General features: G+C 38.1%; 1 long non-coding RNA gene across 1 annotated transcript; it reads right to left on the bottom strand.

The window, feature by feature from the left end:
• Positions 1 to 31,997: 31,997 nt before the first annotated feature.
• Positions 31,998 to 52,991, bottom strand: LOC137848278 (uncharacterized). The gene is made up of 5 exons (XR_011091248.1): positions 52,660 to 52,991; positions 50,279 to 50,411; positions 48,160 to 48,236; positions 44,429 to 44,638; positions 31,998 to 43,808 (listed from the first exon to the last, which is right to left on the bottom strand). It is a non-coding gene; the product is annotated as an uncharacterized lncRNA (long non-coding RNA).
• Positions 52,992 to 72,089: the final 19,098 nt, after the last annotated feature.

The raw sequence follows: 72,089 nt of genomic DNA, 5'->3' as shown, positions 1-72,089 counted from the left end.
AATGGCATCAGGTGTACTAAGTGCACTTACTGAGACCGAAGGTCCTGAACATATATACTGAAGATCTTCAGTATCTGCCTTCATAATTTCTACACTGACTATATTTACTTCCCTTTAACAACTTAAAGTGCATTTTGAGAATCTTGGTACGCAACAAAAAATTAAGTCAAAACAAGATGATGCTCTATGTTGCAATTTTAAACTGTCTGTCAGACTGGTGGGAACAGGCAGAGATATCTGCATAGCAAAGCAGGGATACGAAGAAAGATGCAGACCAACAGAACAGAGAAACAGAGCCTAGAGCAGCTTTCCTAGAGCAGCTTGGGCTGCTCTAGGGTCCTACAAGACCAGAGAATCTGAGGTATTCAATTGCAGCAGTTTTCCAAGTGTGAAGAAGGACAGCCACTCCTCTGGTTTCTTGCCAAATTTCAGTGTGAAACACACAACATGTTTCTAAAGAGGCATACAGTAGATTTCTTATAGTTCTTTACAAAGGCCTGTGTTCAAAAATTTCCTATTCTAATATGCATGCCTATTCTAAGAAGTAGCTCCATGAAGGGTCCACTTAAGTCATTTTTCAGTCATTTTCCATATGGTCACTTTGCAAATAAAGCTACGTAGGCTTTGTAAATCCCTTTGATTTCCAAGTTAACAACCCAACAAATCATCAGGATTGTAATGAAAATGGGCAGAAATGTTACTGAGACCCAATAAGCATGTATTAAATGATGATGACAGCACCCACCAAATTTTGGCTACAACGAGGGACTGTTTTGCTATGATCTGCCTTTCTTTGTCTTGTTACACTGACTTTTACAAGTTGCTGCAACAGTGCCATTTCTTTGGATTTCTGTAGCAATTTCTGTCTAGTCAGTCACCAGGAAGCTCTGTCAGGAAACTTTTATTTTAGGAGATGAGTGAGAGTGGATGTTGGAGTTCGAGACTGGTGTTACTAGCATTTCTTCCTCTTTTCAAAGACACTGATTATATGGGGCATCTATGCCAGGTGCTGCTGAGCACTACAGGGTAGCAAATCTGCTCATGAGGATGCATGTTAGCTGTCCTTATCAGCTCTTGCAGTCGTATGTTGGAGCAACACTTTCATTTCCACTACTTTAGGGAAAAATGATGAATTTAACCTGGTTGCTATAAAGAAAATGATTCCAATTCTTGAAGTCAAGACTCTTTTCAGTGACGTCCAGCACTGGACAAGAGGCAAAAGGCACAAACAGAAACACAAGAGGTTCCATTTTAAAATGAAAAATCTTTACTGTGTGAGTGACGGAGCTCTGGAATAGGTTTCTCAGAGAGGCTGTGGAGTCTCCTTCCCTGGAGTTATTGAAAACCTTATTGAAAACCTTCCTGTGTATGATTGTGTACAGTGTGCTCAAGGGGATCCTGCTCATTATGGTATTGGACCAGATAATTTCCAGAGGTCCCTTCCAACCTCAACCATCCTGTGATTCTCTAAGGGAGCTCTTGGGGACAAAACTTTTTTGAGCTGGTGTACTTGTGAAGGTCAGTGGCATCTTAGCATGGCAAAAAGCACTGATTTTTGTGAATCATGTGTTCTCCTGATACTTTTTATGGAGGATAATTTGGGGAGGCAGAGAGGTTATGGTGTCTTATCAAACCTTTAGAGGGGTAGATTTTAGTCTTAACTCTGAAGCTAGCAATACAAAAAAAAGCAGTGATAAAACCAGTGTCTGCTAGAACACTTACTATTACTTCCAGTAAATCTAGATAGTAAGTGCAGATATAAGCTATGAATGGATTTCGGTGGTTCAATGTGTGGCATTACAATTATTAACTTGGAATAAAACTGTTTCACAAACATGTATTTTGATGCTCACTCATTCAGTTTGGCCACTGAGTAATACAATGGTCAGAAGAGAATGAGAAGAAAGATCAACACTTCTATCTCAGATCTTATCCAAATCAGCCCATCTAGTATTGGTCTGACAAAAATTTTAAAATCCACTAGGACAAAGAACATGATAATTTTTTGTAATATTATTATATTTTATGTATTCATGATGTCATTTTTCCTTAAATTTTCTTTCTTGTTTACAAGAGCTAGTAACAAGCATGGTAAGGAAACACGCATTGAAGGGGAAACAGATGTTGCTGATTAATGTTGTTAGATAACAACAATGACAATGTTAAAAACAAAATAACTCCTTCAAAAATCATAAGGTGACAGGAAATTCTGATGAGGACAATTCAGCTGTAAAGATCCATCTGACTTCTTTGGACTAACAGACTATCCAGCTCAGCACAAGTTTCTACACTGTTGAATACGAGGCCAATAAATTGAAGAAGAAAGATTGGTATGTGGGATTTTCACAGGGTCTGCCAAAACTTGGAACTGACTGACCTGAGAAAGTACTGAGTTATGGTGGGTAACCCATTTGAATGAGAGTTCCCAGAGTGATGCTGTAGTCAAGCCAGCAAATATGGTCTTTACTGCTTCTCCAATAGGCATAAGGAGGTGGAATTAGGGCAATAAAACAAGAGTAGTGTCGGAGTACTGTGTTTAAAGCTGCAATCCACATCCCATAATGGATTTTGGAAAATTTAAGTGGGTGTATAAAAGAGTTTCAGTAATGATTTGAGGCTGGGCAAGATTTGTCTTACAGTGAGAAATTTTAAGAAGCTAAATCTACTTACTTCATTCAGAAATGTTAAGAGTTGACGTAATTATAACATGCAAGTACCTACTTGGGGGAAAGATTTCCGATACCAAACGGTCTTAAACCAGTAAAAGGCAGAATGCAAGCCAACACTTGGAAGCTGAAGCTAGCCAGATTTAGACAAGTAATAAGGGTTTTTATTACTATTATTATTTATTTTTTTTTTTAACAGAGAGGATAATTAACTATTAGAATAACTTACCTTAGGGGTGTGGGGAATTCTCCAATCTTTAAATCAAGATTAGTATCTTTTAAAATAAGATACAGTATAGCTCACACAGAAGTTCTAGCCTCATGCAGAAATGGTTGGGTGAGGCTCTTGGCAAGGGAAGATGATCATGAAGATCTCTTCTGACCTTGCTAAAAATATTAATGGATGAATGCAACGAGCATATATCCTGCTGTATGGTACTGATTTGTAAGATGATGTTTGTTCTTTCTTTGTAGAGAACTAATACAAACCTCAGAGTGTTTTAAATGCAACAATCCTTGGATCATCTTTTTAATAAATGTTGTGCTTAGTTTTGAACATCTTAAGTCATTGTAGTTTGAAAAGAATTTCTAAAAGCAAATTAACCTTATCAACCTTATTTTAGTTAACGTAGGAGGGGGTTCAATATTCCCTTCTCTGAGTTACTTGTGAACATCACACAGGAGGCAAAAGGATACACATGTATCTCTGGTTCTTATTGCTGCCCTATATATAGGGCAGAGTTAAGGAGAAGTGGCTAAGGTGTACTTGTGCAAGAAGTAGCTGTGATAATACCCATTTGGTGTGTTTTGAAGTTTTTCTTCCCAAATCTTGTGTCCCTTACAGGATAATTCTGCAGAGAACAATACTCTCACTGATTAATATGTGAGAGGTGTCTTGAGGCCTGGAGCTGAAAAAAGTGCACAAACTCTATGTTTACGAGAAACTGTATAAATGGGAAGGGGATCCTGTCAGATCAGGAAAAACAAACAAGCAAACAAACAACAGCAACAACAAAAAAACCAGTTCCTTATTCAGAACAGTTTTACCTGTAATGCTGACAGTTCTTTGTATTAGCAGGAAAGATACTCAGAATTCACAGGACACTAACACAGGAATTGTCCTGTCCTGGCTCATTTGGCCTCCTAGACAGATGCTACAGCAGTAGAAGGGATGTATGAGGGCTTTCTCCAGTTTCCTTTAATGGAGGCCATGTGTTCCCATTGCCTTCTTTGATCTTTATATTTGATAGTTACTCTGTCAGCATTTGCTGCCAAGCTTACAAAGAGCACTGAGGTTTGGTAACCCAGCAAGGGACAGAGCTTTATTCCTGATTCTTCATGGTTCACTTTACACTTTCAGTTAGGAAAACAAATATTGTGTTTATTTGAAAACTGGGCTCTAAGCAACAGTGTTAACCAGTACTGACCGAAACAATTGTTTTTGTTTCTTGTGGATTTGTGTACATGTGTGTTTTATATAACTATAGGCCTCAAAAGATGCTTCAGTGGTGTCCATGTTATCATGTGGCTCCCAGCCATGTTGGTCTGCCAGCCCTGGGAGATGCTCAAGAGCAGCAGGCTCATCATGAAACACTCATCTCTGCCTCAGAAAATAAAATATAAATAAATAAATAAATTAATTAATTAATTAATTAATTAAAAAACCCAAACAAACTAACTAACAAAAAAAAAACAGGACAGAAACCTGATTCAGGCTATGATGATGCTGGCACTGATGGGTGGCATTTCCTCTCAGGATGAGAAAAACTGGATTATGAAGTCATGTCAAAACCAGAGAAGTAGCTTCATTCTTGGTTATTAAATTAAGCTAAGTATGATGGGTTTTCTCTGAGGCTTGCCATCACAACCTGTAAGGATCTTGGGAAGCAGAGGCGCAGAAAGACAGACACACAGCTAACTCTCCTGTGGGTGCCAGACTGTGCATTTGTTTTGCAGTGCAGGGCTGCAGAGATGTTTTATTTCTCCTATTCTGCAGAGTGAAGCAATAGGATAGGAGCAGGTCAATGTATAACTGTATTCCCCCACTGAGCTTTTACTGCTCACCCTGCTGAGCTCGATGAAAAGCACGCTGTCTCATGCTGTTTCACAGCAGCTAGTGCCTCTGCAGTAATTAGATTCATGCAACTTGCTAAATAAGTATCAGACCCTGGTGACTCATGAATGTTGGGATATTCCTTGACCTCCCCTCCCCCTTGCTTTATCTTCCCTTCCCCCAGACTGCAAAATTTTAAAAAGCAGCCAGCTAAGCAGAGAATGAAACGGGGCTGAGCAGAGTGTTCTTCTGAGTGAACAGAGCTACATCCTCAGCTGCAGTCCTGGAGTTCTATTACTTCCGAGCAGGAAATCTTATCTCTGTGCCGTAACAGAGGGACACATCAGCCACCAAGATCTGCTTTGCTGTTTTCCACTAGCACAGCACCACAGTGCTGCTTCAAGTGCCAGTGGAAAGATAAGTAACCTTCATGCTAGCAGCAAGACTAGCATGAGGATGTGCTGCTCTGCAGGGGAAAAAGAGGCATGATCTGTTCTCTGGTGACTTTATTTTTAATGCTGCTGGTAAGCCGCTGTGTTCCTGCTCCGCTGCAGTGAACATCAAGCAGTATATGCACTACAAGCAAAATTTGATCTAGTGTTTAAACATGCTCTGGCATAGAAAAAGCACGATGATTCACCAGCCCTGACGCTAAACCTGCCACCCATTTCTGCCCAGGTCTACTTTTCTCCCAGTACTTGCTGGTTTTCTGATATACACTGTCCTGTTTCTTCGGATGTTGTGGTGTCAATGCCTAGCACCTCTCATTAAGAGTATGTCCCTGTCTTAGCAGGTGTGGTTCCCATCTGGGAAACTCTAAGGCAGCGTGCAATGATGAATGCAAGCCAAAGTTACCACAGCAATGATGTGAGGTGTCTCACAGTGTGACACAGAAGAACTACAGCTCTTCTTTGGAGCCAGGGTTCAACCTGTGGGCACTGTGGGTTTGCATTCCTCTTTTCCTGTTTCAGGCAGGGAAAGCTGATGGTTAGTAAACTGCTTTCCCACTTTCCCTGATAGTAGGGGACAGGCTCAATTTAGCTGTCATTTCTCCTTTGGGATGCTCCACCTTCTGGTGGAAATCCAAGTTCAAGCTACCTCCTCAGGTTACCCCTTCAGAAAAGATTTTCATTTTCAGCTCAGGTTCTCCTGCCTGGTAATTGCAGCACCCCACCAAGAGGTGGTGAGGAAGTTGTGTTACCCTGGTCATAGAACCTTAGGATCATTAAGGCTGGAATACACCTTCTAGACCATGTGGTCCAAACTTACTACCAATGTCACCCACTAAACCATGTCCCTAAGCACCACATCCAACCTTTCCTGAAACTCCCCCAGAGATGGTGACTTCACCCTGTGCAACCTATTCTAATGCTGGACTATTCTTTCTGAGAAGAAAAGTCTCCTCATTTCTAACCTAAACCTTACCTGGCACAACTTGAGGCCATTCCCTCCAGGCCTATTACTAGTTTCCTGTGAGAAGAGGCTGACCCCCAGCTCCCCACAACTTCCTTTAAGGTAGCTGTAGAGAGCAGTGAGGCCCCCCGTGAGCCTCCTCTTCTCCAGACTAAACAACCCCAGTTCCCTCAGCCGCTCCTCACAGGACTTGTGCTCCAGACCCCTCACCAGCTTTGTAGCCCTTCTCTGGACATGCTCCAGGGCCTTGATGTCCTTCTTGTACTGCGGGGCACGGAACTGAGCACAGTACTCAAGGTGCAGCCTCACCAGAGCAGAGCACAGGGGGACGATCACCTCCCTGCTCCTGCTGGCTGCATGATTCCTGATACAAGCCAGGATGCCGTTGGCCTTCTTGGCCACCTGGGCACACTGCCAGCTCACGGTCAGGTGAGCATCAATCAACACCCCCAGACCCTTTTCCTCTGCACAGCTTTTCAGCCACTCTACCCAAGCCTGTAGCACTGCATGGGGTTGTTGTGATCAAAGTGTAGGACCTGACATTTACCCATGTTGAACCTCATCCTGTTGGCCTTTGCCCAATGACCCAAACTGTCCAGGTCCCTCTGCAGGGCCTTCCTACATTCCGGCAGATTGACACTTCCCTCCAACTTGGTGTCATCTGCAAAATTATTGAGCGTGCACTAAGTTCCCTCATCCATAACTGCCACACTGAGAGAGCTCTGCAGTAGGCTGGTAGGGACTCAGATGCCTTGGAGTGCTTCCCTTTAGTGCTTGGAGATGCAGGAAAAAAATAAAAGGCTTCTTATCCCCGGGAGAAGACAGAAAGATCTGCAGAACAGGGTTTGTGGTTGGAGAGTACATGAAGACTAGCCATCCAGGGCAAATTGCTCAGCAGCTTTCTGTTTCAGGGGAACAGGCCCCACATTTGTGTTGTGGGTTGGTGAGCTGCTCTGTGCTCATTGTCTATCTGCGAAGACTTTTCTCCTCCACAAGCTAGTTCAGTGGGCTTGGAACAATATTCATCTATCCTGCAGGAGCCAGTTTTACTTTGCCTACCATATTAGATGCAAGAGCACTTTAGGAATACTGGGGGCTCAACAATGACAATCAACAAACCCATAGGTTAAGTGTTCAGGATGGTGAAGAGTCAGCTCTGCAGCATTCTGGAGGTGGGGCACAATTACTTAGGCTCAGAGCAGCATCCAGACTTTCCCAGGGAATTGGAAAGCATTTATTGCTGTTTGAATCAGTTTCAAATGAATGCCATGAAGGGAGTCAGGCCACTACTACTTAGTATTCTGAGGTCTCTTTTTGGTCTTTCCTTTATCCAAAGTGTGTGGGAAGTCCTCATTCTGCATGATGCCCTTCACCACTAACAGCTCTTGCTCAGGGCTGTGCCCTATGTCTTTAACTGTTTTCCAAAAAAGCTGCCTAAATTAGTAGGACTGAAGGTGAAAACATTTAAACTAAAAAAAAAAAAGATACGATATGTTTATCCTCAGAATCCAGAAACGTCAAGATCCGAAGTTTCACTTTTGTCCTAAAATCTTGCTAATGCTTTTATGACACTAATGTTACAGATTTAGGATTTATGATCCTGCAGGGTTTACAATCCTGAGAAGGCCAGGCCCTTGCCAAACTATGAAGCCCATATGCATTCTTGAGCAACGCTATAAGGATGGCCCAGCCAATTCTAATCAGTGAAACCTTGTGTATGGTTACTGTGGGTTGGTTTTCATTTCTGGATCATTACTTAGCACTTTCACATCTCCCATTTGGCAGTTTGGAGCAGCCCTTTAAAGTGCCGTGACTAAAAATGTAAGAGTTGAAAAAGTGTAGTGACACTTTTCAAAGTGCTCCTGGCTTTGATTGGAAGTAAATGCAATCTTGGTGGGGCCACAAGTGATCCAGTTCAATATGCCTGTGTACTTGGGGAAAATATAAGTCTCCTAATCACACTCAAGATCACTACCACTTTGAGGCCTTTTTCACTGAAAAACAAAACCAAACACAACAACAACAACAACAAAACATAACATCATCCTAAAAATGAAAGTGTATGTTTGTTACATAATTCTCACAGGCTCTAGATTATTTCTCATAATCAAAAGTAGCTTATTTAGTTCTTCAAGAAATAGCAAAACAGCAGATACATTGGAGACTGAGTAAGGTTGAGCTGTTCAGTTCTATAGTTCAATCCCATGATCTTATTCTGCAGTTTAGCAGAGATCATGGTAGAATCATGTTTGTCATCATGACATTGTTACAGGAAATAAAGTATAGAAACACTGGGTAGCTGGTGACGTCTTTGGATTTGTAAATTTCCAAATATTAAAAAAAAATAAAAAAAATAAAAATAAAAAATCTGTTTCTAATTCTTTCAGAACTTTCAACTGCATACAGTCTCTATTTGAACTAATATAAGTGCCAACTTGGCAAAATGCAGCATGATATAAGTCTATAGAGACAACCTAAGCAATATAATTTAAATGAAAACATACTTTTTTTTTATTTCTTTTCTTTTTTTTTTCCTGATTGGATATTTGCTGTCCACTTAGATATACAACATTTAATTCAGAATGATTTTGTCAGAATTGACAAAAAGAGCAACAGATCTTTCCACCTTCAGATGTCAAAGAGCTTGATCTAGTGCTTAATGATGTCATTTGGAGTCTTTAAGCTGACTTCAAGAGACTTTGGAGAAACATCTTAATGTTCATTTTCTATGAAGTAGCATTCACAGGCTATGCAGAATATAGCTGGAAAAGTTCAAAAGATACTGTAGAGTTGTGAAAATATTTCTGTAATTAATTGCCTTTTCCCTCCTTTCTTCTCATACCTTCTCTCCTATTCTCCAAAACTTCAATTCCCTAGTAATAATGGCTATGATATTGAACGAAACTAATAGAAAAGTGTTTGGAGGGCTGATGTGGTAATAAAGTTAAACAGGAAGATCAAAATTTTTTCTCTGATACTTCCATGACTCTTTCCAAATCTCCTTAGGCTTAGGGGAAGGTATTGTTGGTGTTGTTGTTTCCATTTTGGTGCTTTCATTTTGCTCTGCTTTGCTTTGAAGAGAGTGATGCTATATTTGTGAAATAAAATTTTTTATTTCCTGGACTTTAACAATTTTTTATTATGTAAATAATGTTTTTGGCAGATCTTCATTTCAAGGAAAGATTTTTATTATTTTATTTTATTTTATTTTATTTTATTTTATTTTATTTTATTTTATTTTATTTTATTTTATTTTATTCATAATTTGATCAAATTGACCTTTGTTTTCATGTTCTTTTTTCCTTTGGACACTGAAGTGGAAAATAGCAAGTTTTCACAAAACAATGTTTTAAAATATTATTTGACCTAAAGAAAACATGAATACTCTTTAAAAATAAATAAATAAATAAATAAATAAATAAATAAATAAATAAATAAATAAATAAATAAATAATTATCTCATTTCTTAACGAACCTTTCAAGTTCTTTTTCAAGATTTTTTACAAGTTAAAGATCTCAAGATATTTTAGGCTAGGAACAAATTATTTTGACAGACATCTAAATTAGATCTTGGAAGTTTATGAGAGTGCCTACTGGGATTTATAGCTGGATTAGTCTATCCTTCTAGTTCCTCTTCTTGGCTGGACTGTATCCCATCATGCACTATATATCCTGTCACGCACCATGACCTTTCCTCTTAGAAAGGAAAGCTATGTTCCCTCAAAGGAGATGAAATCTGTCTTCAGATTATAGCTCATGGCAAATGACATGGATGTGTAGCCAGATTCATGAGACTACAGCATTATGATGGAGTTTTTCAGCAAATGAACCAAACAAAAAATAGTTTAGAAAGGACTCGTCTTTCTATTGAAACCAGTTTTGACGGAAACCTTCAGTTGTTTTCTGAGTGTCTGTTTGTGTTCCTTGCTGCTTCCATTGGAATGCTCATGCAATCTGTTTCTCACTTTGTATGGGCACCTTTTCTTCTAGGAATGTTTTTGATCTTCCCACTCTTTTTTATGAATGTCTTGCTTCCATTGTCAGGTACGGAAACAGACATACCACATGACCAGTTAACATCAGGAATGACTGAAGAAGAAAGCAGCAGTGAAAGCAGTACCTGGCAGATAGGCAACCAAATGAATCTCATTTTGAAACAGTTCATAATGTTTATTTACTAAAATTGAAGTTAGCTTGAATGTCCATTTTCACAGAAGGAAACAAAAGACTTAATTACATGGTCAATTACTGTCTGCAAATAATTTACTTCCCTTCAACAGTGACTTCATTGTGTTCTGATGAGATGTTAGGAGGTTAGTTCAGAAACTAGAATCAGAATCCTATTTTCAGGTGTAACCAAGTCACAAATGTTTAGGAAACTTAACCCTGACTGTATGTTGCATGAGATTTTGTAAGTATGGGTTTTGCAGATATGGTTTAAGGATACACAGCTTGTCATTTCTGAGAGAGGACTTGTATATCACACTGTCCAAACAGAAGATAAACATTTTGTTACTCAAAAGAAAAAAAAAAAGTATTTGAGGTATTATGATTTTTGTTAACATCTATTTTTTTTCCAGCAGAAAGTTGAGGGCAACAAGAGAAAATTATCTACAACCTGCAGTTTGGAAGTTTCAGAGTAACACTTCATTTACTTATTTATTTTTAATTGCAGAAGAAATTTATAACAAAGTGTTTTTGTTTTTGTTTTTGTTTGTTTGTTTGTTATCTGAAAAGTCTGTTTTGAAAATGCAGTTAGTCATAAGTCAAATTCTTTGATCTTTAAGTTTGCAAATAGCATTCTTATCCTCAGAATAGCTTTAAAGATTTGCTTGTTTGTTTGTTTAATTTTAAAACCGTTTTCTAGGTGATTTAAAATACTGATATCTCTATGTAGCTGTCATCTTGAGTTCAACATTGGAGGGAACAAAATTTTCTAAACAGTGTAATTTCATAATAAAGAAGAAAGCAGACTCCTCTTTTCTTATGAGAAAAATGTTAAAGAAAAATCAATTCTGCAATACTGAAAAATATTTTTATGGCTTCCTAAGAGTCCAAAAGCTGAAAAATCAGTTACTGAGGCATGTGTATTGTGTATTTTACAGGCAGAGGAGAGGTTTAATACCAGTTCCCTGTGAAGACATAAACCCGTAACACTGAAAAACTGTGTTTTGCTATATCCCATGAAGGTCTGTCTCTCTTCCCTTGCACAGTGATTTTCCCACCAGAGTAATCTTTGTCCAAAATATTTATCATCTTTTAGGTAGAAACAGAAAGTAACATACTTTTTTGTTTCCAACTTGTGGAGTCTGAGACAGGAGGACGATGAAACATCCTGTTGATATATCTAAGTTTTGAGAGTTTACTTGAGCTCCAGGAATGATATGAAGCCTGGAGCCTGTGTTTCACACCATGATTAAAATTAGGTGGGAGAGGATCATCTCTTCAGCATAAATAATAGAGATGAAAGTAAAGTAGGCATGTTTTATTTTTTTTTTCTTCCAAAGTATTTTTGTTAACCAAATCACTCCCTATCTCCATTTTTTAAAAATGTAAATATATGGAAATCTTTTCTAGGAAAAAAAAAAAGGCGGGGGGGGGGGGGACAACGAAAAAAAACACACCTGTCTTCCATCAGGGAAAACATCCAGATGTTTGATTAGATCTGTTTATAATGCAGTTGATTCCTGTTAGACATATTTCAAATCAACATAGTCAGAAGGTAAGAGGGTCTCAGATAAGTCCTAAGCAACATTTTGTCATCCATCAAAAACATTTAGAAAATTCACTGTTTCATTTTTAAATGAGGTAGTATATGAGATAGTTCCTGTGAGCCTGAAACAAATGCAGGTACTGAATTCTGTTAATAATTTCTATTTCCAATAATCTTCTATGATGCATATTTCTTCTTGTAATTAACCTTTATATAGAAGAATAAAACGCACATCTTATGCATTTACCTTTTATTACATATTGATGTTATATTTCAAGCATTATATATATATATATATATACATGTTTATATGTGCATACATATATGTGTGTTTGCGTTTGTTAACACGTGTGTTTTAAGTAAAATATTTGTCTGATCATAATCATAGCCTGAATGTGAGATCCCAGAATAGCAAACCAGGTGTCTCTGCATATTTCTGGCAATAATTGTGTGTAAAAGAGATTGATTGCAGTGAAGAAACACATTGTACTTTCAGTTTTACGGGGCTTATATAAAATATGAGTGAAGAGGGATTTTTAAAGTTATGAAAGCTATGTTGCCTGCATCTTATCAAAGTAAAAAGAATGGTAACATCCAAAGAAACATGTGTAAATGCTTCCACAACATTTATTTCAATTGTCATGCAATGAAATAACTCTTCCACAACAGCATTTACTCTCTGTGCCAACATGTTGCACTTCAACACAAAAGATTTATAATCCCACAGGTATTCATTTTTAACTAAGTGTTATATAGAGCTCATTTTACGGCCTAATATTCTGAGTTAAACTTGGATAACCACCTTTTTGTTACTTTGATTATTCCTTGCCTGAATATTGCTCTTCAGCATTATGGGTTCAGTGCTCAGCTTGTTGGGTTCAGGCCTTTTCAGATCCTGCACCTGGCTCAGAGCCACCCTTCCATGCAAATCAGAATAGCTACAGGGCTGCTTTATCTTGTGCCAGTTGGAAGGGCTCCTGCAGGACCGCTTGTACAGTACCGGCTTCTCTGTGTGCAACGCATCTTGCCATAGCTCTGCTTGCTCTGGAGTATCCTCTTCTGCTGCGGTAAGGACAGCTCTGTGCTCACCAGCACAGGAAAAACTGCCAACTCAGGCAACTCTAAATCCATGTGGCACCACTGGGGTGCCCCAAAAGGCTGTTAGCATCACGTATCAATCAAGTGATTGGATTTTTGGTGGTGTGCACTGCAATTACATGCCCTTTCTTGATGAAAGATGCCATTGAGCATAACTGCTTGTGGCACTCAAGAAAATTGTACTCTTATCTTAGCATCACAAAATCTCAGTTTTCATTTACTCTCTGGTGTAGCATGTTGATGCTGTTGTTAATCTTTTAATGAAACATCAAGGTTCATAATTCTCATTGCATCCTCAGGCAACACGGAAACTGAATAAGCTACGGATCAGATCTTACAGACATGTTTATTTTTGAATGCTGTGGGCCCTGAACAAGGAAAAAAAAAAATTGATGTTATACTGTATTTATTCTGAATTAATTTCATTTTTGTTTTCATCATTGTGAAAATTCAACTCAGCAAAATTTTGGCTGAAGTCTTCAGAGCTGGAAATATTGAGTATCCCACAGGAACTACAGCAGCACCAGACTTCCTGGTTAAATTGCATCCCTGAAAACAGACACATATTGCCTTGGTCTCCTTTGCTTTTAAATGAGTCTTATATCCTTAGCAGGTGTAAACTGGCATCTTTCAGGTTGAGTCAGTGAAGCAAGATCAGTTTACAACTGCAAATCAATCTTAGAATTTGCTCCCTGCTACAAGTTCTTCGGTTCTGTGGGAGCAGTCAATTACGTAAAAAAAAAAAAAAAATAAAATAAAATAAAATAAAATAAAATAAAATAAAATAAAATAAAATAAAATAAAATAAAATAAAATAAAATAAAATAAAATAAAATAAATAAAATAAACAGTAAAGAGCAAATAAACAGTTGTTTATGTGTAGAACCGAAGGCTTTAGACAGTAACCTAGCAATGAAGTTGTACTGCAGCAATTTTTTCTTTTCTTATTTCTCTTCCATGCCGCAATTACACACATTTTTGTCCTAATTTAAATGTTATTGAAAAAGTCTGACTTCAGAAATGAACCAGTTGTTAACAGTGGGTCTAAAAAGCTTTTTCATCATACAGCTGCATTGCTATTATTATATTTCAAATTGTGGGTTGTTCAAAGCTATTGTGACTTATATATATCCCAGTAGTTCTGCAACATAGTTATGAAGGCATCAGAAGACTACACGACTAGGATGTTGGGAAGGCCTTCCCAAGCTGCATGTCTGGCTCCTGCTTAAATTGTGCCTATATCCTCCTGGTTCTTCTTGACAAGTGGCGACCAGTAGTGTTCTCATAATCCTCTTTTTTTTTTTTTTTTTTTTTTTTTCCTAGTGTTTCTTTGGTTTTGTGCACACAGATTCCTCCTGCTTGTTGCTTGCTTTTTCTTTGACCACATACACAATCTCTACAATTTTTACTGACTGTAGAGAGAAAATCATATGGTTCACATCTTCACAAGATATTACCTTATTTTAAACTGTTTTGCAAATGAGTAGGTGGGGGAGAGATTAATTGTGAAATCTAAATAACAATTTGAAAAACTGAAATTATTTATGTCAACGGTATAGCTGAACAGTATGATGATTTTAAAATAAGAAAGTGCTGTTTGAATGATCAGAATCATTTGTATTATCTTTTCATTAGTTCATAGAATGCTGATAGGGAAGACAAATCAGTAGACTACAGGAATTGAGAATATCTCGTCTTAGTAGACCACTACATTTTCTTCTGAGCCTTCTCAGAAGCTGAAATGGCATTTTAGTGGGGAAAAGCATGGTAGAAAGTATATGGAAGTGTATGGTAAAATTAACAGTGTAGGATGACTGTATGAGAAAAGCAGTCTGTCATATCCACATCTAAAGAGTGTCATAGCTATCTTTATATGGCTATGGATGTTAGTGCAGAAATAAATTTTCTCCTTCCTTTAATGTTCATCAAAGTAGTTAGTTGAGTTATTAAAATCATTTATTTGCCTGTGAAACAGGTAAATTATGTCACAAAGAAGTAAACATGTTTCAGTTGTCTTGAAAATACATACCATCTTGACCTCCCAGGGAGCATTTGGAAGAGTCATGAGGACTCAAATTTAAATTGATTTCAGTTTTAAACCATGACCACAGTTTTTCTTAGGTATGGCTCTCTTCTTGCAGGCAGATCCCTCCCTTCTTTTGGGGAAATGATGCAAAAACAAGGCAACAGTGCTGCAACGTTTGTGCAGAGCCTCCCATGACACCTAAATTTTTGCAACCAGTTTTCTCAAAATATTTAGCGCTGGGTAGCCATTCCTAATAAAATACACTCATAAGAAGCCTTTTGTAAACAGGCTTCTTCACAATCAGGCTTCTGATGAGGTGGGATTTCCCTTCCCGATGGGCTAATGGTTGAAGGCAATTGTAGAGTCATCCCAAGAAGCAATGAAAAAATATTCTGCAGGTAAAAGGAGGAAGAGAAGATTCCTGCAAGCCATTCAGCTCCCAGATGCTCACTGCATCTTGAATGTCTGGTTTTAGTTTCAAAATTACAAGTGTTCACTGTACATAATTTCTGAATGGAAAGATTACTGGGGCTGCAGGTCCAATAGATAGGCAGAGCTGTCCTTTGCAGATACAAAATAGCTCCAAAGGAAGCTAATAGCACTGTTTGTGGTGTAAGGGGATCAAGAATAGCAAGGTTGTGTTTTAGACAGGAGGTTCCTCAGCAACAAGTTCTGATTTTGTTGCACAAGCATAAACCAAATGCTCCAATGACGTCAGTAAGATCAGTGTCTCCTCTTACTGAGGGACTGGAATTCAATTCAAATTGCTCCTGGCTTGCTGATGGTGAACTGTTTGCACAACCACATGCAGGGAAGCTGTTGTGTGCAACTTCCCCATGACAGCCAGCAAACTAGCTGCTGAAGAAGGGGTTTCCAGCATGCTGAGTGTAGGCTTCACATCTCTCCTAGCTTCCCTTTCAGAAAGATACTGTTTGGGTTAGTGCTGTCTCCTGCCCCCCTCAGAAATCCCAGGCATCTTTTCTGATTTATTTAGTAGAAATTTAGCAAAAATCAAAATCAAGAGTAATACGATGAACTATGAATTCTTCTCACTCTTGCACTAAGGTGATCCTCAAGATTAGTCTTTATTTATATGTCTGCATAAAGCTAGACATATAACTACTACTCTGTGTGCATGTGAGTGTCTGTGTGTGTGCACAGTATGGGAGAGGTTTTCCTTATTAGTGCTAAGAGATATAAACCAAAGTATGATACACACAGACTGCTGTAGGTGAAAACAAAAGTTGTGGCCTTCCATGTGGAAAATAACTGGCAGATACATGCTACCTATAGATAGTTTTGATTTAAGCAGCAAAACTGAGATTCAAATTCCAAATTCCTCATCTTTTTATTCTTTTAGTGCTTTTTTTAAAAAAAAAAAAAAAAAAAAAAAAAAAAAAAAAAAAACCTGAGTGCTGCAGGGTCCCTGAAGAGAATTTTTTTTTCCATTCATCTTCATGCAGGAAAAATGCACTGCCAAAGTAGAAGAAAGGTCAAAGGCATCTAGAAAGTTTTAGAAACACAGCTTTAAATGATCCCTTCTACTTTTCTATGTTCTGGAGCAATTTCTCAATTGCCTCAAAGGTATGTCAGTGTAGTGCATGACAAACATACCTGCGGATAACATAATTACATTTGATGGTAGTTAAATCAATGAGCATTCTCTAAAGAATGCAAAAGATTAGTGGTAGTACTGAATGCTTCCACAAAGACAAGCACACATCAGGGGAGCTTTCATCACTGCATAGATTAAAGAAATCAAATTTCATTGCTTCTTGTTAATTGTTTTTCCATAACAAACAATGTCAGATTCAGAAGGTGGGTTGGGAAGGCTGTTACAGTCCATTTTCAGTATTTGCATATATGTCATGATTCTAAGAAAAGCAAGGCAGATCTTTAAATAAATTACCACTTACTGATATTTCATAAAATAAATGAAAGCACATTAAATAATGGGAGGGAAGCTACTTAAAAATTTACTGCAGTTATGATTGTGGAGAAAAAACTGACTAACAAAATCCTACATGTCCTTCCTTCATGTCCTTTAGAAGCCTAGAAATATCCATAGATGATGGAGATCAAAAATAGGTTATTTGCCTCAGTGAAGTCTCCACTGCCATTTCACAACAGATACTAGTATGATGTAGTGGTTTCTTCAAAGCTCAGATAATGTGTCGATTACATACCTACTACAACTCCACCATGTGGAATACACAGTGAGTCTACTTTGTCTGTGTTCCTTGCATAAGAAAAAATATATTTGGAAGCAGCCCCAGAATCACAAGGGACCCACATAGGTTGTCTCCTTACAATTTAACATGTTAGTTCATTGGTGAAGAAACGGTTCCTCTGTCCTTAATCTATACCTCATAACATGTGTTCTAATGTTCATTCCCACATAACCCTAGTTGTAACAGGTCTACGCACCCACCTTGCTCTCAGATGAGCCTCTGGTACCCAATTACAGTACCAGCTGACATTTGCTCATTGCACAGCCGTTGTGCTCTTTGCTTGGATGACTTGAACCTGAGAAGGTAACTCTGGTAGAGCTCCACATGGGATGCAGCCTGCAGCTCACAAGCAAACTGAGTTGTGTGGTCTTTGCTGGGTCAATTAGATCCCTAAAGGCAGCTACTACACTCCAAATCCTATAGCAAGCAGCTGTCTGGAATTATCTATAACACAATAACAAAACAGAACAGCACTTGCACACATCCATTTCTGTTACCTGTGCTCAGAGGTGAAGCCTCTGAATATCTTCTTTAAAAGAATATCCATGGTTTTGCTGGCTGCCATGTAGCCCCAGTCAGTGTCCTGGTTTTAAGGAGATAGGCTTGCTTTTGGCTTTGTTTTGAATGTGTTTTTACTTGCTCCTGTGTATTTGTTTTAGCCCAGCTCAGGAACGGGAACATTCTGAACACAGCCTTGTTTGCTGTTCTGCTCCCTGAGGACTCTGGAGAGGCTGACTCAAAACCAAGTGAGATAATGTTTCTTCTTTTTTTGCTTTCTTTTAGATTTGGTTTTGTTTTGCTAAAAAGAAAAAAAAAAAAAAAAAAAAAAAAAAAAAAAAAAAAAAAAGCTCTGGAAAAGAGACAGATTGAAAACAGCATTGATTGAAACTTTCTACTAATTGAATTGATAGAGCATGATAATGAGACCTGCTCCTCCTGAGATCCTTTTTGGATCTAGAGAACAGTGATGACTAAAGGGTCTTGTATCTCCATGTCTACCTGATTTGATGGCACTGTGGCATGTATTTAGATAAGGGAATTTTAAAAACTAAAAAGAGGCAAAGACATCTTGACATCATTTTGACACCTAAAAGGCTCAATCTCTGACTCCTGGTTGTATGTTTGTTGTTATTATTTTATTTTATTTCTTTCTGTCTCTGAGGAAATTAACTGGTGCTTCCTGGCCCCTGAAGAGAGAGGTGCTGCAGATCAGTCTCACTGAAAATCTGCCTCCCTGCCTGAGGTGAATGTCCCAGCCTCCTCTTCAGAGTCAGAGCTTCCATCAGGCTCCAGCACAGGTTCACTGGGCTGCATAGCAAACAGCTTAGTAAGAAGTGCTTGCAGAAGCTTGGAAGATAGGACCAAGTAATGAATGTACACATAAGAATCAGAAAGAAACACCTGATGTCTGACAAGTCTGAACAATGAGTTGTCCATGAAGGTCACTGAATCCCCTGGGAACCAAAAATGTATGTGCTGCTTTTTGGAAAGATAGGTGATGAGAGCAAGCAAGCAAACAAACAAACAGAAAATACAGAAAGCTGACTTTATGATGATCCAAAGGAATCATGGAGGTATGCTGGGTCAATTTTTCACCTGATCTAAGTGCCTGGCTTTTGAAAAGATGTGTATATATATGTGTGTGTGTGTGTATTTTTACAGCATCACAGAGCATATTGCATCCTGTTTGTTTTTAAATGCATCATGTTTTACTCTTTAGTATTAAAACTTCTGGAAAACTACATTGTTTAACCTCTAGATTGATCAAAAGACAAAGAAATCTGTGAAAATCAACAGATAACTAAAGTTTCTCTGTCACCTGACCAAGCCAGGTTGTGCTGACTGAAGAGATAACCGAATGACAGCTGTTTGTTGCAACAAATGAAAAGGCTACTTCTTCCTCATGATTTCTTTAGTTATTTTTGCTTCTGGAGTGTTTTACTCTTGTATCTGTTTCCATAAATTTGTATTAGATCAACAAAGGAATGGATAAACTTGCAATAAATGGAGTGCAATCTAAATGAATGTAATGCTTAACTTTTCATAATAATTAAAGAAATTATATAGTTATTCATTAAACTCACTATTTTCAATTTTTAATTGTGATGGGACTTCACCTTTGTTCCATTGGTATTTGAAGTTATGGGGGGTTGGTGAATTAAGTCTGAATTTCCACCTGGATATTAACTTAATCAAAAATGATTGCAGAACTTGTTCTGGTACACATACCATGGTATTGTTTTTAAGCCTGTATAAATTCTTTAAATTCATACTGACATCCCAGAGATCAGATTTTAACTTTTATGGTTTCTTGTTCAAAAAATGGGATTTGTTAATTATTATTTGATCTATCAGCTATTGAGTAGATGATGCAAAGATCATTGGATATGATTTTTCTACTACTTTATTTTCTGTATCGTGAGTTACACTTGTGTGCAACATCTATGGAATTCTGAATCCTAGGACAATGGGGAGAAAATCAGTTTATGCCAGTTGAAGTGAGAGAGACTACTCTGAGGATGCAAACTTTATTTTGCAAAAGCTTTTGAGATATTTTTCTTTTCTGCAGCTGAAGAATAGTTTAAAATTTCCCAGAAATGGCTGAGAACTGGAGTTAAGTACCATACTGTGAAACTTAGGCTTTTAAAACACTTTTTGTATTCAGATGCAATGATGTAAATGAGTGATACTATTACACAGTTCATGTCAGATGTCCAGCACAACTATGGCATTGGTGAGTTCGTGATTCTTCCAGAGATTCGATGATTAGATGACCAGCACAGAGAAGCAGGAACCCTGAGCAACAAATGTAAAAAATCCTCTTTTGATTTAGATTGAACAGAGAACCAAAGGGCAGGTTGTACAATAACTCTTTTGCCAGTGGCCCGTGATATTGCTGAGGCATGGTGGCTGGATTTGCCAGGTATCAAGAACAATATGCTCCCTCCATCTGAAAGGGGTGAAAAATAAATGTAGGCAAGAAATTCACTGTCTCCCTCTGCATTCAGAGAAGTTAAAATACAAATGGCCACTCATCTTGTGGTGTATGGCAGCATACCTCTGTGTGATTAATGATTTTTTTATTTTTTTTTTCAGTGTGACAGCCAAAATAGAATACTTGGGAAGTCATGGCTTGACTCACAGCTGAATACATTGTGGTTTTGTTTTTGTTTTTTCCATTTTTTTTTTCTTTTGGCAAAACAACAAAAATGTTTTGTGTTGACTCAAAATATTACATCAAATTGAAATGAAAGTCCTTCCCCCTCCATTTCTCTTGCACTGTAAAAAATGACAAGACTAATTTGAAATGTGTCTTGTTTATGAAGGTACTAAACCCAAAGTATGCCTGGTTGTGAAAAAGACTCAGTGGTAGACCCAGAGCTAAAAATTACATTTTATGCATCTGAGGTCCAAGCCAAGGGACTGGGCAAATTTCAAGAGTGCCTCATCAATTAAATTCTGCAGTAGTGTAACAAATATGAAACATTACAAAGAAGTTACTTTTATTACCCCTTTCAATTTCTATGAAAATAGTAAAACAACCTAACAAGGAAGCCTGGAAGGGTTTGATTTCAAAGGGGAACAGCAGAGTAAGTGTTCTGCTAAGCTTTATATGCATGTTTCCTGCCCTTTGCAAAGACACAGAAATCTGGACCACATTCTCTTTGCTTTGTCTGCTAAATAAAAATATATAAATAAAATCCTATGATGCATGCAACAAACACTTTAGAGGGAAAACACATGTATTTGCTCATTTGTGTATGATTGTTATGTTATGTTGTGGACTAATCAGTCCACAACACTGTAGAAACTTCAGATGTTGATTGTGTTAGGGCCTTTCCAGCTGAAAAGCATAAAATACTTTTATTTCCTGAGGACCAAAGTGATTTTTCTCAGCCAAAGTAAAGGGCAGGTATGTTTGTGTGGGATGCAATATGCAGGGACAGAGAACAGGGAAGCATGGATGATCTAAACGTAATTCAGAATAATTTGAAAGATATCAGGAAATAATACCGTTGCATGGAAGCTAAGGAATGCAGGTGCATTTTTTTCCCCTTACTTTCTGACTGCTCTCCTTTCAGTGCCAAGTTTGATTCTTGCAATTGTAATCACAAATAGTTGACTGGATATTCTCTATGGACCATTGCACAGTGTTGTAGAGGCACTGTGAAAGGGAAACTACATATGACCAAGAGTAACAAAGTTGACTATGCCTGGGTAAAATATTTACTGCTCTTTAAGATAAAGATATTTTTTTTTTTTTCTGGTTCATTAAGACCATCTAATGTCTCAGATAATTGGATTGGCATTCCTCTAAATTTATTGTGCCTCAGTTATAAAAGGGATTTGATTGGCTTTTATTTCAGAAGAAGCAAACTCTTCTACCCATTTACTTTTTTTGTCTGTTACTTCTATATATATTTAAGTCTCATGGAAGAAAAAAAGCTCTTCAAGTTGAAAATCAGAAAGAATCCAAGTGTTCAATTTTAGACTCTTTCAGACATAATTTTAGACACGGTGTCCAGAGATTTTCATGAGTTGTTTCACCCCATCAGAAACAGCAGCCTGGGTGACATGAAAAAAATTCATGAGTGTATCCATGCTGTAGTGGTAATCTATAACCTTGCACAGATGGCAATTAAGTACTTAGCTTTCTATGCCACAAAGGAAGATGTTTTTTTAAGTACTGGTAAGTTCATGTCTGCTGATAAACACACCTCTTCACACTGTATGCACCCAGAACCGAAATTTTTACCTTCTTTTGCCAAAATCCTTGCATGTAAAAAATTCCCACAGATCCAGGCTGGTGTAGTGGTATAAAAAGGGGAAAACTGCCAAGTGGAATTGCATTATTTTGAAAGAGTGTGTCTACTAGTCCTGGAGAAATAGCAGCTTTTACCACTATTGGGGCGTTCTCAAAATATGGACAAAATTGGGAAGCATTGGTTTTATGTTGTGCAAGGGGAGCTGAAAAGACAATGTTTCCTTCTGCAGGAAAATTTCAGAAGCAAACATAAATATCCTAATTCTGTTTCAACTAATACCTTTCCAGAATGCTTTAACTACTCTGAGAAAATAGAGCATGGTCAAAGTGAATGCTTTTGAAAATCTCATAAATTGTTTTCTTTAATAAGATGCCATTTATCATTACTGGAGAAGAAGCAAACAAAATAGGAGATATTAAAGCAACATAGGTGTTGATTCTTCTTGAAACATATACATTTTCAAGCCTGAACCAGGAAAAACATGCACTACTAACTACAGTATAATATCAACTGTTATTTTTTATCAAAAACCCATTTACATTAATAATAATAATAATAATAAAATAATAATAATAATAATAATAATAATAGAGCTTATTAGGCTTCTTAGCTGATTTTACAAAGAGATTTTATCTATTTAGGAAGGTTATACCTCTAATATGTGGTGATTTGTTCTGTATAACTGCAGATGCCTCACTGAAAACAATACAAATCCGTGAGTTGTTTGTTTATATATATACATATATATATATGTATATATCTTCTCCAAAAGCTGGGATAAGAAAATTGTCTCTTAGGCTTATTTTGTTTTGAGCTATGGAAATATGTTCTCAATAAAACCCACTAACTAAAACCAAGAAAAAACAGAAAAAAAAAAAAAAAGAAAAAAAAAATCAAACTATCGTGCAAGTATGTTTAAAGCAGGTCCATTCTGAGCAAACACGGGCTTGTTTTAAATTGAGCCGAGCTTGGCTGGGAACTGCAAATGCCATTTGTTGGATGTTTTGCATAATGTGGATATAAAATCAGATGAAACACAGAAGTGGCAATTAAGCCTGAGATTCTTTGCATTTTAATTTATATGCCTGTGGTCTGCAGACTGTCATTGGCATCCATGGCCATAGTCACCAGGACCATAGTGGCTTGTTAGGGCTTTCAATTAATATTAGACTGTACAAGGAGTAGTCAGTGAGCATCCTACCAGTTGACAGTGGTTTGTGGTGCCAAAAGTCTGAGAACTGTTGTTTTAAACCCACATCTTTTGGCTATTTAGTCATACTAGAGTCAACACATCTTTGTGATGCTGACAATTAAGCACAGTTTTGGCATCCAGGCTGGGAGGAAACCAGTTTGTAGTGTTGCTAAGTCTGGCTTCCAACAGGCAAAAGAAATATGAAGACGTGCAGATGGTGAAGACAAATACAATTTGCGACAGTACAATTTAGAGAAGAAAATTGAGTATGGGAGGTGTTCTGTTTTTGCTCCTTCCTTCAAATCATTAGCCTCAGTTGCAGGCCAGAAATTTTCCAGTTGCAATTTTACAAATCTGTACTGCCAGATTCATAGTTAAAAATAATAGAGGCATCAGATTTTTTAGGGGCAGTGCACATGGTCTACTCAGAGTCATAGAATAAAGAAGGAGCAAAGAAGAGCCATGAGACTTAGACACAGCCTTTTCCAGAGGTAGCTGGTGCTGATAAAATTAAGCATTTCAGTCAGTAGCTATGGACCTAACCCAAAGACTGTTAGCGGGATGGCTCACTGCACAATTCCATCGAAAGGAAAAGTTGTATGGGATTATATGCACAAGGCAAAGTATTAATTTCATTGCGACCAAAGACTTTCTAGTTAAATACAGGAATAAACTACAGTTTCTTAGATATTGGAGATCCTGAAGATCAAGGTAAGAAAACAACTATTTGTTTTGCTATTGTTGATCTTACCTCTGGGCAAGACAAGTAAAGAGATGGTCTGTGATGTTAGAACTGAGCTGCTCATTTTTTTTCTCTGTATGTTCAGTTTGTTAGGTTTGAATCAGGGTTTCAGTAGGAGACCTCTTAGGAAAAAAATAAACAGCAAAGCAAGACAGAGAAAGGAAGGAAAATCTTTCTTTTCTTATTTTTTTATTTTTTTTTTCCCCCTCTCTCTTTCTGTGAGGAGGAAAAAGCAACAAGGTGAATTTAAAAGGGGGTGGGGATGGGGTGGGGTAAGGGGGGGAAGGATGGGACAGAGCTTAGGGTTCATAAATACAAATCTTCTGCCAGAACTGTGCTTTAGAGGTCCTGGACCATCCTTTTTTCCCCGATATAATTTCATGACTTTTTAATTTCCAGTTAACTCAGAGTGGAAATGTCTCACTGGAGTCAATTCAGATGGACTGCCACAAAACATTCTTTATCATTCCTATGAAAAAGATCTCTCAGTTTCTGTCATATGCTGTTTGAATTGGCAGCCAGCTATACCCACATAAACCAATCCACAGGGGTATTCTAACATGTGCATGACACTGTTCATAGTGCATGAGATAAAATCCCTAGTGTGAAAGACTTTGCCAGAAATAGGATGATAAAAAACATCTGGTTTTGAGTTACTTCACTGAGTGCACTTACCAAAGCTTAAAATATCCTTTATTTGATGGAGGTTTATTGAAGCAGAAGCAATGAGATATTTTGCATTTTAGTGGGAAATACATGTAAACTAATACATGTGTTAATGTGCACAGGTGATGGGAGGTTGTAAGGTTGGATGGTGTTGGATGGATGCAGACGATGTCCAGTAAGAGGATAAGAGGGAATAGACACACCAACATACAGAAAATTCCAATTAAACACAGCACTGACTAACCAGTCAGGCATCAGACCAGGCTTCTCAGAGAAATGGTAGCTTCTCTGTGGAGATACTCACATACTGACTGGACACAGCCCTGAGCAGTCTGCTTTACCTTAACCTCTGGTCCAGATGACCCACAAAGGTTCCTTCCAGTCTCATCCAATCACTGATTCTCTGAAATATGCAGGATTACATTTTAAGAAAAGGGACGTTCTGTATGTCTCCACAAAAATAACAGAAATTGTGCTGTTGTCAAATAGATTTTAAATGTGATTCTGTGGTCTCTAAAGCTGGGCTATAATTTTTGGTTTCTTTTCATAAAAAAAAAAAAAAAAAAAAAAAAAGGAAAAAAAAAGAAAGAAAAAAATAAATAAATAAAATAAAATAACTGTAGAATTCAGGTTATTCCAGATATTTTCAGTGCCAGAATAATGAACTGCCCAGCCACATATTTTGTGTGCATTCCTTCTCTTTTCTGAAAATGTCAAAATTTAACCATGCAGGTACAATAATCATATCTGTGGAATGCATTACAATTATTATTTCAGTATTATACTGTTGAAGAGAAGTATTCTTCTGTAGTCTTCCCCTCTTCTTTGTCTAACTCTTTCTAAAGGAGACTTATAATACAAATACCACAAGAATACACATAAAATTTATTAAGTTAGAATAAAAATGAAATATCAGTATACTGCTGTTGTTTGCTTGTTTGTTTTTGGATGGTATTTCATTACATGCATTAGCACTAAATATCAGTTTTCTAGAATTTCATCTGTTTAGAACTTGTGAAATTTTACCAGAAGTGTAGGAATCACAGCAATCAGCGCAAGGTTAGTTCTGAGTGCATAAAAATGTTATTCTTTTACTGCATTTCACCAAACTTCAGCAGAAGTTCTGCTTCTTTTTTTTTTCCTCTTCTTATCTCTACCAAGTTTTATGATGTTGTAGAGGTACAGATCCAAAGGTACTGGAAGAAAACCCACATTTGAACTGTTTGAAACCTGTGAATAAACATATGAAATGATGGATTTTTATCTCAGCTGAACTTACACACATTTTTGTGGTTAAGGCAACACCTATCTACTATAAGGAAGTGTTTTGTCATGCAGTGAAGCTTGTTTCATGAACAGTGAAACAATTTCAACATATATAGGTATCTACCAGATATCACGTGCTAAGAAAGTCACTCTGATTCAGAGCAATAGATTTTCTTTGCAAGATACCTTGATGCCAGATTTCTCAAGTGCTCAGACACAAGCTGACCTCGTGCTTTCAAGCCACCAGCACTCACAAGCTCTTTCACATAAAGTCAGGCTTTCCATGGAGCACAGTAACCTGCCAGTTTACAAATGTTTCTGGATAAACTGACCCGCTCAAAGATATACAGCTGCAAAGGCAGGCAAGGATCTCTGAATCGCCCAGCCCACCTCTGCTTGGCGTTGGTGGCCATCAGTGGGAGCAATCATTTATTAACAGATCATTATTCCATTGTTCAAAATAAAAATTTGCTTTTTTATGTCTACTGGAAATTAAGTCATGTTTTATGTTTCTAATATTATTTCCTATAGAGTACAGCATAAGAAGAGTGTTAAGAAATCTTTCTTTGCTAGAAAGTTCAAGTCAGCTTTATTGCTGAGTGTAAAACAGAAATCATTACAATTTTGGCTGGAGATAAAGTTTTTTAGACAGTAATATTCTGAAATATATAAATCTAACCTGATTTATTGCTGGATAGTGGTTCGCATTTTCTTCACTTGAGAATTTCCATAAAAAACAATGGGGCTAAAGTTTTGATACAGAACCAGGAATATGCAGCTCTTAGGCTGTAATACTGAACATATTAGGAATTCACTGTTTTCAGGCCAGTCATCTAGAAACTCTGTGCAAATTTCCAAGTGTGCAGTGCAGGTAGACCAGGGTTCTGGTCCTTATGAAAGGGAGAGTTACCTGATAGTCAGCTTCTACCAGCTTTGTGAGGAGCAGGACTTGCTCAAAACTGAAGATTTAGGAATGACTGATGCTCATTTTTCAGTCTCCTACCTAGCAATGGGTTTAGAGACATGAGACATTCAGATGCATTGTTAGTGTTATTCGTTCTGCCCTGTGCTATGACGTGCATCACTGTACTGAGGCTAATTATTACTATTCTTTATTTTTTGAGAAATTTGGTACTTTTAAGTAACCAACATTATGTTCATCAATAAGATTCCCATGACTTCAGTGTCTGTGCCTTCTACCTCACTCACAAACTCCAGCTGAATAGTTCATATTGCTTTTATATTTTCAGCCTTTTTCTCTGGTTGGGATCCCTTGCATCCTACAATTGCACAACAGAAGGATTTAGTATGGGCCAGAAAATTGTGTTTTAGCATGTAGTGTTTCTTAAACCAAAAGCTAGTACATAAAAGAACATATTTAATTTCATTTTATTTATTTATTTATTTTAAAGAGAGGCAGGGGGCAAGACAAGGAATTAATTTAATCTAAGCAATGTGGATTCCCTGAGCATGTAAAAAAACTGAAATGACAGGCAGAGAGGACAATGGATTCATTCAGTTTCTTCTGACGAGATTTGTATCATCATTAAGTTTAGGACTTCATTTGCATCTCAGTCCTGTAACAACCAGCTTATGCGCACTTGGCAGAAATGCATGCCTGATTTCCCTGACACAGAGAACTTTTAGAGCCTTGCTGGAACCCAAGCCCACAGTCCCATCCTGCTTCTCTCTCCCCTGTTTATAGTCTGCCTCCTCCTCTCCACACCCCAAACACACAAAATTTTCTACACTCCAGCTGTGAATCACATACAAGTTCTGTTTTCCAAGTAGGTTTTGATATACGTTGCATAAGTGTGGTTGACAAAGTAATAGGCATGGTAATTGAATTATAAGATGGATGGTAGATGACAGCCTGAGATTACCAAATCTAGTGACATCACCTGTCTGGATTAGGTGGGGCCTTAGACTTCATTTCTTGCTGTTAGGAAATATTGTGATTATCTGATTTGTGACAGCAGGTAAATAACTGTAGTGTGAAGATTAATAACTAACAGGACTAGAAGAGAAATCCTGCTGAAACAGTATCCTGAGATATGGTTTCATTTTAGTTTACAGACTGAACACCCTTTGTTTAAAAATATATTTTTTACTTATTTTTTTTTTAGTTTCCTTTATTTATTTTTTTCCCTTCCCCTTTCTCCTTTTAGAAACAACATCAAAATTATAACCCCAGACAAGGAAATTTTATTTCCTTTTTTTCTTTGTTTGGGGGTGGGGGGTGAGGTGTCATTTTTTTGGGGAGCTTCTTGGCCAAAATGAAGTGTTTGTTCAATATATAACAATGAATTCTGTCCTTGTTCCCACTGTCATACCTGACTGGCCACTGTATTTCCCTCATGCCTGCCACTCCCTGGCAGGGCTGGTCTCCCCAGCTGTGCTACCCTCTCACAGCTGTGCTGCAGACCCAGCACTGAGTGGCACCTTTCCACCCTTGCCAGCAGCCTGCAGCACAGAAGAGCTGGTCCCAGCCCACAGCACAGCACAGTGGGGAGGTGGAAGTAGGAGAAGGCTGAGGACAGCTCTTGGGAGGCACTGCAGCCACGTTCCAGATGAACATAGTTGTGCACTGGCCAGAACGGTCATGCTCTGGGCTCCTTTGCTGTGAGTCGGAGAATTTCTAGGTGAAGAACTGGTGGCTCAGATCCAGCCCTGCAGTTACATTTGGGCTCAGCGTTATGCAGAACAGTGTGTCTGTAAACTCAAGGGCTTGAAGTTAATTAAGTGTAAAACTGTTTGTGTTTTGGGAGGATTTAGATTGTTGCGATGGGGAAAGTTAATTGTAGATAGCAGAAGCCTTAGAAACTTCCAGATCCACCCATCTGATAACAAATCACAGACATTAGCTATGAATTTGCAATGTCATTACAGCAATAAGAAAAGACATTGTTCAGATTGTGTTCACTTGATAAATCATGCCAAAGTTCTCAATAATGCTAAGTGTCTGTGTGGAGATTATCATTATGGTAAACAGTACAAAACTGGACAGCTAGAATGCTTCATTCCTTTCCTATGTCACAGTCACTTCATCCTTGCCAGCGAATGTGTTTTCTTTTTTCATAATCTTATATTGCTTAGCCTCAAATTGGAAATCTCTTCTCCACATATTTCAGCACATAGAATTTATATCATCAGATATCTCCATGAGCTGGCCAAGTTTGATGCATTTCAGGTATTGCAAAGCCTAATGGGCCCTTGGGGAGAGAGACTGGCTTGCCAGGTGGCATAGAGAATGAGAAAAAAAAAAAAAAAAAAAAGACAGAGCGAGAGAAAAGCTCCTAAAAGGAAGGGAGTAGCTTTTGCAAGCTTATTAAAGCAGTCTTTGTCACTAACCTTATCTCTGCACTTCCTGGCTCTGGCCAGGTTGGGAAATGAGAAGCAGAAAGTCAAAACACTTCCTCCTGACTTTGTTTCCTGTGATTTGGGATCAAAGCAATGTTCAGAACAAGGGTGTCTCCTGGTTGAGGAGAACTCCTGGTCTACACAGCTCAAAGGACAGAATCTGTGTCTACTTCCTAGCTGAAAGCCCACACAATTTACTATATCTTTTGAGATCCCCTTTATCTCCAAAGTGAGCTGAGATTTTCATGACTGAGGCAGCACTTGATGATGATGAAACTAAAAAAAGCTTAAGGCACTTTAACATTTTTCCTTGAAGTCGCCAGTTTGGTTTGCTGTCACACACAGTCTTGTTCTATCCCCTTTTTCCTACTGTTAGAGCAAATGAATGGATATCCTTCACAACCTTAGAAAAATCTTTCTCATCTGTTAATACCTTTCAAAACATCTTCTTAACTTTGCAAAGGGAAGGAAAACGGATAATCATCCAGTACACTGAGGAAACAGCCATTTAAACCATGCCCACATGCTCAGTTATATGTCATGAATGACAAATACTAAGTTAGTTACGAGGTCCAAAATCTGGCCCTAGGTTTAAAGTATTTGTCCAAATACTAAAATAAATCTATGGCAGTAGTAGAGATGGGATGCTGCTTTTCTGACAGGGATTTAACAGAGTCTATAGGGGGAAAAACAAAAACAAAAACAAAAACAAAAACAAAAGGGGTGTGTGTGTGGAAGGAGGGTTGCTTGTGTTAATGGGTTTCAATTCAATGTTTTCACTGCCTCACTGCCTGAATGTAACCATCTATAACATAACTTAGTTATGTTGTTGTGACAGGTTTAGTAACTACTGGTACAGAAGATAAAGTTTCAGAAGGTTGTCAGTCTATTCAAGGGACTAGTACTCAATTAGTTAAATTACACAACCACAAAAACTACAGATTCAGCCTGAAAAAATGAGATATCCATAGAGCTTATAAACAGGCACAATCACTTTCTTTCTTGGTTGCTAGATAGAATAAAATATATTACTCTGAGTATTTTTCACTGCAAAGATCAGCAAATCACAGAGAACAGATTAGATTATCTGTGAGCTCAAAGTTTTGTTTTGAACAAAGTTTTAACTTTATTATTTGTTTGTAAGGAATAATCCTACATAATTTAATTTCAAGGTTCTTTGTGGTATAAAGTCTATTAAGCCTCACACTTGCTGTTATGTGAGCAAGATTTAACACACTTGGAGAAAAAGATTTGAAAAGTTTGGCCAGAACAGAGAAAGAAGGATATATTTTTAAAATATGTGTATGAAACTTATACTTAAATATATAAATATAGTAAACTTCACACACTGGATTTGGTCCACCATATTACACTTTCCTTTATATTGCACTCTTTTGCATTTAAGTCATAGGTTCTTCACTGAGTAGGCCAGAACATAATCCTATACACTAAAAGGAAAAATGAAGCTACTACTGTTTCTAACACTAAACAGGGGATGTGGTTTTGCTGTATACATAAAAGCAAAACAAAGCTTTTTCATTAGCTGTGTGATCAAATGAGCTTTCATCACTCTTAGTCTATGTTAGGTCATAGACAGATTCCTTAGAGATGATGCCAAAGGGGGAGATTCCCAACATTACTTAGTGTCTCCCTTTTCAAGGCTGAGGTTTTTTGCTTGCACCTGAGGCCTCCCTAAGCCAAAGAAATTAAAAGATTTCCAACAGGACTGTGGTGCAGCGGATCTACTGATGCCCATCTCAGACAGACCCCTGTTGCTATCCACAGTTTCAGATGCTCAAGGCTTGCAAAGCACCATGAGCAGAAGTGAGCAGCAGCAGAATTTGACCTTGTCCTTTGTCTTTGTAAAATTCCCTAGGACATCAGACACAAAGGACTTCAGATTTTTCTCAAACCTGTCATCTACTTACAAATTGTTTGTTATAAAGACTCCAAAACCACTTCCAATACTTTTCTTCCTTACAGCAGGATTATTTTACAAAATAAAATGCAATTTTTTTCCCTCCATTGTGATCAACCAGTCATGCCTGGTGGCATTGCCTCTCTCTATAAGATATAAAACTTGGTTGCGGAAAGTACATGTCAAATCATAAGGATAAGATTTTATGTGTCCAACAATTTGTGCAGATATCCATGAAACCACAATACGGAGAAAATCATGACAATTTTTTTTTTTCTAGTGTTATTTTCACACAGTCAAAACACAGTAAACATGTTTTGTATTCCATGTCAGCAATATCTTAGCAAGTAAAGTCTAAGTAAACGTATTAGTTAGCAGAGATCTTTGCAAAGTGACAATTTCTATTCTAGTTAAGACCTGCTGTTTTGAGAAAAAGTGGTAGGATAACGAACATACTAAAAAAATTGTTCTCTGAATGTTGACAATAATAGTCCTTTTAGAAATGTAATCACAAAATATTGAAGTACAATCCAGATATGAAATGCTTTTTTCTAAGACTGAGAATTAAATATTTCTAGAAACCAATACCATGAAAAGAAAATTAGCTGATGTGAAAAACAGTATGTCAACAGGATCTTTTTCTGGTATTATCCACTTCAGTCACGCTTAGGTATGACCTTACAAAAGCTTCCATAAATGCTTACAACTGTAAAGTTTATCTGCATGAGTGTAAATGGAGAGTCAACATCCAAGGCATATGAGCAATGTAAAACTGAAATTATTGGGAATTAAAACAATAAAAGAAATAAAAATAAAAAAAGAAATCTTGAATAACTAAACATATCGATATATAATACGTATATATATATATATAATCAGGGAAATTAAAAGAAGTTTTCATACTTTTGTTAATTTTATGTATTTTCATTGCTGAAAATAAAAAAAAAAAATGGTATAAAGGAGTCAATTATTGTATCTTTATAGTCATATTTTAGCACTCAGAGTTACTTTTGGCTTCTGTTTCAAAGTCTTTCAGAAATTCAAGTTGAGAAACTAAGGTTCCTGGAAAAAAAAAAAAAAAAAGCTTATGTTGAGTTCAGACAGGTAGGTTACTCTGTGCTTTAATCACATCATCAGTACTCAGAATTAAATCTGAAGTATTATGATCACAGAAATATCCAATATTTTTTTTTTTTCCTTTGAATGCAGCTGATCCTCCCTCAGAACAAGCTGTGAAGGGGGAGCAGGTCTGCAGCCCATTACACTTCTGGTGCACATTGTCCCAGTCCAGTCCCACACCACGACATGGCAGAATGGCTGGGGAAGGGACCAGCAAGGTCTGCACAATGCACAGGACACTTTTAATCAGGCAGTTACTTCCATTTCACAGCCATTGAGTCATGCAGATAGGTGGGCTTCCCTGAAAAGCATGCCACTGCCAGCACAACTGTAATGTGAACCAGTCCCGACTGATACAATCAAAGGAAATTGAAAGAAAACTGAACCTGACAACTCAAGCATATGCCCGGCTACCCCAGTAATACAACATCTAGTCAGAGCTGATTAATATTACACTAGCTGGCATTTTTTAATTTTATTTTTTTTTAACATCTGGATGAAAATTGAACAACCCCCTTAAACCTTCAGACTGAAAAAACAGTGGCCTTTTCAAGCAAATTGTTACCACACGACTTTCTCCTCTTTTGAAATCCCATATGGACAGATAAGCTAAGAATAGAACAACCACATCTGACTAAGAGTCCAACATACATATTATTACCACTGTGATCGTCTCATTTCCCCTGGACTAGCATTAGGCTGGGATCCAGACACTTTGAAAACTCTGTTTTAGTTAAAGGCTAAACCTGGTTGGACAAGAAACAAACCCCGAAGCACTGCCTGTCTGAAATAGTAAATATGGGGGTATATATCAGTTTTTACTCTATATAGTCTTGGGCACTGTTAATGTCTAGATTTTGCTGTGGTTTGAGGTCTGGAATAAAATCAAGTCCCCAAACTATTGCTTACAGAGCATGAAGAGATTGATAGCATTTTCTTTTCTGAAGAATAAGTGAGATCAATAAAGAACAAGCAGAAAGGGAACAAACTGATTTGCCCAGAGACCCTGCTGACACTGTCAGGAAAGCAATCCATGTAGTACGTGTCCTGGAACAGCAGGCAGGTCCCCAAGCAGGGTGGCAGACTAAAAGCTGTTTAGACTTCAGTGTTTCTGGATGGCAGACTAAAAGCTGTTTAATTTTCATGACTTTCTCCTTAATGTGGGCAAGAAGAAATTCAGACAGGCCAAGTGCAAATGTTTGCCTGGAGGATTATTTTGCCGTTCCTTTAGGTTTAGAGAGACCATAGGCCAAGGTTAGGAACACTGGGATTAAGTAGTCCAAGTGCAGGGGAAGCTTCAAATGCAGAAGGACTCTCAACTTCAAGGGGAATGAATTTTTCAGGATCTCCAGTAATTATTCCTCTCCATTGTAAACATACTTGCAGAAGTAGCAAGGATGAATGCTAAATAGCAGGAGATAGAAAATTTCAGTACAAAACAGAGGTGTTCAAGAAACTAAGCAAATGTATTTATTTCATCTGAAAGGAACTGCATATCTCCATATCTCACTGTTTCACTATGAATTTCTTTTCCATTTATTTTCAGTGTTAAATCCACGAAGATGCCGAGGTCCAGATTGAATCACAAAAGTACTGCATGGCTGAGGTTGGAGAGGATGTCTGGTCCAATGTCCCTGCTCAGGCAGGACCATCTAGGACCACGTGTCCAGGACCATGCCTGGATGGCTTTTGAATACCTCCAAGGAGGAAGATTCCAACATCTCTTTGGGCCACCTGTGCCAGTGCTCCTGGCACAGGTAAATACCTGCACAGTAACGAAGTGCTTCCTGATGCTCAGACCTTCAATCATTCCTTAACACAGGACCACACACAAACATAGGCCCTTATTAGCTGGTGGACTACTTTATCTTCTTAAAACAGATTTGCCTTGTTTTGTGGTAGCTGTCATGTGACCTCTATCATCATGTTTGAGTCCTCTAGAGGTTACCTCTTTTGAAATACTACCTGAAGCTAGGATTTATCAAGTAGAAAAGTACTCATCACATAAGGATTCCTTCACAGGCCAAAGACCCGGAGATTTCTGTAGCACAAATTGTCAAGAATTAGGGGTATTTTTTATCACATTGTCATCTTTATATATATATCTATTTTGCAGAAAGAGGGAGCAGGCTCTCTCTCTCTCTCTTTTTCTTTCCCTCCCTCCCTCCTTCCAACCTATATATTAATTAAAAATGTAATAATAGTAAGGGTAAAGAAATAAAGAAAATTAAAAAGAAGTAAAGGAGGAACCAGAAAGGTTATATCCACCTCCTGTTAGGTTCAACTTCTCCAAGAAAAATTAGTTGCTTGCTGTAGCTGATTATAGTTGCCTATAAATATACTACCTGATTGTTTTGGCAAACAGAGAGACTACAAAGTGCAGCTATTCTCTCATCCATGGAGAAGGTGCAGGAGGATAGGTTCCTGATGTCAGATAAAAGGCTGCAAAGTGGGGGAGAAAGGAAAAGATCTAAAGAAAGAAGGTGGTGGTTTCTTTCCTGCCCCTGGTGAGTACATTTTCAGAGAGTGATGGCTGGAGGAACCTTGTTCTTTCATTCACTTCAAAATGGTCATATATTTCATCCACACAACTCTTTTCTATTTGGGTTTGTAATTTATTTGTATACATGTCCCGATACTTAATATTTAGCAAGTACCATATGAGCTGCTGTGAGGAGAATATGATTATGTGATTATTCACGTGATATGTTACTATTTCAAAATGAGCTGAAACAGGTTCTCAGAGCTGGCCTTCTCAGGAGAGTATTCATGGATGTGGGCTGGAACCTGGTGTTTTGCTGAAACTCCACCTAACTGGCTTTGAATTTGCCATTGGGTAAATGCTCTTGTCAGCAGTGTTTCTCAGTGAAAGAGTCACAGAAAGACAAAATAAAAAGGGTGTGAACATACAGAAAATACAATAATTTTAAAGTGTAAATGAGTATTAGCAAACTTGAGACATCATTTACAGAGATCTCTGAACCTGTAGGCCAGGAGGGAATTCTATTATATCATTGCTCTTACCATAACAGCATATTGCATGTCATTTGCAAACACACAAACCCCAGCAAAATACATGGTACTTCCTCTGTCATTAAAATTTCAATGGTCAGCATTCAGGAAATTTTTCTTGTCTGCCCTAGACTAATTCCAGATTGTTTTTCATTAAACATCTATCACAGCAGACAAGCCTGAAACAGTTACCTAATGCAATATTATTTTTTTTTCCATAACAAATTAAAGGACATTAATCTTTACTCATAAAATAAATATTTCTGAAAGCTTTTGTTGAGAAACATTCCTTTTTCTGAACAGCTCCATCTGTTGTTCGTTTCTGCTGTCCTGCCTGGTAGGGATCTCCCTTGACTCATGTTAACACAGCAGATGATCACCAGAGCTCATGAAATCAGTTGCTGCAAGTTGAAACACCACCACCCTGCAGAGCCTGGGCTTGGCAGGCAGTGTCTGTGTGCACACCCCAGAGTGTGCGGTTTTCAGAGACCAGCACCTGCAGAGCTCTTCACTGAGACAGTGCAAAAATAGCATCAGTAGGGGTTAACAGGGTTTGCCCTTTTTGGAGGAGGGTGGTGGGAAGCATGAGCACGTGCTGCTCAGCCTTGGAATGATTGGCTCCAGCTTGCATTGCTCCGGTTGCCTCCACTAATGGGCCTATTTGCTTAATAGGGTTTTGAAGGCTGCCTGCTCATGAAGACTATCGACACTAGAGAATGGACTTTGGCAATGCTAATTAACACCTTCCGACATGATACCTTCTAGCTTGTTCTGATATCCCAGCTAGCTCTGCAAGTGTGCATGGTAATTCACCAGCTTTCTGCCTTTCTGAACACCACACACAAACTCTATGCAAATCTTTCTGCCAGCTCCTGCACAGTTGTGATTGTTGCTGTACAGGTATTTGCTGTGTAGATTACATCAGTCAAAATGCTCCATCTATATCTAATTATTCTTCCTTATCACCAATCAGGAATGCCAATTAGTATAAGGAGTAGAAAATGAACAGATAAGATCTCTGAGTGAGCAGTTTCCCAGCAATTAATAGCAGGCAAATTGCCATCTGTCAAGCACCTGTTGGTTTCCTGGTAATAAATTGGGGAATATCCGAGATACATGGCAAAGGAACAGAGAAAGAAAAAGGTAAAACAGAGGGAATATGCATGCAGATCATGTCCCAACATGGAATAGAGGTTTAAGGGGCAAAAGGAAATTAACTTTTCAGGGCTGGAACCTAGGGAGTTCCAGAAAGCTCTGTGTAGGTCGGTCCGACAAGTAGGTTGTCTTGTTTTTGCACATTGCATGAATTTGAAATGGTTGAGTCAGTGTTAAAGGTCTGGATTACTTGTATTAGGCTCGTACTTACCCACATACAGGCAAGGTTTGTATCACAGGTGGGACCTGTCATGTCATTGCATCAAGGTGTCCAACAAAAATATTTATGAAACAAAGAGTCATTTATGGGTGTCTTTGGGCATCTCATCAGGGCATGTTGCTGTCAAACCAAATCGTTTGCCAGTGAGTAGCAGTAGGACCAAAGGATTTAGCCTGACTGCTTCTTACCTGCCCTGCAAAAAGCTCACACCTCAGTGGTCAATTCATAAAAAAATGCGTTGCCTTTGAGCCAAAACCTCATCAAAGCAAGTACTGAATGGAGTAGCAGAGTTTACTTTTCTGTCTTGTCTTACCTTATTCTTGAAGGAGCACCTGACCCATGATGACTTTGGCATAAGATTACCTTATATTTGCCAGCTGTGAACTGAGGGGCCATCCATCAATGCAAGACAAGTGGGTGAAGGATATGTAGGGTTACACTTACCATCTTTAATATTTTTTATTTTATTTTATTTATTTCAAATTTGAATACCTCATCCACCAGTCACTGGAAAAAGAAAAAAAAAAGTGTTTGTTCCTTCAGCCAACCACCGAAACCCCAGGTCCTGTGGATGAGACTTCTTGACACTGCTTATGAGGTGCTTCCTCATTAGTAACTTGTCCAATGCATCTCTAATCCAACTATTGCTCTCTGTTAAGCAAGAACAAATCATTTTCTTACTAGAAGAGTTGGTGCCTGACTTTGGCTGCATTCAGAATTGATGAGGGATCTTTTGTGGGGCATGAAGCAAGAATATTTCACATTCATATACTCAGAGATAGATAGTAAAATGATTTTAACTAGTGACTGATGAGCACTCTGAGCTATGGTCTCTAGCTACAGAGACTCTTTAATATAACAGTGACTCAACTATTAAGTCTCTAAAAATTAAGTGGGAAGTGCTTGTAAAGGAAGGGCAGGGATCCGTATCCTTTGACGACTCATCAGTCAACTTTAGCAACAGGTAGGCTTAACCAGAATATGTCAAGCAGGTATTGTTTTACACCCCAAGCCTCTTGAAGAAATATTTACTGCAAAAGGTGATTCACTGCATTATGCTCTAGAAATTGCTGAATAATCATCACAAATAGTTTTAAGTGCACTGCCAGAAATCAGGCACAAGAACTTGAAAGATGGGCATTGTCCAAAACAGGGAGACAGTTACAGAGCCCTTGCAAACAACAGGCTAACAGCAGCAACAAGGCCCAACCAAAGGAGGAAATTCCATATGACTGTCTTCAGCCCAGCACTTTTGTGAGGCAGAGGGCCCAGATCTGTCTTTATTTGTTGATATCCCACAGGTAGCAATAGATATAGCTTCATGTTCTGTGTTAGGCCACAGAAGAAAAAAAGAGGGAATGCCTCCATCTATGCCTTACATCTTAATTCTTTGGAATGCTTGGACCTTGAAACAACATCAACATTTCACAAGGAACAGCTTCATCTCTTTCATTCATTTTCCTTGGGACTGCACTTTACAGCTCTGATATGGCAAGCATACTTCTTGCCCACTGGTATGTATTGTCCTAGAGCGAAATCAGAAGGTAAGCAATGAAAAAAGTGCCCCAAATGGCTCACTCAAAGGCACAACTGGATGGTTGCTTGGAGGCAGTTTTTATACTTTATTAAAATTTAAGCTAGTGGATAAAACCTGTTTAGTCTTCTGCTTTTTCTAGTAACACATCTATTCAAAGGTAACAAAAACTATCCAATGTTGTTTGTTATTTTCCCAGAAAAACAAAAGAAAACAAAACAAAAAACCTTCTGAGAAAATATATCCTTCACAAAGTTATTTCCCAATCATGACACACTGACACTGTATCAAATTGGAAGTATAGTTACGTATTCCAGCCAGATTTTATAATCACTCATTACTTTCCCTCTTTCTGATGTAAGATACTAATTATGCTATATCTATAAGCTTGTTTTCTTTATGATACAGAGCTATAGTACTAAGCTACGATTAAATGTATTAAGTCTATGTAGCTGTAGAGAACTATGTGAAAAGGTGAAAATGAAATGCATATAACATAAAGATGAGCTAAAAGGTGAATTACAATTCACAAGAAGATAGAGATAAGCAGAGGAGATGAGAAGGAAATTCATCTCCCCACCTTATGCAAATATACAAGATTTTGAAATATTTATTTCTCACTGTTCCAAGGACTAAAATCAAAATCTCAAAAATGTTAGCAAGTTGCAAATCAGAGGAAGTTATTATCTAGACCAAAACAGTTTTCTTTATATGACACACAATTTACTAAAATAACGATCTAAATCAACATATATTTTAATACAGATTTTTGCATATCTGTAACAAATTCCCCCCAAGTACCCAAGCATATTTCTCAACATGCATTTTCACCTAAGAGATAAAGATATGTTATTGTCTTCATTTTAAAGAAAAGAAAACTTGGTATGGGAAACTGTTTCAGTCTGTTTTGATATTTTTGTTGATATTTTTTATCATATATGACCTTATAAAAGTGAGAAGTCTCTAGATGTTCCCAGTACTTTAGAATATCTGAAAATTTGATGTTAGGGGCCCATTAGGATCAGCTTGACCCTAAGGTAGTCCCCTTGAAGGAGGTGATAACACAGTTAGTAAAACAAATTAATCACCTGGACTCTAAAGGTTGATGTCAGCTAGCAACCATCGTGCTCTTATAGGCAACAAAAACTTTGGCTGAGTACCCAGAAGTAAATACCTCCTTCCTTGTTATTAATCATCTCAGTCTGGTAGTTTTCCAAGCACTTCATCTAATACTTGGACACATTTGTTCATCACATGAGATGGTTGGGCAGGCTTCTGTCTACCCTAATTTTTAAAAAGTAATGTCTAGATTTTAGCAAAGTGTAACATGCTAACACACAAGTTTCTGTAATAATTTAGAGTGCTTTTAGATTTTTGGTGATATAAAACCATGCTGTTTTTGAGAAAACAGCATTTTAATTACAAATATATATTTTGATGGATTTACAGTCAGTTACTATTTCAGATGTTGAAACACAGGAGATAAGCGACAAAAACAAAACAGGAGATATGGATGATGGAAATGACACAACAAAAGGATCATTTTAAGGCAGAGAAATTTACTTTGACTGACAGGGTAGTAAAAACTCAAAATGAACATTGTTCACTCAAGTGACTGGATTTAGTCATATGTTGCTAGAGGTTGCTAGAGGTTGTCTTTCCTCATCTTTGTTTGTGAAACACCTCAAATATAAAACCAGTAACATTCTAACATTGAAAAATAAATGACTAGCTTCTTAAGCCTTTTATAAAACTAAATTGCAGAGATCTGGTGACATCAAGGGACAGTGAAACAGGCAAAACTGCTAAGTTCAGGATTTTTGCTGCAGGAAATACGGCCAGGGAAATAAAGGAGCATGGCAAGGCTCCATCGGATTTGGGAAATGGACCTTATATTTGCTTTGAAGTCCTGGGAGACAGGGGGGTGGAAGATCAAGCACTAAAAACTTCCGACACTCAGTTTCACCTGAGACTTGGAATCATCAGTGATAATTTAATCAGAGAGGAATGTTAATTAAGGCTTCAGGCCCTACTTATAGACAGTAATTAATTGCATGTGTTGATTAGCATTTTGCTGTATTGAACGTGGAACAGCTTGGGTAAATCCTACCTGGAAGTGCCACGTGTAAGATAATTCAGGGCTGTTGTACTCAGGGCTGTGGACAGGCATTATGATACCTCTGATTTAAATAAGCTAGCTCTACTCCCTTGGAACTGGACCTGGATGAGCCTACTTTTTCCTGGCACATGTACTGCATGCTAAGAAGCAGGGATGCTGTATAGAAAGCAAAATAGTCCACCTCAGGTGGAGGGAAAGAAAGGGGTGATTTCTAACTGTCCATTAACAAACATTGCAATTTCGCTTGCACATTTTAGCAAGCTGAGTTAAAAGTACACCTGTGGATGTTTGTGTGGTTTAACGATAGAGGAAAAGGCACCTGAAGTTCTTGTGATAGTGTCCTAAGGATAGTGTCCTAAGGAGTGCTCTTGTGCCCAGCCTGCCCCCACCTGTACTTTTCTCCCTGTCTTGTGGGCAATTGCTGTCAGGACAGTGAACATCTTCAGGAGGGCCACAGGCAGAAAACAACCCCATTGTTTCTGTAGGGTGCATGGTCTGTGAGCCTGGTGCTTCAAGACACTTTGCAGCTGGCTCAGACAACCTGGCCATTCTGGAGTCAGCTAGACTCCAGTGCTACATTAGCTTAGTTGTGTTGTCCAGTTGCACCCTTCGGTTTATCTTGACTTTTTATTGTGTGCACATATCCCCGTAAATTCAAGTATTGTGTCCAGAGCACTGAGAAGAGAGCTGAAGTCCTGGGTCCCAGCTCTGCTGGAGCAGCTGCCAGTCACTTTGCCTTTAGGAACACTCTTTTTTTAGTAGGGGGTAAAAGGCTTTAGGGACAATGTCTGTGTTTTTAATCATGTCTTGCAGAAGCATATTGTAACTAGCAATTGCTTGACACTTTAGAAAATCATTTGGCTTGTTAAGGTGCCTCAGGAATGAAACTTGCCAAGATTTAGACACACAGGTATTGCTATTGACTTCCAGGTAATTACTGAGGTGTAGGAACTTGAGCATGCTCTCAGGAGTTGGCAGCATTTACGACTGAACTAAAGACATCAAAATTAAATTCTTTAAAAACTTCTACCAAAGCTATAAAGGAAAAAAACAAGAACTTGGCTAAAGTGAGCTAAAGTTGGATCACTAATTTCAGAATAAATAAAAATCACCAAAGCTCCTTACTTCCAGTTTCAAACAAAGTATAAGCCTCTGACATTAGAAATATCAGGTTATGCTTGTGATAAATTATGTCAATCCCGTCAGTCACTGTATAATTTCAGTTTGGGAAATAATTAGCATACCATCAGTACATGTATGTCTGTTGAGGGAACATAACATTTGTAAAAACCTCTAGCAGTCCCTTTATGCATTACAACAATTAATTAAAATATACTACAGCCCAACGGTAATATTTCTTCTGCTTGAACAAACAAGTACTATTGATGCCACAAACACGTATGATCTCATGACCTTCCAGATCAGATGACAAAATCAGGGGAGTTCAGATTTAGAGAAGCAGATGAACTTTTAGACAGTTAGTGCAAGCCAGGTTGTACAATCTTGGGATTTTTTTGGTGTTAATTACAGACACTAGTAGATTTTTTTATCTGCAAACAGATTATGTGCCTCAGATTCTTGTTTAGTCAATCACAACAATACAGATATGACAAAAAAAAAAAAAGTGTAGGCAACTAACTCCAGGTTTGAATTTCTCAAGTTTGCCTATAGCAAGGGTTGTTTTTTTACCACCCACATATTGCTTTGCTTACGTGAAACAAAAATCTGACAAGCTTTCAAAAAGCTCCACCTCTGATGCTCTTGCTGTTAATCTTGTCATTGTTAACACAAAATGGCTGCTTGCCGAAGCCAACAACTGTCTTTCAGTTTACTCTGAGCCACACCTGTTTAACCACTAGTAAAGCAACTAGTTTAATAATATTAATAATTATAATAATAATAATGAACAACTGAAGTGCACATTTCATATGAATTGTTAGATATAGAAACAGAGGTTCAGCCTTTTTCCCCATTCCTTTTTCTGAAAGGGGAAACTTTCAGTATTTTTTGTTAATAGATGGTGTCATATATAAAGTTTCACATGTTTATTTTTTCTCCAGATCAACTATGGTATTTTTGTTTGTTTGTTTGTTTGTTTGTTTGTTTTCCATTGGAATGCTGGGTTGAGATTTCTGTGGAGAAATTAGACAGAAATAAGAAACTAAAGAAAATGGAATTATGTGATGGAAAGCTTTCAGAAAATTTTTACATGCAAATATGAATCAAGATTTTCTGCACATCCATGGGCCAACATGCTCAGTATTCAACATCCATTCATATACAATTTCCCCACTATTAAAACTGTTGTGAGAAACATCTCAAAACAATTTTATTCAGACAGGATCTTCTGTGAAGCTATTTTATTCGTGATTGCAATGGTTGGCATGCTGTCAATTACGAGCACATTTTTGTAAACAAATCATAACCTTTTATTCCCTATTACCTTCTGCCTGATCACCTCTCCTGTTTCCTTATTAGCTGAGTACAGCAGGTTCACAAGCTCAACACTCCTCTATACCATCTATGTACATTTTTTCTCATTTTTTCTTTTTTTTTTTTCAACCTTTTAATTCCTTCTTTCTTATTTTTTGAGAAGTTGTGATCTTTGTTTTACTGTTCTCACACTGTTCATCCTGTTTTTCTCAAGCTTCTAGCTTATTTTACCTTCTATTGTCTACTTATCTACTTAACATTTCTCCTTATTATGACTACACAACTGCCTTGGAATTATGAAAAGTAATTCTCTACTGCAACACAACTTACTTTCTCACACTGTTATTCTAGAATCATGACTTGTATGTATATATATATATATATATTTATCTATATAAACAAAAAAAGCTGGTTTGCCCATTAACTTGCAGGTGTATTTCAGTCCTGATGTAAAGCACATATTTCTATTACCCTGACTCAAAACAAACAAATGAAAAAACAAACAACAACAACAAAAAGCATCTAAAAAAACAAGGCTATAGAGAGTAAATACCATTTCCAGTGAAGTTCAACCATGTTCTACATGTAAGTGAAATATAATGAAGCTTTGAGACGTTGTATATTAATTCTTCCTTCAAGAAAAGCCAGTGTGTGGCGTCTGATGATGAGAAATGTAGAGTTCATGACCTATAATGGATTTCCATAGGGTAAGAAAATGTCTTCACTCTTTTTACCTGCCAGGCATCAAGATCACCAATACATGCCTGTACCTCCTGACAATGTCACTCAGTTACTTAAATGAGTGGATGCCTGTTTTAAAAGGGCTACGTCTCTCTTTTTCTTTACTAGTTTGCTTCCATCTTTCCTTCAACTGCAAAATGCAACTGTTAAATTCTACCTTTGTTTCTCCTGCTGCAATTGGCAAATAAGAGCATTGAAGTGATTTCAAGAACTGCTGAGGAAATGAGTTGTTCACTATGCAGAAAATATAGGAGCAGGTAGAGCAAGTGATAGGTTCCAAGTCAGGCTCATATCTCTGTGGGAACTCAGCTGGCAAATTTTCTGTGCTTATTCCTAGGAATGTTATCCAGAGACATGCTATAATCCTGCCAATAGAAAATGAACAATGATGTGGAGATCCAGCATATACTCAGCAAAACTGGTGGAAGTTAGGTAATGCTTTGATACGCTATGGAATTAAATCACAAGCTGGAAATTAGCAGCCATGTAAACCACTATCTCATGATCATGTTGCTGAACTGCACAACCAATACACTTGTCCCTGGCCAGTGGTTTTTCCCTTTCTCTCCCTCTGCTGTCCTATAGATACAGCCTGGAGTATTGGGTCTCCGCAGTGCCTCAGCCAAACTGGGAAGACTGGGGTGGGAAATGCAGCTGCCAGTTAGACTCCTGGATCTAAAAGATCTCTTGCAGGCCTGGAGGCCTCCCGTAAATTCAGCACCCAGTATCTCCCATTTCTACACTTCCACGAAGGTCACAAAACAATTTCCTCCCATGGATTTGGCAATGCTCTTAGCACATATATACTGCAAGCTGGAGGTATGAATGTCTTCCACATGCTCAAAGCAAGTGACAAGAATAGTTTTCGTGCCTAATGCAGTATATGCACCTTTGAAGAAGTGGTATGTGATGCTGCAGTACATTCAGGGCTTCCCTCACTTGAAGAGAAATAACAGTGAGGGCCTAGATCAGGTGTCTCACTCACCTTGCTGAAGTCTGGAGGAAAATCAACCAGATCTCATCTCCTCAGATATTTTCCTGTGGTCTTAGTGCAAGCAGCTGGATACTTGTTCTTTCAGCCAGCAGGCTGAACCAGACAGAGGATTGTTTTGGATGGTGGAGGAGTTTCTGGCCCCTGTGAAATAATTACACAGACTGTATCACTAGATGTTGTCGCTGTAAGGCTGTCCATAATCTGGAAGGTAAAAATAAGAGAGGAAAAATAGAAAAGGTGTGGATTAAAGTCGCATCTTGAATGTATAGCCAAGATTCAGTTTTCTGATAAAGTAACAGATGGACCTGTGGAAAGTTAAGACATCAGTGCTTGCTTGTGACAATTTTTATTATATTACTGTGAATGGGAGGCCTGAATGGCATGACGTCCTAAATGGTCTTTAACAGCTCACGGTCCATTATTAGGACAGATGAAACAGAAAGGCAGGGAGTGAGGAAGGAAGGGAGGGAACAGTAGGTAGGTAACAAATGTGATGTAAATTATGGAGAGCAGTGTAGAAAGAAAGGAGAATTTGTTGGGAGGAGGGGACTATCAATAAATATTTTTTATAAAGTGTAAGTGAGAAGTAACACAGCAGATATAAGGCAGGATAAGATATGGAACAATGCTGTGAAGTGAATACAGGTCAGGGAGTGGAAGTACCAGCTGGAGAAGAAGGAAGGGGAAAAAGAGACATATGGGCAAAGGATAGAGAAAGTCTTTGTGCAGGTTGTTTACCTGAAAGGACTGAATGGAGAAGCCAGTGACCTGAAAACTTTTATTTTCCTCCACTTGACAAGTCTGTAACACTGCAGTTACATCCTCTATACCTATTTTATTGTCTTATCCAGGTCTTCTGAGCCCTGATTAATGGGCAGCCCTTTCCCACCACCCTACACCAGAAAAGCTTTCTTCCTGGCCTGTTTCAAGGAAACACTTCTGTGTGCTTTAAAGCTGCATATGTAGCTCTGGGCCCTTGACCTGAAAAGTTAATGACCTGTGGCCATTGTAGAGCACCATTACCAAAATCTGAAAGTGCCTTTTCTTTTGTCACTCAGAAGTATTTGGAGAGCCTAAATGTATAGTGCTTAAAATTTGGTGTTCTTTAAGCAAAAGTTCTGTATCAGAAAATTTGGTGTATTATTTTGGTAGGTTCAGGAGCTAAAATTAGAAACTTTTGAACTGTTTCAGTTTCATATCAATTTATATTACCTGCATATTTATGGAGCTTATTCCATGATGAAATTTACAGTCAGATGCAAAGCCAATAGAGATAAACTGAGGGCACTGCAGAGTGCTGAGTACCTTGAAGATGTACAGAGCAGCAACTGATTTTACAACTGCAACTAAGAGGAGATTCATGCCTTTGGAAACCCAAAGGAGACACTCATTGCACTCTCCTGGGGAGACAGCTAACATGCTAAGCCACTTATCTTTTCTAATTATTCTTGATCCATTTGCTCATTATATATAAAACAAAACAAAACAAAACAAAACAAAAAAAAAAAAAAAAACATGTCTCTACAAGGTATTGATACTTTGCTTCTGATTCTGCTCCATCATGTTCAAAAGCATGCAAATGAATTTGTCCTGTGGGACCTGTAGCCATCGTGTTTGCATCTATGTTTTTGCTGTGATTCTGGGATGTTGTCCATGGCAGCTCAGATTGAATGAAGTCTCAGGGGAGCATCTGTCCCTTTGGTTAGGCACAAGATGTTCACTGTTCACACAAGTCTGTACCCTCTGTACTCTCCAATAGGATTTTTTTCTTCTGTTCTTTTTTTGCCTCTTGTCTTCCTCTAAAGAAAGTCTTTTCAAACAAATTGCAATAATGTTTGTTCTTTCTGCATGGAAACACATAAAAACAACTAACTGTGCATATAGACAAAGTGGTCAGGTGGAAAAGGATGTATTAATAGAACTTTCTTCAAAGTTTCTTGCCAGACAGAGGCTAATTATAGACTGCATGTTTCATAAAAAAAGAAGGGCAAGCTTGTATGGGAGTTGCATTCCAAAGAATATGGTTCAGGTAGGTAACTCAGCCTTCCCTGTGCTTCTCCAAACTGAACCAGCTCTGAGTCACCTGTATTAGTGGTATACACATGTTCAGCAGGCCTTGATTATTTGTAGTGGTTGAGGAAACAGTTCTTGGGACTCTCCTGAGAGCCTGGTGAATGAAATAAGTCTGGCCTTGTTTCCAGCTTCAACATGTTGTTGCAGTAGAGGCTTCCAGCAGAGCTGGTGAAACAGTTTTTCTCCTCCCATACCCCCCAAAAAACTTCTATTTGGTGGAAAATACCACCTATATAACAAGAACTCTTGTATGTCATTCCAAGTTAATGACTGTTCTTGACACAAAGATGCAACTTGATCATTTACGGAGTGAAAAGCATTCAGTTCATAACTGCCTTTCCACGGATGACAGCTATCTCTTGAAGAGGATGTAATTTACTCTATAGGAAAATTTTGAAAACATTCAGGAAGACAAAGCTATTGTGCTGTGTGGAGTTTTGAGATGCTTAAATACATTTTATTTATGAAGGAGTGGTATGGTAACCAATATTGCTTCAAGATTATAGAAAAAAAGAACTCTTTCATCTGAACATACCAGGTTAATTAGGTATTAGCTTGTTTCCATTTCAGACTATACATTACGAGCCAATCTTTAAAATCTTCCTTTTCTTTTTCTTGACTAAGTTCACCTGAGGAAAACGTAATTCTAAAGTTGAATGAGATACATATATAATAAAACCCAAAACAATAAAACATACTTCTAGCTTTTTAATATTTGAGGCAAAATTTAGTTAGTATTTTAATGGCTTTTAACACTTATTTACTTTTACTACCTGTTGCTTCTACACTTGTTACTATCTGCTTCCAGAATACAATATGTTGTCATTGGATCTTTATAGCTTTCTTGCACCAGAAAAGAATGAATAACTTGGTTGAAAATTCAAAATCTTGCTATGCATTTTTATCCTTTTTAAAATTTTGACTTGGAATCTTGACTTACACAGAATAGAAAATTATATTGGTTTAGTCAAACTGAAAAGCAGAGTTTTTCATAGAAATTAATACGCTTTTCAAACATATTAAACATATTGCAGTGAACTGACTTTAGTTTTATGTGTGAATGCATATTATTTTTATGTAAATCTAACCAGCTGCTATTAGCTTCTCATGACTTGGTCTGAACCTTCATTTCAAACTTCAGTAAATTATCTGTTTACAGAGAAGAATGTAAACATAAACAAAAATAACCAGTGCTCTGCTGTTTTCAGAGGAGCCTTGAAAATGGACCAACATGAAAATTTGTCTCTGCTTTTCACCATCTCTACCAGGAGCCCTCAGGTTATCAAAGTAATAATCATGAGGCAGCTTTCAGATCAGCAAAACTTGAAAGCTTTCCTTCCCTTGAAAAAAAATAATGTTGTAGACTACAGCAAATGCACAGAGAGATGAAGAGCAATGATGATGTGCTGTTTCTGGTTGTGAACAGCACTGCCCAGCACAGTGTGCGTTTGCTCAGCCTGGCCTTCATTTCTCTGCTACTGAGGTGCTGGTTCCCAGGAAAAAAGGCAGGGTTTCACTCTGATCAGTGGCTAAATGTGAACTCATCTGATATCACGATCTTTGTGTTGCATTTAGCCCTGCTAATGCTGTTATGCTCAATGCTGTCTGCTTTTTAATCTCTTTACTACACTTCCTCAAAAGGCACATACCTCACTCATGAAACTTCAAATGAAACGTGGACTATGGCATGGTATGTGTGCAGACAGACAGGTCTTCCTCTTACTTTCTGTGAAAATAAGCAAAAAGAGTTTCAGTAATTCTGGGGATATAATACTCTAGCAATTTTCTTTTTAAAGGATTTTATTTGACATGTCATAAGTGGCAAGAGAAAGTAAGATATTTTTTCCAACTTCTTTTGTCTGACATAGACTTCCTTTGTCTTGACTTTCCTCGTACATACATCTCTCTGAATTTTCAAGAGAAAGATCCAAAAGAATATCAGTGTAGAAAAGGAAAAAAAAAATAGGAAAAGGAAAAAAAAATACAAACCTTCCCCCCCCCAAAAAAAACAAAACAAAACAAAACAAAACAATACAAAACAAAACAAAAAAAACTATTTGTGGCCATAATGGGATAGTATTAATAATTTCATCTGTTATAGGATGTGAAATTAGCTTTGGCATTAACATAGTCACCCTTGCAGAAAACCACAGGATGTAATTCTGTGCAGTTGCTCTGGAGAAGGAAATGTTGGAAACTCTGTATCTGATCTGCCAGTGGGGCAGGTCTCCAGCAAAGAGCTCTGCAGAGAGCCAGGTGCTATGAGGGGAGATGATGTTATCATATATGGCTCCAAGAAGCTGTTGTATATTGCATGAAGGCCACAGGGAGTGTCTAGTCTTTCTCTGGATACACTGGATATTCTGCAGAGAGTACTTGTAGGAAGATACACATGCATGTTTCCTTCTGAAGGAGCAGTTACATGGTTTACAAAGTGCTTTCACTGCAGACCTCTGGAATTGTTTGTCACATATAAGGAATGCAACAATAAGGAATGATCGCGGTCTGTTTCACCAGATTCCAGTGGACTGGTATTTTTTGCATGCACATACATAAAACAAAACAAAACAACAGCTACAACAACAAAACAAACAAACAAAACAATGGCACCCCGAAAGAAATCCCCAGGCAGCTGCTTTACAAAAACAGCTTTCTCTTTTCATCTGTGTCTCTAAAGGAGAATTGGCAGGAATATTGCTGTAGTTCATTGATTGTAACACTTTTGGCTAAGTAAAATGCAAAATTTGGCATGTAAATCTTCACTAAACTACTCAAATAACAGACATTTTTCCCAATAGTGTTAAGTAACCAGTGTTAACTACTAGATGTCAGTAGAGATAGCCTACAGTGGCTTAGCACATCTGCAATCAGGCCACAGTCTTTTGAAGCTTGAAGTTGATGAGCTAACTATTTATATCTTGTGTGAAAGATCTTCTGTGTAATAAGATTAAATAAATAAAAGTTGAAATGATAATTAGCCAGTAATTGCAAGCTTTGACCAAATTCTTCCTCTGCTTGGTCAAAGAAGATGCTAGCAAGAACATTTTGAATTCTGCAACCATAATTACACTTCTGCCTTGGAAAAGCTTGCTCATAGGAAGTAAATCCATAATTTGAGGTGAGTGTAAACTGTGGGGAAATGTTCAATGACAGTGGAAAAATATTCATTTTTGATGGTAAAACCTGAGCTGACTGAAGTCTAGCTATATGTAGAAGACTAAATATTCTTTGGATCATAATGGGTATTTATTTGCAATAGTTGAATTAAGCCACAGTATTGAAAAGTCCTGCATCTAAAACTTAAATATAGCAGAGCATAAATATATGCCACTAGTGGAGAGATGGTGCTTCTGAAGGATCATTTTTTCAAACCTCTATTGATCAGGAAAAACAAGCATTGAATGCATTGTTCCTCTCTTTCTGATGCATTAATACACAACCAGAAATTTGGAAGGGCAAAGGGCTATATTCATCAGATAGTAGGAAAATCTCCAGTGATGACCTAAGCAGCTGCTAGTTTTCCTTGATTACACACATCAAGGGTTTCTGTTGTGTTTAACAAACTTGATTGATTAGGTAAAACAATGTCCATTTGCAGAATCATTGCTCCCAGATGGTGGCTGTTAGTGTGCACTTCATAAACCCCTTTCTTTCTCTTTTTATCCTTCATTTTCCCCCAAGATTTGTAACTAAGTTATAGAGTCATTTTGGGGAAGAATTTTGGGGAAGATTGGCTTTGGCCCCAGTGAAAAATAATACAAGGCTTACCGATATCGGCTATAGTTTGCACTGTCCAATAGATTAAAATGATATCCATTTGGAATCATGGTAATGTGAGATGAAGGGGTTCTTGAAGTAATAGGTCTTCGTGTCACTTCTACTGCCAATGCAGCATTATTCCCTGCAGTACATATTTAATAAAATGAAACTTAAGAAACTATTAGAAAGAGAGGATATGTTAGTGGTCTAATCATCACAGTCAAAATATTTGGATTCCATCACTTGACATTCTTGGCAAGGTTATATCAAGCTGTAACCTATCTTAGATAAATAAACAGACTTCAATACATATTGAATGTACATGTATATTACATCTTCAGCTGGTGAAAATACATAGAATTCGCAATCTGGCCTTCTACCATTTTTGATATTTTTGCATTGGTTCTCTAATATCATGTGCTAGACTTGTAAGTTAGTTGTGGTCTCCAAATAGTTTTGGTGGTGATGAGAAAAATAAAAATCCATGTACCACTGGTACACAGCAGTTTCCTCTGTTTCTTTGGCTGAAAATAGGGTTTGAGGTATGCTGTGAGTATACTAAGGAAAACTTTGAAAATATATTACTGATACAGTCAGAGAACCTTTTTTTGGAAAGAGAAAACAATGTCTGAGATGTAGCTAAAAACTGTTAATGTACAGTGATCATACTACTTTTATAGTACTATAGTAGTATACTACTTTTTATTAGTGGATATTAATGATACTTGGGGGAGACAAATCCTTAATTCAAATTATGAATAGTTAACCTACAGAAGTTTTGCTTCTGTGAGAAAAATAAATGCACAGTCACTTGGACTAAACAAAGTTCACTGCAGTTGGGATGTTCTACCTTTAGACCTCAAAAATTTGATTTCATCAGGGAGAGTATTTTCAGTAATGGGAATAATCTGATAGTGTTTAATTCAAGGCTTGTGTGTGGGGATCAAAGCAATATACATGTATATCACTGGCTTATATTCACTCATTCTTGGATCTTTGTTTTGCTCTGTCACATGCATGGCAAAAGCATATCTAGGCATTGTGTCACCTAAGTGTGTTCCTTCATTCCCTCTTCTGTTTGTCATTCAGCAGTCTAAATACAGAATTGGACACAAACACAGAAAGCATTAGTTCAGATTTCAGGACAAAAAATAAATGTCTCAAGGAGGAAAGAAAGAAAGGAGGCTGAAGCCACTTAGCTGTACGTCACTAAGCAGTAGGTTAGATGATTTGCACCCAGGCCTGAGTGTATGTTTCAATTCACTGATGGTACCACTATAGGTGGTTTTTATACATACATGTATATGGCTTTCACCCGAGTAAAAGCCAAACTGATTCTGTGCTAATTCATGAGAGTTTGTAGCCCTTATTCAGCTATGATGAAAAGGCCCGTGTAGCTCTTTAGCATATGTTCCTGCTTATCTCAGAGTGAGAAGCGAGTATGTAGCAATGCACTTAGAGGGAGTGGCTGAAGCACAGCAGTTGTTTCTGCTATAACGTAAGCGTGAGAAGAGCACTCTGTTGAAAGCAAACTTTTGGTCCAGGATATAATCCCTTCCTTGTAGAGTGCCTTGCTGGCTGTTGACTGTCTCCCTGAGGAAGTTCCTTGGCACGCAATTGCTATAACACAAATTATCTGTAGTGCCTTGGGCTTGACTAGACTAGATAGCATCCCTGAAAACTGCACAGAGCTTTTTGCAACCTGTAGGTTTTATGAGAGAAGGGATAAGCTAGAGGAGAGCAGTAAGATTAGTCTGGATCTTCTTGCTTCTTCCTTTTACTTATACAAAGTAGAAGAAGATATTGTAGGGTTAGGCAAAAACATAGCCAGCTTCTTTCTGATATGACCTGTAGACCTTAATTTTCATAGCAAATTAACCCAGAATTCCACATACTGCATACTTTAAGAATGTTTTTCAAGAATGCCACAAATCCTGTGTAAAACATATGAATAAACAATTGATAAGGGCATGGGCATGCATCTGGATCCTGGCCTATACCTATTTATCTCCTTCCTTCACAGCTGCAGTTCAGGTTGCTAAGGAGCTTCTGCCCTAGCCCAGCCCTGGTATGGCGATGGTTTTAACATGGAAATCAGCATGGAGCTGCTTATAAGCTCCAGGCATTTCAGATCACTCTGTGGTACTGTTAGTGCAGCACCTTGGAGTCCTGATCCACTAAGCCCATACATAGGTCAACTTAGTGAGTGATATTTCTGCTACTGGGGCTAAGAAGGATGCAAAGATGCTGGTATTGTCTGGTGACAGGACTCAGGGCCTGGGACAGAGGGAATAGTTCCAGTGAGCTTCAAGGAGAAGCTTGTGCCAAGCTGACCAAGAAAGAAAAGTGAAAGAGGGAGTGCAGAAATCCATTTTTAGCAGTGATCTTACCACATTTTATAACGAGTGTCCTGGGTTTTCCTCTGAGTCATGGAGTAGTCAAAAGCTGCTTTATGCAGCGCGTGTCCTCAGCAGTCTCTGTGGAGCTTCTCTTGGCTTCAGACAGTTAAATCAGACCTCAGCACAGCATGCGTAGTGCATTCCTGTGGTCATCTCTGCATTCACGTATTGCCACAAAATATTTAACAGAGGTGCCAGCTGTCTACTGGAAGGTGCTGCAATTGTGCATATCCACCTGCTGGGATTTAGAGATGGCACCGATGAGCATTAGCCTGTTGCAGACACCAGTCACCAGAGCACAGCTCCAGTTTTCCACCTCCTAACTGTTTTTTTTTTTTGCAAAGATGGAACAATTTGTTTCAACAAGGTTCTCTTTGGCTTATAGTCAAGAATGTTTTAAAGCTACAGTATGTTTCTTCTTTCATTATTTTTTTCTTACGAGGATATAACAGTGGTTTAATATTTAAACAAACAAACAAAAAAAAAGTGGGAGATTTGAATTTTTTTTTAATAAAAAATAAGTGAGAGTTCTTTTGTTAATGAACATATTTGTGGTTATTTACATCTACGGATAGGCAAGTTGCTGGTCTCTAATTGGCTGTGCTGCTAAAATAAGCACACAGAGTTCTACACTGCAGTGGTAAATAAATAATAATGTTCAAAACTGAAGCTGATCATTCTTTAAATAGGCACAAGTGGCCTGTGTGCTGTGTAGCAGCTGTCTGGGTTTCAGGCTTGTTTTCAGCTTGTAATGGGAGGGGGTAAGTGGTCTGCTGCATTCAGGGAACTCTGACCCTGGAAATAGGACAACATTTTCACATGAAACATGAACAGCCTTATGCAGTGCTCACTGGAGGGTGTTTCTTCAGCTTTCTCATATGTGTCATGCCTTGGAAGAGAATTAACTAGTTAAACATGAGAGAACACAACCCCTTTCAAAATTCCTTATTTCCTCTTCATTCCATGGCCTTCAAAAAAGTGTTTCAATTTTGTGTCTATCTTTGGTGAGGAAATGCCTAAAAACGTATCCAAGATAGCAAAATCAGGGAAAGGCTGTTTCCTTTCCAGAAGGCCCTCCTCCCTTCAGGTTATGTAGTTCTTAAAATGAGCTACTGAAGCTTCCTTGCAGGCTTTGGTGTCTCTGATAACAGGGGAGCTTCTGTATAGCAGATTTTGTGTTCCTGCAGTCTTGAAACATGTAAACCAATTGCTTTTTTTCTACATGGAACTGACTACAGCTTCAGGGCGGGAGAGGTGAAGGGAAATTTTTCAAGGTCTCTCTGAACCATGCACCATGAGGCCCCCTGCCTTTGGATATGGATTGGACTACATTGGTTGCCATCAAAACAGGGGGCAGCAGGTGAAAACTTCTACTGGAGGGAGAAAATCAGGCGTGGTGCTTGAGAGCCGTAGGTGATTACCTCATGTACTTTCAGCCATTTAGAACAAATGGCGTCTCTGATGATTGATGATACAGTGATAAGGTGCCGTGAACAAACAAGGTTTCTGTTTACTCTACAGAAAGAACCAATGCTGCAGTGTAAATGTAAGAAAATAAGGTATGTATTTATACTGGCTTACTACTTAAATATTTGGTGGCACATATAATAAAATCTCTTTTCCTAGAGCTGTGAAGCTTGACATGTATATTTGTTTGAACTTTTGGGACATTTCTACCATAATCCCTCAAAACAATGCAAGCACATTCAAAAGATTATGACTGCCCTGATTGGTGGAGTTATTCAGAGTTTAAACAGGAACAACAACAACAAAAAAAAAAAATCTGTTTTGCAATCCCATATTGTAAGGATTGTTTCTGCAGGGGTGTGTGTGGGGGGGTGAAGGATAAAGAAAAGTGCTGAGTCTCAAAACTGTTCAATACGTACTTGAACGCAAGAATAATGGACATTCAGGAAACAGCTTTTCTCCAGGGGTGTGGTTTTCTTAAAAGCTGTGTGATTTCTCATCAATTATTCACAGGCCTGAGATCAACATTGAAGTGTCCTGTGACACAGCAGTGGGGAAGGAACTGCTTTAAAAATAGCATCCAGTATCTTTGGAAGCTGTCCAGGACCAGCCCTTGAGTTGGCTGTATATTTTTAAAGCATAACATATTTCTTCAAGTGAGGAATCATAGCTACTGCATGTGGGTTGGGGTTTTATTTTATGGATTTTTTATTTTTTTTTTGGTGGTGGTGTTTTTGTTTCTTTATTTAATTATTTATTTTGCAGAATCCCACTTTGGTTTAGGGTTTCCACTTGGGATAACTACTCTGACTTTGAAAGCCACAAGCTGTTCTGAAAGAATTGGATGCAGGCAGGGCATGGGAGAACAGAATCACAGAATCACGGAATCACAGAATTTCTAGGTTGGAAGAGACCTCAAGATCATTGAGTCCAACCTCTGACCTAACGTTAACAGTCCCCACTAAACCATATCCCTAAGCTCTACATCTAAACGTCTTTTAAAGACTTCCAGGGATGGTGACTCCACCACTTCCCTGGGCAGCCCGTTCCAATGTCTAACAACCCTTTCAGTAAAGAAGTTCTTCCTAAAATCTAACCTAAACCTCCCCTGGTGCAACTTAAGCCCATTCTCCCTCATCCTGTCACCGGGCACATGGGAGAATAGACCAATCCCCACCTCGCTACAGCCTCCTTTAAGGTATCTGTAAAGAACAATAAGGTCGCTCCTGAGCCTCTTCTTCTCCAGGCTGAACAAGCCCAGCTCCTTCAGCCGCTCCTCGTAGGACTTGTTCTCCAGGCCCCTCACCAGCTTCGTCGCCCTTCTCTGGACCCACTCAAGCACCTCGGTGTCCTTCTTGTAGCGAGGGGCCCAAAACTGAACACAGTACTCAAGGTGCGGCCTCACCAGAGCCGAGTACAGGGGGACGATCACCTCCCTAGCCCTGCTGGCCACACTGTTTCTTATGCAAGCCAGGATGCTCTTGGCCTTCTTGGCCACCTGAGCACACTGCTGGCTCATATTCAGTCGACTGTCCACCATCACTCCCAGGTCCTTCTCTGCCTGGCAGCTCTCCAACCACTCATCTCCCAGCCTGTAGCTCTGCTTGGGGTTGTTGCGCCCCAGGTGCAGGACCCGGCACTTGGCCTTGTTGAACTTCATGCAGTTAACCTCAGCCCATTGGTGCAGCCTATCCAGATCCTCCTGCAGAGCCTTCCTACCCTCGAGCAGATCGACACATGCACATAGCTTGGTGTCATCTGCAAACTTACTGAGGGTGCACTCAATGCCCTCGTCCAGATCATCAATGAAGATATTAAAGAGGACTGGCCCCAGCACTGAGCCCTGGGGAACGCCACTAGTGACTGGCCTCCAACTGGACTTGACTCCATTTACCATGACTCTTTGGGCCCAGCTATCCAGCCAGTTTCTAACCCAACAAAGTGTGCGCCAGTCCAAGCCAAGAGCAGCCAGTTTCTTGAGGAGAATGCTGTGGGAGACGGTGTCAAAAGCCTTGCTGAAGTCAAGGTAGACCACATCCACAGCCTTTCCCTCATCCACCCAGCGTGTCACTTGGTCATAGAAGGAGATCAGGTTCACCAAGCAGGACCTGCCTTTCATAAACCCATGCTGACTGGGCCTGATCGCCTGCTTGCCCTGCAAGTGCTGCATGATGACTCTCAAGAGAATCTGCTCCATGAGCTTCCCTGGTACTGAGGTCAAACTGACAGACCTGTAGTTTCCTGGGTCTGCCCTCTGGCCCTTCTTGTAGATGGGTGTCATGTTTGCTAGCTGCCAGTCAACTGGGACCTCCCCCGATAGCCAGGACTGCTGATAAATGATGGATAGTGATCCATCATGATGGAACATGATTGATTGAGGGATGTTCATGCTACATCTAAACATTTTTGTAGTTAACAGTAGAGAGCAGTGGGCTCTGTTGACTCTATACGGATCTGCTTAAATCTTATTGATGTGAGTACATCCTGGGCAGAATCAACAATGCCTTTGCATTTGCAAACCAGCTTCCAGAAAACAGAATTCCCAGGACAGAAGGGTCCTGCAATTCCTTTTACCAAGTAAAGAGACCTGTTGAGGTTTTGTCTTTGTACAGAGGGATTAAAATGGGAATCACATCTTTATTGTATCTTCTTGCTGGGAGATTTCCAAAAGCTGTGGGAATATGTCACACTAACCAAGCATGCAGAAGCACCAGGAGCCTGCATACACACTAGGAAAGATGATAAATTACCTGAAGCAAAGCTTTGTTTTACACTGTAGAATAGATAGTCCAGCAAAGCCAATGCGCTAAGACAGTAGAAAATAAAACCTTTACCCACTACATTCCATAGAACCAACAGATGTGGATTAGAGAAACAGAAGGCTACCAAAATGGTTATTTTAGTTACATTCCTCTGTTTTCAATGGTCATAAGGTTTTGGTTTGTTTGTTTGTTTGTTATGTTTTGTTTTTCAAGGAGCATTGATATATTTTTTTTTTTACCGTTTTTGTTCATTGTTAGAGTAATAACTTAAAGGTTGTCCCTTTTCTGAAATTTTTAAGAGGCAATTGATCAGAAAGCAGGCTAAACCTTTTCAAGAAAGTCAGCATATTTTTTTAAGTGAAAAACCTGGAAGGTGTCCATTTTTTTCCCCTTCCAAATTTTTGCTGAAATCTTACCAAAGAGTTTTAGTATGGTTCATAGATTCATTTAATTTCTTCTTTCTGTTCAAAATACTATACTTTAAATATACTACAATATATATACACACAATAACTACATTCTTGTAAAATAATAGAAAATTAACAGAAACAAAGGGGGGGTGCATTGTTGAAGAATAGCTGTTTGCTTATTCTTTAAAGAATAAGATAAAAGAAATACAACAAACAGAGTTCTGTTGAAACTATTTTCTCTCTCTCTTTTTTTTTTTTCTCTAAAAAATGAAATATGTTTATGGAAAAGGTTTTTGTTTGTTTGTTTGTTTGTTTGTTTTTGTTTTTGTTTTCTCCTCCAAAACATGGCATCCATTGAGAGTAACCTGAAACCATTACTCCATTTTTATGAGGGGAGGGGAGTCTAAATGTATTTCTTTTTTGCCACCAGGGATTATTCTGCCTTCAGATTCATGTTTGAATCATGTTTTGAGTTGGATCAGAGTAAATATAACTTATCAGTCCACCTGATAAGAAGAGAAAAACAAAAGGATTAATTCACTGAAACGGGAAGAGAAAGCTATGCTATGGGGAGGCACACCAGTGTGTGTATATGTTTGTGTGGGGAGAAACAGGCTGACTGGTTTTAATGAGTTTTTTCATTGCTCATTGCAACAGTTTGGGAAAGGCTGTTAAATCTGAAATTACCTATTGCTTCCTACCTGAAAAGACAACTGAGAGACATAATTGCAAAATACACAGCTGAAGAAGGATGATGTGTCAGCAGGCTGACACAGTGTGACGTGGGTGAATGATGTCACAGCATTATAGCTTCTTCCCACAGCTGGGATCAGGTATATTGCATGGGAAAATGCCAGTGGAGAACTCCTTCTTTCCTCCTTTAACCCCATTTCATAGATCCCATGTGAACAGAGTGGGTCTAGAAATTTCACTGCCCTAGACAGAAACCTGCCTGCATTCAGAGTGTAATCAGCAGTCTGCTGAAGAAACCTATGGGTTTTACTGGGCTTCAGGTCTGGCTGATGGAGAGTTTGTAGAACAAAACAAAACAAAATAAAACAAAAAAGGAAACTTTTAAACTTCTAAAGCATTTCTCATACTACAGACAGTTAACCACAACGTGTTTAAATAATTGATCCATCTACAGCCAAATCTGTGCTCATTAACTTAACTCAAACTCAGTTATGAGTTCTAGCTTTGGAGTTACTTTCTCCACTTTTAACAGGTATCTTGGATGAAGCTGGTATTGCATCCAGCAACAAGAGGAGGCTCACTATAGAGGAACCTGTCTGAAGTGATTTTTTAACAGCACAACAAATAGTGCAGAAATGCTGCATCGGGCACAGCTCTTAGGAGTGGTGTTCCTCTCAGTTTTTTTGGCCCCATTTTGAGTTTTGCATGAAGAGAACACTTAATCCTGCTGGAAAAGGACTGTAAGGGTTGCAACACACAGCTACAGCTTTCATTGTGTAAAAGAAAACTTGCTCTGAGGCATAAAAAGGAAACTAAATTCAAATGGATTTTGTGGGGTTACCTACGCCTAAACTGCTGTAACAGAAAGTGAAAATTGCTACTGTGAGCTTTTCATCCTCTCATGTAAAAATAGTCTGCCTACATCTCCTTATGTGGAGGGCAAGATACTTTATAAATGTCTTATGAATCCATTTCCTAAATGTCAGTCAGCCTAAATCCCTATTGCACCAAGCACAGCTCACTTGATTCTGCATGTGTAAGGGGTGCTTTGAGGCTGAAGTAAATGTAGGTGGGCTGCAATTCCAGGCTGTTGTTGAAAGTGAATGTAATAGCAATGTGATAGTGAATGAGGTCAGGCGTTCAAATAGTTTTGCAATGTATCTACGTCTCGTTTGCTTCCTGACACTTTCTGAAGTTTGATGGTGCTATTTACATTTCTTACGGTTTTACTGTTGTCAAATGACAGAAACCACATTGTCCTTGTAGGGAGCTTTTATGACAGAGCAAGTCAAAATGAAGGGCAGACTTCTCACATGACAGGGTAGTGAAGGGGGAAATGCAGCCCAGTCCTTTTCTTGCTGTTGTAAATGCACAGATATTATCTGCAGGTATGAAAGAGTTCCTTGCATTAAATCAAGCAACAGCATACTGGCCAGTCCTCAACTAAAGAAATCCACGAGAAACATCTGCTCAGTTAACCTAAAGCCAATATTGATTCAGGCCTTGCCCTCCCTGCACAGAATGGAGGAATTATATATATCATTAGTTTCTTTCTCACAAACACGGTAGCATACATATTTGCCTTCTTTCCCCTCCCCTGCACCGTCCAACAAGTCTTTGAAGCAACCGGTGAAACATGCTTCTTTCTCTTTCTTTCTCTTTCTGTAGGCTTGTTTGTCCATAGTAGCTGTCATATTAATTGCCAGTGACCCAGGCTAGTGGACTTAGGACAGAAGAAAAGCAAAACAAGACAAAACCAAAACCTCAGATAATTTGCCTTACGCAGGAATTTGGGGGGTGGGAGGAAGGATTGATTCTGAGCTCCTTTAATTCAAAGAGCATACAGTTAGCATTTGGAAGATGGCACTCCTGAGAGAGCTGGTTTTCACCCAGAAAGAGTAGTTGCAAAGGGGAAACGATCATTTGGGAGAGAGAGACTGTGGTTCTATTACTTCCTGGATAATCTTTTATCAAGGACAATGTGTGCCAGTTTAGTACACAACAATGATGTTTTCCAGTTTGACTGTGAGAGAGCAGACAGTATTGAGAGAACTGAATGCTAGTGGCATATTAGTAAAGCCAAGATTTAGCAGAAAATGTAGCCAAAGATATGTATTTTTATAGAGGTGAGGCAGGTGGGAAAAAGGGAAGAGGAAGCATGGTTGAATCTCTAGGATGATTGAGGCAGGTACAAGCTGTTAGAGCACAGGTCCCCAAACCTTCAGGAAGGAAACCCACAGTACTGTCATGCTGTGAGCCCCATCCTTTGCCCATCCCAGCCTAATTGAGAACAGTTCTTCTGGCTCAGTAGCCATTGACCTGAATCCTTGTTTCATGCAACAGGAATTGAGCTCTCATTCTGGCACAGAGGCTGTCTGCTCTTGTTGTGAAACACTGTTCAACTTCAAATGTCAAATGATGAGGTAGTTCTCATTCATGATTTTACCTTTTTTTTTTTTTTTTTTTTTTTGCCTTTGAAGTGAAGAGGGGGAGAGAGCATTTCAAAAAATCCTGTAAAAATCATCATATATGTAGCAGAAGGTTCATTGAACCCTTCTTTCCTAATGCCAAAGTTTTTTTTTTTTTCAACATTGTATGATCATTTCTAAAGAAATCAATTTTATGTCATTAAAATATTAATGTAATACATTGTTTATTATGAACTCTAGGTATCTTCTAGTAGGTACTTCATATTCACATTCATCATAAAACTTCTGCTACCAAGCAGTATAAAGATGTCTTAGTTTAAAACATCCAGATGCTATGGCTTTCCTCTGGGAGACCAGACAGAAATCAAACAAACAAACAAACAAAAACAAAAACAAAAACAAAAATTAAAAAAAAAAATAAATAAAAGGAGGATAAGGCTTTTATGTAAGCACAGATTGCTTGCAATGAAAAATAAATATTGCATTCTAGATCTAACACTACATTAGCTGAATGTTCCTTTTTTTTTTTTTTTTTTTTTCCACCAGAAAGTTTTCAGACTCTCTTCCATGGCCCAAAGATTTTATTTTGTGAAGTCCAAGATAGTAACCTGACATGACTATCAATGTTTTCAAAAGAACAAAAAAATCAATTTTATTGAAAATTTTAGAAGCTGTGTAAGAGGATTGTGTTTGTTACTAAGACCAAGAAACCTATCAAATTCCCAGGAATTAAGAAAGGTCAAGAAAAAAAGGTGTGCACAGATAAATTAACTAGAATATAAACGTGAAATAGCTGTCTTCCCCAGCCTACACCAGGGACTGAACAGAGGATATCACAATTAAGATACAATGCTTGTAGCAGAGAAGATTTCTTACCAGGGTTGTCTATTCAGACATCTATTCTCTGTAGGCCAGATGAAGGGTGATGAACCTCTAAAACACTCATTGGTATACAAGTACATGAGCTAATAGATTATCCACAGGCTTGTGAAAGCATGTGAAGAGAGTGGAGAGGAAAACCTGAGTCTGGGGAACAAAGAGTGTGTTTGGGGAGAAAGACAGCCCTCTTTTGTCATACTTTGAAACATGGATGCTGGTCTTGAAGGTACCCAGCAGTGTTTGTGTTCAAAATGTGAACACCATCTGACACAGCAAGACAAAATCCCTTTGCCCAAAGGGATCCCTTTGTCCTGATGAGGAGAGATGTAAACTAGAAACAACAGGGAAGGGAGAGAATGACCCACAGCAGTGTAAACAAGTGTTGGACCCTGTTGAAAAGCAGAGGGTGGAGGAGGAGGGGAACAAGAGAGATGTCAGGGATCACAGTGCAAGTATTACATACTTCATGTAAAAAACAAGGAGGAACTGTCAGGGGAGGTGATAATCAAAGACAGTTTTGACTGTAGTGACCTCAAAGTAGTCATAGTCAAGATCAAAAGTTGTGATCTTGCAGAGAGAGAGGCAAACAAGAAGCAGAGTACAGACCTAGAACTTCAGGTGAACAAGGCTGGGTTTATTCAGTGGGAGCAGGTATGTGGAATCCCTAGGAGGTAGCTCTAATAGGCAAAGTAGCACAGGTAAGCTAGCAGGCCTTTAAGGACAGCATCTTCAAGCACAAGAACAGTCACTTTGATGCACTAGCCAACAAGCAGACTTGTTAGAAGATATACCTGACTAAGCAGGGAACTAATGGCAGAACTCCAGCCCAAAAACACAGCATACAGCAATGGGAAGAAGGCACAGGCCCAAAGAACCAGTTCAGAAATATTGCCTGGTCACCAAGGGATGATGTCAGCAAAGTCAGAACGTAGCTGTACTTGAGGCTTGTAAGAGATATCATCAAGGACAACTACAGCTTCTGCTGTTGTATTGGTTCAAAATGGTAAGCAAGGAAAATGTGGGCCGATTGCTGAAAGAGATGGGTGATTTAGTGGCAGAGGACACAGATAGAAGTGATGGCCTCTCATATTTCTTAACCTCAGTCTTCACCTGCAAGTTCTCCCTGAACTTTGTGCTTAGCAAAAAGTTTCAAGAAAGAGGAGGGCCAGTGGTGGATGAAGGCTGTTTTGGGTATGGCTCGTAAGAACACAACCAAAATATCCATGGGACCCAATTTGGCTGTACTGAGCATGCTGAGAGTTGGCATGCCACTGTATTCTTTTAAAAGTTGAGAAGTCTGATGGAGGTCTCTAATGACTACAGGAAGGTAAATGCTATGCTAACTTCAAAAATGGGGAAAAGGGTGACAGGAAACTTCAGACTAATCAGCCTCACTTTTGTACTTGGGAAAATCATGAAGCAAATCCTTTGGATCACATCTCTTCACACATAAAAGGTAAGGAAGTTGCTTGGAAGAGTCTGAATGGGTTAACCAAAGGTGAACTATGTCTGGTCCAAGTGACTACCTTCGACAATAAGCCTTGTTTTCAACCCAGAGTAAAAGGTCCTTGGAACAGGAATCCAGAACATACCAGAAATGCAACTGACAAGTAAAGCTGGTAGAGATTAATAGGAATATCATTGTGTTTGTTTGTTTGTTTGTTTTCCAACATAGTAACAACAACAATAACAATAATAATACATGTGCATACTTAATTCAGAGGTGTGGGTGTTCAAAAAAAAACACAATATTAGATATGTCATACATCACTCTTTGGAAAAATTTGATTGTTTAACGAAGAAATGGAGCTGATTTAACAAAGTATACTTCCTCTGGCAATATAATGCCCAATTATACACAACTATTTATTGTTTGCCAATCTCAAGTACTAGGTTTTAAAAAAGGAGGATTTTCATTATCTTCACTGTTACTTCACACAACAGTTCAGGTCATTTCTGGAAGTAACTCAAACTGAATCACAGATAGCTCTTATATTTTGTGTATTACTGAAACTGTAATAAGTTTCAGTAGGCCTACAGGGCCACTAAAAGCTGAGTAAGGTTTTCTGGGCAAAGCTGTCTCTTAAATTTGGCACGGGCAGGCAAATCAAGCAAACCAGCTGTAGTCTTGACTTCAAATCAACCTACGTCAGGTTCTTCTGCAGAAATTTTGAGTTCGTAATTTGTGCATCCAGCATCCCTAATTAATCCCAGATATGTATAACAATTGACTGTGCTGAGGGGCTGTTGCTAAAGAACCAGAGCTAATAGAGTGCATAAATAAGCAGAGATGTGTTTTAATTTAAACTGCTATTGGATCCCTTCAAATCTCTCATTTTGCATTTCTATGAAACATCCTCCTTCCTATCCTCCTTCCAGCACCTCTAATACAATAAAAAGAGAAATAATAATTAAATGAAGCTCTTCCCTTGCCCATGACCATCAGACTTTGGTTCTCTGATGGAGGTTTGTCTTTCTTCCGCCTTCCCTTTCCTACAGGGTCATCATACCATCATCATAGCATCAACACAGACATCAAAACATCCTTTGCTTTCAGTGCAACAGTGAACCATCCTTTTACTTTTTTTTTTTTTTTATCTACAAGAAAATCAGGTGGATTCAGCACACAACTTTGGAACTGATGATGAAACATATTACAGAATAATTTTGAACTACCCATGTGGATTTTTTTTCCAAATGTGCATTTAGTTACCACATTGACACTGACCATTTTTAACCATATTTCTATACTTGGTGCTCACTTGAAAACTTGAGGGTCCATTTTTAAGGAGGTCGATCTTCACTTTAACTCAGAGAATGTTTTTATTTTCATGAGCACTTGTGATCTGTCCCAAGTTTTCTAATTATAACTAAAAAAAAAAAAAAAAATTCAAAAGCCAGGCATCTTTGTCAACCTTCTTGTTATAACTCCATAATTGTTACATGATTTATACTTATGATATAGGCCAAATTCCTTTAAAATCCAAAAGTCAGGCTGTTAATTAGTGTGAGGGACATGTGAATTAATCTATTTCTTCTTATACATTTGCAGAGAGCTGTCTATTCCTCTTCACAGACCCAGCTGGAAGGAGGATATCTTCAGGGATATCTTTATCTCCCTGTAATAATTCAAATTATTATTGGAACAATCACTGATACAAACAAGACTACTTCCAAGTAAGGTCATTAGCATAAGTCAGGACAGTTGCCATAACTGCAATCTTTCCAAAATCTACAGAACAAATATAGAAGCACACAACCATAATATGCTCTGGAATATCAGTGACAAACGTGATATGTGAAAATGTATGGCTTTCATCCACTGTAGTAAAACTTCTGTGTGCACTGTGGAATAATATTTTCAAATTCACCTAATTTTCTTTTTTCTTAGATTTTGCAGCTCTAATACCATTTCATGACTAAAGCCTAAGTTTTTGGGGTTATATCAGGGTAAATTTGATATAACATTAGGATACAGTGTAAGCATGATTCTAAATTAAAATTAAAAAAAAAAAAAAGAAAAAGAAAAAGAAAAAAAGTCTCGTAAAGTTTGTTTGCTTTCCCCTTTTCCTTACTGTTTTGATTAATCTCTCTCCTCCTTTATGGTTGTTAATAGAATTGATTTTCAGACACTATTTAGCTGTTAAGAATACTTAATGAGAATGATTGAAACTCTTGAAATAAAACCTCACAAAATAAAATATTGTGTATTTAAAAAATTCTTTATTAGTGGCAGAGGTGTAAACACAGATACGTTCAAAATACCATGAATCAGCACCACAGAAAATTATGCACAGCAGGCAGAAAACAACATAGTGGTTTTTTTTGTTGTTGTTTGTTTGTTTATTTTATTATTTTTTTTTTTACTTACCAGGAATAACTATGACAGGAAACAAAATTGCATATGTGCATATCTACTGCATATATTTGAACAAACTTATATGAGAACTAGAAAAATATTGTCTTCATTATTTAAAAAGAAATTGTTTTCTCAAGGGGAGCTTTAGTGGACTTGTTTGCAGTGCTGAACTAGTATAAGATTATTGAGATTATTTTCCTTAAATACAATATTAAATTTAAGGTCCTTGTGGAAGTTCAGCCCTTGTGTGGGCTGTGGTTATGCTGGTGTTCCTGCTTTTTAATTCAAAAAGCATGTACACTAAAAGATATGATAATACAGAACCACCAGCTAGAAAATGTGGCTCTTTCAGAGCAGGATAACATGGCCATCTTGTTTTATATGATCTTCTTAATACACAGTTTAATCACATTTCATTACGTGTTTGCAAAAGCAATGGACCAAGAACACTAACAGCAAAGACATTTTATGCTCATTTCTAAATGTCAAAGAGTGAAAAAGGGAAGGAACTATTATACTGTTATAATGGGCAACCCAGTACCTGGGAAATCAGGATAACAACTAACAACTCCTTATGGGATATATTTCCCTTTTCTGTTTTCTGTTTGTTCATTTGTTTCATTTTGCGTGTGTGTATTTTAAATAGCATGTGGCAACAAATGTCTTTTGGGAAGGGGAGTGTAAGATTTGGTTCATAAAATGACACAAGCATGCTGGAAAAATCTATTCATTACTTTTGAAAAGTGTCTCACAAAGACTATATCACTGAACAAGGTGGTGAACTGGCAGTTGCAGTGCAACTATCTGCATTAGGAGATCTATGAAATTACAAGTATATTGCTTTTTCTACTTCAAAATTATGATGTTTATAGAAAACTGCTCAGTACCTTAGTGATCCTTTTTTTTTTTTTTTTTTTTTGTGGGACCTGTGACAGCTCTCGTATTAAGCTAATAAGTTTAATAGCAGAGGCAATGACATTATACAACATTTCTGAGTATGTTTGTGTAGCTGGACAAACAGGATGAAAATGTGTCCAGCCATGAGCTAGGTGGTACATTTTATCAGCAGGTCAAAGAACAGAAAGGATCACAGAGACATAAATGCAGTTACTGGTCACAGGAAAAAATAAATAAATAAATAAATAAAATCTAAATGTTTTTCCAAGTGATATTCTTTTTCTTAATGAGGTAAAAACAGGTAAAAAAGTTGGGGCAGCTTTAGTTCTGTCTTTAAACACTTCCCAAATATTTTCAGTTTCTTTCCTATTACTTTTCAGTTTTGAAAATATGAAAGAGCAAAGTCTGGGTGTGCTAGAATTGCAAGGTTAAGTGAGATCAAACCTCCTTTCAGCAATAGTTCACCGTGACTATATTTATTTCTTGCATTTGTCTGTGAATGATAGCATGGCTACATGAGGTATTCAAAATTTTCTTAACTTTAAATTGTCCCCCTCCCAGTCAGAGAATCATATAGAATCACAGAACAGTTTGGGTTGGAAGGGACCTTACTTAAAGATCATCTAATTCCAATCCCCCTGACATGGGCAGGGACACCTCCCACCAGACCAGGTTGCTCAAAGCCCCATCCAATCTGGCCTTGAACACTTCCAGGTATGGGGCAACCACACCTTCTCTGGGCAACCTTTCCAGTGCCTTGCCACCCTCTGAGTAAAGAATATTTTTGTAATGTCTAATCTAAACATATGCTCTTTCAGTTGTCTTCTGATTTCTTCAGTTTACCTCTGTAGGTCTCCTGAAAATCTTCTATCATCCTAACTGTATGTCCTGCTCACTGAAATTGGTTGGATTTCACCTAAATATATATTTTTAATTACCTAGATCTCCTGAAAGGGTTCTTTATCTGATAGTTCACAATTCTCATATTTGCAAAATATTTTTGAAGGTATGGACATGCCTTTCAGTGAACAGAGGATAAAAAACCAACAAACAAACAAACAAACAAAAAAACACTGCCTGCTCCTGATAGTGTGGAACTTATTGTATGTTCACTCTAATTTAGGCAAGAAACAGAAAAGGAAAACCAGCTATGAAGTATGTAGCAGATAGTAATTTGATCCAGATCATACTAGCTCAAAAGGCAAGGCTCTTCAAGTTCTTAATGTTAGAGACAATGACAAAAGACAACATAATCACACAAAGTAGGCTGCTAAAGGGCATCAGAATATCAGCGTTCTAAAACACAAAACTTTCAGCACTTTGCAGCATTCTGAGAACTGGATAGAGGTTTCCATTTTCTAACAGAAGAAATGGGAGCCTTTTTCAAGACAGGCATGCAAATATATGTATGCATTTCCTCACACTTGCAACATTTTTTCTTCTTAAAGAACTTGCTGTCTGTTCAAAAATAACATGTCAACCATAACCTTTCCCCCCACCCCCCAAAAAAAAAAAAAAAAAAAAAAAATCCACAAATACCACCAACATCTGGTGAAATCAGATGAATAAAACCGGAAGAACTGATAACACAAACTTTGATCACTCTTGTTACAAGGACTTAAAGAACAAATCTGTCTCAAGACATAATAGAAAGTTAAGATAAATGCAAACTTTCCATTCTAGTTATCAAGAGAGTGAAAGATTTGACTAGCAGAGTGCTTATTAAAAAAGCTGAATTCCAGCTACTGCATATTTCCACAGGTTTGTTGGGGGTGGGAATGTTGGTTGTTTTGTTTGGTTTTGCTTTGTTTCCCATTAATAAGTTTACAGGCATTTCCAAAGCATATTCCATGTACAGCAAAGAATGATCTGTTGATTTTATCAGAACATTATTCCTTACCATTTATTTCTACTTTAAGGGATAGAAGCCCAAGGAAGCAGGTCTTATTCAGCTGCAGTTCTGTGTCTCTGTTCACATGTGAGTGTACTTACTCTTGTCTACAAAATCCTCAGTAAATTTCCTCCCCTGTGCTGTAAACCATGAAATCCTTGATTTTGGTATGCAGATAATTGTGTGGCAACAAACCCATTCATCTAAGAAGGATGGCAGTGGGAAGGAGACAAGGTTTTAATATGGAGATAAAAGAACATAAGAGGAGAATAAATACTTGCAATAATCTCAACGTCTGTAGAAAAAAATAACTTCAGTGAAAAAAAAAAAAATCAATGAATATGTGTATAAAAGAGCATACACGTGTGTTAACTGCCCTCATTCTAATCCTAACATGTCTTTGGCCTTTATTTGGAAGACTTCCATATGTCAGATTTTTTTTGTTTGTTTGTTTTGTTTTGTTTTGCTGTTGTTGGTTTGTTTGTTGGTTGGTTGGTAGGTTGATTAAGAAGATAGTAACTTAACTCATTATTTGTTATAGTCTATTGGTTAGGTGGTATTCTAAATGTTACATTTAAGAGAAGTTATGTAATATTTTTTCTGCTACTTGACGGGATAGATTTCTCTTTCATAAATCACATTTCCTAACAAACTTTATAAAAGTTTTCATGTTTTTCCCTTTCCTGGAGATGTGAAATATATTTCAGAAAATGTAGACTCTTCCTCACTACGACCAAGTGCTCATTTTAAAATCAGTTAAATGACTTGTGCTTAAAGTTGTGCACGTGGCCAAACACTTCATGAAGAGGCCAACATGGACTTTTCTGTGACATTAAAAAAATGAAAATACCAAAGAAAGCATGCAAACCAATTTGAAGTTCTTTCGATGACTTTGAGGGTGCAAAGCTATGCTGTGCTCCATGATATTCTCAATTGGGATAAACCATACTCAGTGATCTTGAACACCTTGGCATTATTTGATATTTAATTCTATTTATGTAATGTGATGTCTACACAGCAGAAAAAGATGGCAAGGTTTTCCAGAGACTTCCCTAGCCCAAAATAAACTTTCCACTGAAAGCATTTTGTTCTTGCTTAATTCAATCAAGGATGTGCTTTATGAAAAGTTATCCTCTGATTCAAACTCACATTTCTGGGATAGATTCCAGAGGCCTAAAGTGGGCCAGGAAACAGTGCCTTTTGCTATAAGCTATAGCACCCCTTCCCACTCCATCCCTCTCCCTCTCCCCAGCCTCCCAGTTCCCTCCCCCCTCCTTAATAAATAAATAAATAAATAAATAAATAAATAAATCTCTGAAATTGTTAAAATATGAAAGATAAGATAACAAACCTGAGCCAAACCCTCAATCTAGTCCTTCCTTTATTAATTATAAAGAAACAGAAAAGCTGGCATAAATATCTTGGCTAAACATGCAAGCTGTAACTCCTATGATAGATGGTGTTCTTATACTAGCCAATACACTCATGTGGCTGTACCAGTGTATATATTCTATAGTTGTTTCCTTCCTGCTAGATCTGCCTTTCTGCAGTAAGCATGTCCTTTATCCAAACTGTATTGTTAACATAAAACATACTTTTATGATATCCACATGACCAAGAATAATTAACACTGTATCCCAAGGGGATAAATGCTAAAACTTAATTTATTTCTGTTTATTATATCACTACTTTTTTACAGATGTTTTGTCATTACCAAGTATAATTTGTTTCAAAATATTTAGGGATGTTCTGGAGGACTATTGCAATCAATACAAGACAACATCATGGAAGCAAATTATTTATTTGCCTGCTTTGAAGAAGGAGAAATTTAGCTTTTCCAGACTTGGGTTCTTCTGGGTTTTGATTTGTCTTTTTGTTTGTTTGTTTGTTTATTTTTTCTTTTTTTCCATAGACATCTTTGACCAGTACACATAAAAAGCACAGCATTCACAGCATTCCTGAGAAATCCCTTCTGCATCATTGTTGTACTAGCATCTGGAGAAGTGGTCTTTCATGTTCTATGGTTGGAATCAGCCACAGGCGTGGTCTGGGGGTATGACAGTTTATAAGTATTTCTGAAATAGTGGGGTGCTGTAAAAATAAATAAAATCAAAAAAAGACGTAGATGTTGAATTTTAGTATTGTAGGAAATAACACTAGAAGCTCTGTTTTGTGTTTTGTGCAGGAGTGTTTTTTTCAGAGCTCCCTAAGCTGAGCTGTAGTTGATGAGATATAGGCAGCCTTCTTTGAATACCAGATGAGACAACAAACCATGCTTGCCTAGCTCCTTGTCTACATTGGGAAAAAAAAAATATATATATATATATATATATATATATATGATTTCGAATATCAGTCAGTCATTGACTTGTTTGGAAGTGAGGGAAGTAGAAATTAGCCAAGGCTCTTAAATACCTTCGCAAAATTTGTTTAAGCCTTCTTTTTGGTGGAGATTATGGTTCAGTGGGGAGGTTGGACAGCTTGCTATTCAGGGTAACTCAGGTTTTACAGTACTTATCCCATACATCTCTATTTTGTACGCTATTACAAAAACAAAGTAAAGAAAAAAAAAATTAAAAATACCCCTAAGATCTTCCATTAACTGAGCTATGTCTTTTTTTCTTTTTTCTTTTTTGAGCAGAGCTGACTTTTTACTATCCCCTACGTTCCTATGTGACACATTACAATTGCAAGCTACTAATGTAGTTGAACAAATTTCCATTGTTATACCCTGAATCTTGTGAACAAAATAAGGTTTGTTTTGTTGTTATGTTAGGGTTTGCCCTAAGGATGCAGATGTTCTCACTGGGATCTCCTGTGAGCTTAAAGTACTGGATCTAGTCAGCAGAGGAGCTGCTACTCAGTAAGCTCATCTGTTCATCCATGTGATTTTAGAAGGAATGACAACAGTAGAGAAATGGGGAGTGTAGCTCCATATTTTTCCTTTCCTTTCCTTTCCTTTCCTTTCCTTTCCTTTCCTTTCCTTTTCCTTTCCTTTCCTTTCCTTTCCTTTCCTTTCCTTTCCTTTCCTTTCCTTTCCTTTCTTTCCTTTCCTTTCTTTTCCTTTCCTTTCCTTTCCTTTCCTTCCTTTCCTTTCCTTTCCTTGCCTTGCCTTGCTTGCCTTGCCTTGCCTTGCCTTGCCTTGCCTTGCCTTGCCTTGCCTTGCTTGCCTTGCCTTGCCTTGCCTTGCCTTGCCTTGCCTTGCCTTGCTTGCCTTGCCTTGCCTTGCCTTGCCTTGCCTTCCCTTCCCTTCCCTTCCCTTCCCTTCCTTCCCTTCCCTTCCCCTTCCCTTCCCTTCCTTCCCTTCCCTTCCCTTCCCTTCCCTTCCCTTCCCTTCCCTTCCCTTCCCTTCCCTTCCCCTCCCTTCCCCTCCCTTCCTCTTCCCTTCTTCATTGGAGCTCTGGCTTTGCAACTCAGATGGCTGGTATAAGGCACAGTGTGTGCTGCCTCAGGCAGGATTTCTGCTTCCTTATACTTTATGCACAGGAGTAAAGAAAGTGGATGGTCCTTTTAAAAGCATAAAATACTTTTAACTCTATTACTTCCCCCAAAAGCAGTGATTCAGTTTGTGAAGTGTTTTGAAGATGAGGCTGCCATGCCCTCCTCATTAGCTTTTTGCTTAAGATTGTTTTTAGTTTGGTTTGGTTTTCTGAAATTTAATAGCCTTTGCTTTACTCCAAGTTTTATGGCAATATTTTTTTTTTAGGACCCCTTCAAAAACATCTTGAATCAAATTTATATGTGTCCAAATTTCACATACAAGGTTATGTGTGACATGTCCCAGAGCAACCCTTCGATCCATGAATTTCAGTCCACATTTCAGTCCCAAATAATTCATATTCTATTTCAGAAAAGTTGAAAACTATCTGTGGGTGGGCTAGGCTCTATGCATTCAACCCATCTACAAAAATAAAAGTTTAGGTTTCCACTAAGATAACTAGATGCTTAACTTCTCCTCTCCACAAAGCTGTGGATTTGGCCTTAATTCATATATGCATGTATGTCAGACAGTGAAAGAATACTCTCATGTCTCAGTTTGAAAATGGGCTCACACCTGTAGTGAATAAAAAGAATGTGGCATACCTTGGAAATGTTTATTACTTAATGGGTAACTGGTTTAGATTCATAAGGGAC

Source organism: Anas acuta, chromosome Z (genome assembly GCF_963932015.1).
Source record: "Anas acuta chromosome Z, bAnaAcu1.1, whole genome shotgun sequence".
NCBI lineage: Eukaryota > Metazoa > Chordata > Aves > Anseriformes > Anatidae > Anas > Anas acuta.
Note: the sequence above shows the minus strand (reverse complement) of the source record. Positions and strands in the feature narration are given on the sequence as shown.